Genomic DNA, 72,089 nt, shown 5'->3' with positions numbered 1-72,089 from the left:
AGTTCATTTCCGTGAATAAGTTCAAACTGTTTGTTCCAATGATTCGATTCAAAACTCTGATTCAACATTTGTGTCATCACTCAAAAATGTTCAGAAGTATCTGTGTATATAATAGGCCTAAATCTTTGAGTTCAAATATATATGTAGGTAAATGTTGTTTACTGCTAAAGATTGTAATATTGGTGTATATACAGTAAATAAAAAATGATAGGGTTAAGTTCAATCAGCAGCATTTGTGGCATAATGTTGATCACCACAAAAATTAATTTTGACTCGTTCCTCCTTTTCTTTAAAAAAGCACATATCTGTGTTCCAGTGAGACACTTACAATGGAAGTCAATGGGGTCAATCTGTAAACATTAAAATACTCATTGTTTCAAAAGTGTAGACACAAGACATAAACAATATGTATATTAACATGATTTTACTGTGATAAAATCACTTACTAACCACATCTGTGTAAAGTTATAGACAATTTTATAACCTCATTGCCATGATGATGTAACGCCATAAACCCTAAAACAAATGTTACAGCTCAAATAATACACAAGTTTTAACAGAATAATTAATGTAAGTGATTTTATAAAATTATAAGCTTCACATTTCTGCCTTAAAACCCTCCAAAGAATGTAAAGAAAAGGAGGGACGAGTCAAAATTATTTTTTGTGGTAATCATCATTATGCCACAAATGCTGTCGATTGAGTTTAACTGGTATTGAATCCAGAATATTCCTTTAAACCATGTCAGAGCAAATTTCTAATTACAAAGATATACGTATAGACTATTGAATCGTCAAAAGCCTAAAAACATTGAGCTAAATTTTTCTTAGCAGTTCTATATTCCAGCCTTACTAAGAAGAGACAGCTTATTTATTCCATGAAATCAGTATAAAACATGAAATAATCCCTCTGTACCACAGTTAAGTCACTGTTTGTGCAATCTTAATTGTCTGTTTGTGGCTGGTGTTCAGTGCTTCTTAATGGAAGATTTCAGTATGAGAACGCTGCACTGAAGTAGGTAGAAGCCTCAGGACTTCTGTATGTCTTGCATGCTGAGTTCATCTGATTCAAACATAATCTCAGGTCTCCTCAGTGCACACGGCAGTATTCTTCACACAAACATGAATGCACTGGTGTGAGACGAATGATCCCAGGAGCCAAATGGACTCTAGACCACATCTCAAATCTTCTGTCCGAATAGCAGAGAACATTATTGCTTTCTCTCCACTTTTCCCTCATCAAATTGGGTCTTAAAACAGCAGGATAACTCCTGTGGGTTTACATGTTGGCTCACCATCACACAAAATGTTACACCAACACAATGACACAACCAAAGGCTTCAGAAACATCCCTGTGGGCAGAAAAACACTGTCATAATTCAATGTTCTTGAATATAATTCACACAGCACTGACAGAAAAACAAAAGTGAGCTTGATGGTCCACATTAAAGGAATAATTCACCCAAAAATATGAAAATTCTCCACAGTGAGGTGTCTTATCTTGCAGTACATGCGGATATAAAGTGATCTGCACTAATTAACCCAGTTCAACAGGCTTATCAGCACCTGCTCAAATCCTTCTTGAAGATCACAACAGGCCATTCCACTTCCTATTCACAACTACTCTGAGCAGAAGTTTCTCATAGTGTCAGACGTCCTGGTTACTTGCATAACCTCCGTTCCCTGATGGAGGGAACGAGACGTTGTGTCGATGTAGTGACATTAGTGGTCACTCTTGGGAGCCCGAAACACCTCTGGTCTTTGAAAAAAGGCCAATGAAAATTGGCGAGTGCTATTGGCATACCACTCCCCCGAACATATGGATATAAAAGGAGCTGGTATGCAACCACTCATTCAGGTTTTGTGCTGAGGAGCCGAGACAAGGTCCCGGCCATTTCAGCGGGTAGTCCAGCGTTGTGGCAGGAGGGACACAATGTCTCGTTCCCTCCATCAGGGAACAGAGGTTACGCAAGTAACCAGGACGTTCCCTATCTGTCACTCACTCGACGTTGTGTCGATGTAGTGACACTAGGGGTCCCTATAAGAAACGCCACAACTGGCTGAACTTTGTTACGTGAACTGGCAGTGTTTGATGGGCAAACCAATGTGTGCCTTGTAGCCAGCGTACCAGGCCGACACGTAACCTCCCCCAACGCTGTTATGAGTGTCGAACGGCCCTTTAGGGACAAGTCAACTGCCCAAAAGATAGAGACAGGCTAGCCCAGTCATGGGGGGGTGTCACTCCCAAGGGAAAGACACAGCGGAGACCACACCCCGCCCGGGGTATTTTGAGTGGAAATACATCACATGGTCTTGCCGAGCTTTGTCGGAAGTATGTCATGTGGAGAAGTCCCATGGTAGGTCCTATCCTACAGTTTACCAACAGGGATACGAATTAGCAGAAGATATACGTCGCATGGTGTTACCTATGGGGAACCAACACATGCGGAGCACCTACCCCAGTACAGGGCTTAGTTAGCACATGTACTGAGCCTGCAGCGAGTTTCTCCACAAACACGTCTGCCACAGGGCTCGGAGGAAGTCATCCAGGGAACACAGTTTGTGAACACTACTGGGAGTCAACAGCGCATGTCTTCAGCTCAGGAGAGGTGAAAGGCGCTATACGCAAATGATACACCCAGCCGGTTACCTGCTTGTGCCTGCCACTACACAGGACAAAACCGGTTCCACCCAGAGACTGTAGAACCTCGCAAAGGTGTTGGGTGTTGCCCAGCCCGCTGCTCTGCAAATGTCTGTTAGAGAGGAGTCACTGTTCAAGGCCCAGGAGGCCGCCACACTCCTGGTAGAATGGGCTCATAGCCCTGCCGGGGGCGGCACGTCCTGAGTGTGATATGCCATTGCTATGGTGTCAATGAGCCAGTGGGTGAACCTCTGCTTGGAGACAGCGATTCCTTTCCACTGTCCACCAAAGCAGACAAAGAGCTGCTCAGAGACTCTAAAGCTCTGCGTGCGATCCAAATAGATGCGTAAAGCACACACCGGACACAGCAATGTCAGGGCTGGGTCTGCCTCCTCCTGGGGCAGTGCTTGCAGGTTCACCACCTGATCCCTAAAAGGGGTCGTGGGAACCTTGGGCACATAGCCCGGTCGGGGTCTCAGGATCACGTGAGAGTAGCCCGGACCGAACTCCAGGCACGTTTTGCTGACAGAGAAAGCTTGCAGGTCTCCTACCCTCTTGATGGAAGTGAGCGCAGTCAGGAGGGCAGTCTTCAAAGAGAGTGCCTTAAGCTCAGCTGACTGCAGGGGCTCAAAGGGGGCTCCCTGTTGACCCTGAAGAACCACAGAGAGGTCCCATGAGGGAATGAGGCACAGTCTGAAGGGATTCAACCTCCTGGCGCCTCTCAGGAACCTGATGATCAGGTTGTGCTTCCCGATCAAGTTTCTTCCTCAGGGGAATTCGCCGGGGGGGGGGGGGCTGTCACGAGGAGCATGAGGTCCGAGAACCATGTCTGGGTGGGTCAGTAGGGTGCTACCAGGATGACCTGCTCCTCATCCTCCCTGACCTTGCACAGGGTCTGTGCAAGTAGGCTCACTGGGGGAAACGCATATTTGCATAGTCCAGGGGGCCAGCTGTGTGCCAGCATGTCTATACCGAGAGGTGCCTCGGTCAGGGCGTACCAGAGCGGGCAGTGGGAGGATTCTTGGGAAGCGAACAGGTCTACCTGTGCCTGCCCGAATCGACTCCAAATCAGCTGGACCACCTGTGGGTGGAGTCTCCACTCTCCCCTGAGGGTAACCTGTCGTGACAGCATGTCTGCTGCAGTGTTGAGGTCACCCGGGATGTGAGTGGCTCGCAGCGACTTGAGGTGCTGCTGACTCCAGAGGAGGAGATGGCGGGCGAGTTGTGACATACACGGGAGCGTAAACCGCCTTGATGTTTGATGTATGCCACCATTGCTGTATTGTCTGTCCGAACTATCACATGCTTGCCCAGGATCAATGGCCAAAACCTCTGCAGGGTGAGCAGAATTGCCAACAACTCGAGGCAGTTGATGTGCCAATGCAGCCGCGGGCCCATCCAGGAGCCGGCGGCTGCATGCCTGTTGCCTCCAGCCTGTTTTGGAGGCGTCTGTCGTAACCTCGACATGCTTGGAGACCAGCTCTAGGGGAACGTCTGCCCGTAGAAATGTGAGGTCAGTCCACAGGCTGAAGAGGCGTAGACAGACCGGCGTGATGGCCACGCAATGTGTCCCACGGCGCCGTGCCCATCTTGGAACTCGAGTCTGGAGCCAGTGCTGAAGTGGTCTCATATACATCAACCCGAGCGGAGTGGCCACCACTGAGGATGCCATATGCCCCAGGAGCCTCTGAAACAGTTTCAGTGGAACCTGTCTTCTGTCTGAACACCTTCAAACAGGTCAGCACAGACTGTGTGTGCTTGTTCATGAGGCGTGCCATCATCGAGACCAGCTGTCACTCACTCTACGTTGTGTCGATGTAGTGACACTAGGGGTCCCTATACGAAACGCCACAACTGGCTGAACTTTGTTACGTGAACTGGCAGTGTTTGACGGGCAGTGTTTGACCAACCGAGAAAAGAGATGCTCTGAACCGAGAGGAGCTTGCTCTTTCCCCAGTAGACCCAAAACCTTAGTCGGCTGAGGTGCGAGAGCACCAGGTCCCTGTGTGCACACAACACATCCTGAGAGTGAGCTAGGATTAGCCAATCATCGAGATTTGATTGCCAAGAAGGATTTGACCCACTTCCCTTAACGGGGCAAGGGCTGCCTCTGCGACAGGCCAAAAGGGAGGACCTTGTACTTATACGCACGATCCTCGAATGCAAACTGCAGGAAGGGTCTGTGTAAAGGTAGAATCGAGACGTGGAAGTACGCGTCCTTCCGGTCTACCGCTGCGAACCAATCTTGATGCCGGACGCTCGTTAGAATGCGTTTTTGCATCAGCATGGGAAGTCTGTGTAAAGCCCGGTTCAAGATTGGCTGCAATCCACCGCCTTTCTTCGGTACAATGAAGTAGGGGCTGTAAAACCCCTTCTTCATCTCGGCCGGAGGGACAGGCTCTATCGCACCCTTCAGTAGGAGGGTAGCGATTTCCACGCACAAGGTAGCGGTGTTCTTGCCCTTCACTGAGATGAAGTGGACGCCGCTGAACCTGGGCGGACACATGGCGAACTGAATCGCGTAGCCGAGTCGGACGGTCCGGACCAGCCATCGCGACGGCTTGGAAAGCGCAAGCCACGTGTCCAAGCTCCAGGCGAGGGGGAACAAGGGGACAATCTCATCAGATGTACCTGCGGGTGGGTCCTCGCGGCGGGGCGGAGCCTGAGATGCCACGCCGTGTCGTGGCCGTGCTGAGTTCAGTGACGTCGAAGCACTTACCTGGCTCCTTGTGACCACCCCGGAACAGCCTGGGACAGGGGAGGAAGATGCCTGTCCTCGTGACCCATGGAAACCGTCACATCGGGGGCAGATTTGTGCTACAGCTGGGCATGCAGGGGCAGGGAGACCACCGCTGGAGCGCCAAACCTGCCAAAATGGAATGGCGCTTTGAAGCCTTTCACGGGTTCTTGGCGGCCAGCCATGAGACGGGTGGCGTCTGCTTCCTGCGGTGGGCTCCACGCCAGGGCCAGGCCGTAGGGGCGGGCTGCGGCGGAGCCGGTGCAGTCACCACAGGGGGACGCCCTTGGCGACGAGCAGGCAGGGTGTGGGATCTTGAGCCGTGCTGGGGCAGGATGTACCAGATAGCCTCCGTCTGCTTCACCGCCGAGAACTGCTGGGCAAAGTCCTCGACGGTGTCACCGAACAGGCCAACCTGGGAAATAGGAGCACCAAGGAACCGTGCCTTGTCGGCCTCTCCCATCTCAACCAGGTTGAGCCAAAGGTAGTGCTCCCGTACGAGCCCAGCTGAGGCTTCCGTGTCCGACTGGACGAGCCCGCTCTCCGATGCTGCACTCGAGAGCTCATCACCTTCGCGGGCTCCGAACAAGAGGTCGAACTGGCAGTGAGACGAGCCAGCGGTCTCATCCGGAAGCCCGATCGGGGCAGACGAGCATGCTGGGGAATGGGAGGTCCATGGGGGGATACCCGGCGGAGGTGGTCCCACTGGGGTCCCCAAATCGCCCCCAGTGCTAGCCGTGCTGGCCTCATACCCATAGGTAGAAGGACCGGGGCGGGGAACCGCTGGGGTGGCTTGCTTTGTATGAAGGCACGCCGCGACCGCATTGTTGCCATGGACATGTTCTCACAATGAGTACATGACCCATCCACGAACGCTGTCTCTGTGTGGGCAGTGCCCAGACACGAAAGACAGCAATCATGACCGTCAGAAGGCCAGAGATAATGACCGCAACCAGGAATAACACACAAACGGAAAGGCATCTTTAAAAAGACACGTCTTTAAAAAGACGTTCCGTGTGTGCCGCTCTTTTAGAAATATACTCTTTTTTTTTATATATTCTTTTATTTCTGTCGAAGTGCACAGGGGCGTTCTCTGCAGTGCACCAGTGCAGAGGGGGGAGAAGCAGCTGAAATGCACCATCAGATCCAGCAGAGATCCAGTGAATGAACAGCCATGGGAATTCAGCTCAGTGAGCATCGACCGTTTGGCACCGAAGAGAAAATCTGAATGAGTGGTTGCATACCAGCTCCTTTTATACCTGTATGTTCGGGGGAGTGGTATGCCAATTTTCACTGGCCTTTTTTCAAAGACCAGAGGTGTTTTGGGCTCCCAAGAGTGACCCCTAGTGTCACTACATCGACACAATGTTGAGTGAGTGACAGATAGGGAACTCAAGATATCCACACCATACTGACACATTTTACAGAGAGACAGGCAGAAGTTTGCTGAGCTGCCAACATAGACAACACAATTGGGTATCACAGGCAAAATGATAATTTTGGGCAACTCTATAACCTATAAATGCACTCCACTAGCTAATTACACTTTGACATCAACACCAGAGATATTGGGGGTCACATGACGCCATGCAAGGAGCAGACGTGTGAGCGACGAGCTCTGCGCACTTTGCTGAATTTTCGATTATTTTCATGTTATGATCTGGTGAATTTTGATACACCCCAGTTACACATTTGCCCTTTGTTGCAAAACATGGCAAAGAAGTCAAAATCCTCAGGCTCTGGAGACATTAAAAGACACTTATGTGTTCAGGATGAAAGCCCCAACAGGCCTACAGACCGGGGACTCGATGTGGATGGCGCGGTGGTAGAGGTTTGATGCCAGTTTTGTTTCCTTTTGTGTTGGCTCCGCCTAGCGGCTGGAGCTTGTTCTATTGAATAACACTCCTTTGGAACAGCTGTGGATTAATCTGTTCGTTCTTCGTGCTTATTCCTCCTGCTGGCTGTATTTTGTTTTGTTAAGTTTTTTTTTTTTTTTTTACGAGACATTGGAATGATTACGTCATCCGCTGAACTCATAACAGCTGGCTCACGGAACATTCGTTTGTCTGTCTGAGGAATCTGAACGGTTTTATATCAGCTGGAATTTGTTTTATGAAAGATCACACCTTTGAGACAGTTCTGTGAATGAATCTACACATTCTTTGTGTTCATTCTTCCTATTGACTGGGTTTATTTTACAATGTATTTTCTGTTATGTAATTTTGCCTCACAATTTGTGAGGCAAAATTGAGCAATCCGATGGCAAAGTTGTCATGGGGGCTCGTGTGCGTACATGGACCTTTTGAGTTTAATGGGATTGTCACCAGTTGCCGCTTTCGTGTGCGGGGTTAATGCGCACGTTTTTCTTTTTTCTGTTTGTTTTGTTCGGGGGGATGTTCGGGGGTTGATTGTTTCACTAATGGGGAATGTGGTCTGTATAATTTGGTTTTTGACACACAGTTTATTTTTTTTATTATATCAATAAGTCAGTTGTTAATATGAGCGGATTGTCTCTCTCCACATGGAATGTGAATGGGTTGGGGCACCCCATAAAAAGAAGGAAGGTTATTTCTTTTCTTAAACGTAAGAAATATGATATAATGTTTCTTCAAGAAACACATCTCTCCCTGCAGGAAGCTGAAAAATTTGTGAAGATATGGGGTGGACATGTTTTTTTTAGTGCTGGCTCAAGTAAGAGCAAGGGAGTCATTATACTGGTAAATAAACATCTACAATTCAAATGTCTCAAACAGACTAAAGATAAATTAGGAAGAATAATTATTGTTTTAGCTGAAATTCAAGGGCAAAGGTTGATTTTGGCTAATCTTTACGCACCTAACGCTGATGACCAGGGCTTTTTTATAGATCTTGAAGGGATGTTGCAAGCCGCTGGCACCCCTCATGATATAATATTGGGAGGAGACTTTAATCTTTTAATGGATTCAGTCCTTGATCATAGTGAAGCAAAAGTCTGTAAACCCCCTAGAGCAACATTGACGCTTCACAGGATGTGTAAAAATCTTGGTCTTACAGATATTTGGAGACTTTTGAACCCATCTGGTAGGGACTATAAATTTTTTTCATCAGTCCATAAAATTTATTCTAGAAAAGATTTTTTTTTTAATATCCAAATCCCTCATTTCATCTGTTGTTGATTGCTCGATTGGAAATATCTTAGTCTCAGATCACGCCCTGGTGAGTTTAAAGGTGTTGCCATATACAGAGAAAAAGAAATCATATAGTTGGCACCTTAATGTGTCCCTTTTGCAAAATCCTGATTTCCAACAAATCAGTATTTATATGGAGACCAACTGGTCCTCAGTATCCTCTGTGGGCGTGGCTTGGGAGGCACTTAAGGTGGTTCTTAGGGGTCAGATCATACAGTATGCCTCATTCACCAAAAAATCCAAAGCACAAGAACTTGTGGAGTTGGAAGGGAATATTAAAAGTGCCGAGGCAGAGCTGAAGTGCCGAATGTCGTCTGATGGCCTCAGAGAATTGACCCGATTGAAATACAGATATAATACTATTTTGTCACGGAAAGTGGAGTTTTGGTTATTCAGGGCAAGACAGTCATACTTTGAGTCGGGTGACAAAGCAGGAAAACTTTTGGTTAGATATATAAAGCAGAGAGAGTCTTTTTCTATCATTTCCTCAGTGAAATCTGCTTGTGGTGAAATATTTACCTCGGCTATTGATATTAATAATGCCTTTAAAGAGATCTCTATGGTTCCATGTCTTCATCCACTGATGAAGATATTAGGAACTTTGTGGAACCATTAGATCTCCCTAAACTGACAACTGAGCAAAATAATTATCTTGATTCTGAGATAACCTTGGAGGAGCTTGATGAGGTAATTAAAGCCTTGCCTACTGGCAAGGCTCCGGGGCCTGATGGCTTTTCCTCTGAGTTTTTCAAATCTTTTGCTACAGAACTGGCTCCACTTTTGTTAGAAGTATATATGGAATCATTAAAGAACGGAAAGCTTCCGCCAACCATGACACAAGCCCGGATCAGTCTGATTTGAAAAAAGGACAAAGATCCAAGCGAGTGTAAAAGTTACCGCCCAATTTCCCTGATCCAGTTAGATGTAAAAATTTTGTCAAAAATTCTGGCTAATCGATTAAGTAAAGTTATGACATCTCTTATACATATAGATCAGGTGGGGTTTATTTGAGGCCTAGCTCTTCTGATAACATCAGGCAGCTCATCAATATTATGTGGTCAGTAGCTAATGATCAATCTCCGGTTGCTGCCATCTCTCTTGACACCGAAAAGGCATTTGATATGGTAGAATGGGATTATCTTTTTAAGATTTTGGAAAGGTATGGGTTCGGCATTACATTTATTGGTTGGATTAAGTTACTTTATAGACACCCTGTAGCAGTGACACAAACTAATTTGTTAATTTCAGATTATTTTACTCTGGATAGGGGCACCCGGCAGGGTTGCCCTCTTTCCCCATTATTGTTCTGTCTTGCGCTGGAACCATTAGCAGCCGCGATAAGAAAGGAGGAGGATTTTCCAGGGGTGATGGCGTGAGGTGTGGCGCGGTTCGCCTCATGCAATTTAAGATTTTACATAGATTTTATTGGACCCCCTCTAGATTGTACAGGATTGGACGTAAAGACTCATCTGCTGGCGATGCCAGTCAGAAGACGGGGACATAACCCATGTTTTTTGGGGTTGTATTAAGATTCAGGAATTTTGGTTGAGGATCCAGTGTTTTGTGTGTGATGTACTGGACACTCAGTTTTCATTTTGCCCCAGACTTTGTATTTTGGGTGATGGAGGGGTCCTGAATATAGGAGATAAATATATGAAAAGCTGGGTACTAACCAGCGTGATGATTGGCAGACAGCTAATCCTTAGGGGTTGGAAGTCAACTGATGCACCCTTATTTCGTGAGTGGTGCACCGATTTGGGTAAAGTGGCAGCTTTCGAGGAGATGACTTCCAGACGGCAGGGGAACCTGTCGAGTTATGGCAGAAAATGGGGCAGTTATTTGTCTCATTTGGAGAGGTCCTAGTGTGGGGCAGTGGAGGGAGACAAATTAATATTATTATTATTTTTCTTCTTCTTCTTTCACTATATGTTGAACTTTGTCTTTTTTATGTACTATTTGTGTGTCTGTTTATATGTGGGTATTTACTTATTTTAGATTTGTGTTGGCGGAGGGTGGGTGGGTGGGAGTTATAAAGGGTTTTAAGTTGATTCCTAATGTATAATTTTGTGGTTAAATTTATTCTTGTCTGTCTTGGAATCAATAAAAAATGTTAATAACAAAAAAACACCAGAGATATTTATATAGAAAATGCTAGATCGGAAGTTCTAAGACACAATTTTCAAGATGGCTCAGCACTAGTTTCTCTGGCATATAAAATGAATAGGATACAACGGGGCTAAAGACCCCCGGGTTAAAAGGACACTTTTGATTAGATTTTCTCTCAAAACACTAAATAGCAACAAAAATGTTCAATACTTTTCTAAACACCTGTTTGTCACTATACACTGCAAAATATTCCTGATCCATGAGATCATTGTGTGCAATATCTAAAGTTTGATTTTGAGGTAATTCGATTTAATATTTAAAAAAATGTTCCCCATTTACTTCCATTGTAAATGCCTTTCAGTGAATGGGAAAAGGGTTTAAGTCCCTAATATCATCTGTAGTGTTTCACAGAAGAAAAAAAGTCATTTAGGTTTCAAACAACATTAAGGTGAGTAAATGATGACAGAAGTGTTGTTTTGAGGTGAAGTATCAAGTCAAGTCATTTTTATTTGTATAGCGCTTTTCACAACACACATCATTTCAAAATGGCTTTACAGAAAATGATGCTTTAACAAATAATGAAACTGTAATATCTATAAAGTCATCATTGTGTAGTCTGATTAAATATGACTGTAAACTGTGTATTAAAATTAAATAATTAAAACAATTGTATTTAGAACCCCAGTGAGCAAGCCGAAGGTGACTGTGGCAAGGAACACAAAACTCCATAAGATGTTGGTTAATGGAGAAAAATAACCTTGGGAGAAACCAGACTCACAGTGGGAGCCAGTTCCCCTCTGGCTAAACAACATATAATGCCAATATTAGTTATTTATGTGCAGTGAAAGTCATGGTTTAATATTAGTAAACTAAGTGTTAAGTGTCAGTGTTTAAACAAAGATTTTGTATGAACTTTAAGATTAATGACTAATGTCTTTGAAGTCCATCCTGGAGAGAGGCTCATGTTTATAACAACAACCTGGGGGAGTAGATTCATTTAAACTAATATATTCACTGGGTTTAAGTCAGGTTTCAGTCAAATGGAGCACATCCAAACTATGATCTGTAATCATTTCATTTACAATTAGTGCTTTGCTTGAAAGAGATCTAATGTTTAGTAGCCCTACCTTTATATGATGTTTATCTTCTTTTTTTTTTTTTTAAGTTTTACCTGTTTTACAAGTTTTCAAATTTTGTGTTTGGTAGTTCGGGGAACAGACACAGTCTCTATATGATATCTTGGTGATACAGTCTCTATGTGTTGTAGTTTATGTGACCTGTGTGACGTCTCAAGGCAGCTAGCAGACGTTCGGATTAGCCAGTTTTCTGCTTCCTGACCTGGGACCCAGTTAGTCAGATTCTATCATTATTAAGACTATTAGCCAAATTACTAGAGAGGAGAGCGGCACCTTCCCTGGAGGGATGGAGTCCGTCTCCCTTTAGCAGGTCAGGCCTACCCTCAAAAACTTTTTGCCAGTTCACACACCTCTTTAACATTATCTTTAGTGATGTCCGAATGGCGAAGCCAGACATAGTTAGTGCCAACATGAATAACAATTTTAGAAAATCTACATTTAGCATTAGCCAGCACTTGTAAATTTGATCTGATGTCAGACACTCTGTCACCCGAAATGCATTTAACAATAGTGGCTGGAGTCTCTATTTGCATGTTCCTTAAAATAGAACCACCTATGACCAAGGCTCTTTCAACATGATTCTCAGTGGGTGCATCACTGAGTGGGGAGAATCGATTGGAAACCCTAACAGGAATGGGAGAGTGGTGTCACTTTGCTGAGTAAGTATGCCACCAAGACATTCGAAACAGTATCTACCGGCTTCTCTTTCTCACTGACCTCCACTAGCGTTCAGATGCGTGTCTCTAACTCATTAAACTTCTCCTTTAGCCTGACTAATTCCTTACATTTATCACATGTAAATCCTTCACTGCTTGCAGAAGAAGCTATAGTAAACATGTGGCATGTAATGCAGGAAGCAATAACATGAGCAGATGCCATGACTTTCCGCAATTGTTTGTTGTTGTTATTATGGTTGTTCCTGAGCAGTGAGGGTTTGAGATCGATGTGAATCCCTCACGCAATTGTTTGTTGTTATGGTTGTTCTTAATAACTGGTGCTTTGAGATCAATGCAATAATCTGTGTAACACAGAGGAGAAAACGGTTGTGCACGGTGAAATGCACGCAGATTAATTGCGTTAAGAGAATAATGTGGGGGGAAAAAACGATGTGTGTTGAAAAATGGCAGAGATTAAAAATTAAAAGCTGAAAACAGATAGATAAGCGATGCTAAAAAAGCTAGCAGGTTACAAACACAGACTCGAGCTAGGCACCAGCAGCAACAGGAACAAGACTTTAATATTTAAAGGGAAGAAACCCTTTAATATGCAGAGACAACTATATGTAAGCAATTCAGAGGTTTATTTTCCTGAAGTGTAAACACTGTGGCACTATCAAATCATTGCTCTGTGTGTCTGACCAGCAGAAGTTTGACAATTATTTTTGAAATTCTGTTTGATGCTCCTGTTGGTCCAGAAATTACTATTCACCTTTAAGTAACAATGGTAAAATGATTGTTAGCTAACACTATAAATGTGTATCTACTCAGCTCTATTGTTGGAATTCAGCTCAGTTCCAGGAACACAACTGCCAGTGCTGATTCTTGTGGAATAATTGGAACAGACTGAAGGCTGCTCTATTTTTAAGTTCATTAAATATTAACTTTGTTCTGCTGATGCTCTTTGAAGTTGTGCTCTGCAGTCCACAAATAGCCCGGTCTTGATTGGAAAAGCTGAACAAAGTCGACTTTTGGTCACAAGAGGTGAATGCAGAGGTGGACTCCAACGCTAAACCTGTAATTGTAGCAGCACTAAAATAGCAGGAATCACTTCAGGCATCAGCACACATCAAACTACTATTTTAGGGTTGTCTTGCATTCTACTCTTGTCCACAGTGTTGGGTTAGTTACTCAAAATAAGTAATTCACTACAAATTACTTCTCTTAAATTGTAATTACATTTATTTAAAAAGTAATCACATTCCTAATTACTTTATTTTTAAGTTTTTGTTTTTCCACTCAACAAATTCTAAATAATGTCTATATTTCCTGCTTGTTCCTACAGTTGTATGGAAGGCCAAAGGAGAAGTTTAGCAAAATGTCCAAGCTGCTCTTTTCCATACTGTGACAGCAGATGAGGACCAGGCACAGCTGTGGTATGGAAAAAAGATGATGAACATTGTCATCATTTACTCACCCTTATGCTTGTTAAAATCTGTATGACATTCTTAACAGAACACAAAAGAAGATGTTAGGCTCATTTATCGTTCACTTTCACTGCATGTTTGTTTCATACAATAAAAGTGAATGGTGACTGAGACTGTCATTCTGCCTAACATCACCTTTTGTGTTTCATGTGGGTTTGGAACAGACTGAACTCTCCTTTTAAAAGTTCTTGATGAATCTATTGAAAGTTCTTTTGAAGCATCATGTTAATGCATTATAGTGCATTCACAGCATAAATCATTAATTTATTTTGTTAAAGGTGTTAAATTCTTTGCAACAGCATTTAAGAAGCCATACAACATGAGGCGTAATGCACTAAAAATGCCAGCCATTTTTCATGAGTGTAGACAGTCATTTGTATTGTCCTGTTTCTCCCTTAAGCCTTGACTTTTTTGTGGACTGCAGATTAAATTTGGGAAAGCTAGCCTTAATTTTGCAACCAATAAATCATCTAAATATTTCATTGCTTGTGGTTACAGGCAGGGGCCGCTGAGCTGCTGTCTGCACAAGGGCGTCCTGACAAATATCCCCATCCAGTCGCATGACTAATAGATCCTGATCAGACTAACTGATCTACCGTCTGCAGCATTTCCTCTATAGCCCAACTTTTCAGACGTCTTGGTTCCTGAAGTATTTGTCCCATTCATTTTCTTCATAGGGATTTAATAAAATCCTTTAAATAATTTTAAGCCATTAACCAAACCAACCAGCTCCGAGGTGAATCACAACTAGGGCTGTAGATTTAACATGCTAATTTAATGTGATTAATTATATAAAAAATAATGCATTCAAAAATGTACGCAGTTAATCATGCCTCCTGACCATGCTTTATCAGATTAGATTAGATTACCTAAAACAGTAATCTAAGAGATTACATAATTGATTAAATTTTCTTTCATGTAATTTGTAATCAGTACCGATTACAATTCTGAAGTAATCTACCTGCACTGATTATACAATATATTTGAAGTTCATTGAAAAATATTCAGATAGAAGAGAGCTGGGATCTTTCTCACACTATATACTCCAGTGAATATTTCTAGTAGGTTTATTTTTGAAAGTCAGTTTCTCTATAGACACATTTCCCCTTTTATTGTCCATTAGCACCCACCAAGTGCCAAATGTGAGTAAAAATGTACTTTGCTGAGAAAAAGAAACAAAGTTACTTGTCTGATTACTTCATTAGGAACAATAACACAATACATGGTCTAAATCAAATTGTAAGAATGACTTCTAATCAGACCCTTGCTGATGTAAGTGACATGAGATATTCATATCAAAGACATACAAGAGAAAACATCTGTGGCATTAAAAGTTTGTCACAGATGTAAAAGTGACTTAAAAGAGCACACATTCTCTCTCTCTCTTTTTTCTCTTTCTATTTACACACAGCACAGACAGAGGGGGAGATAAACCACACAAAGATGGATCAAATTGAAATGAAACACTAGGTTTAAATGGTTTTTAAATGACAAACATACACACACAGAATGTATGACATGTATCTATGACTACAGAGAGCATGTCAATATAAAAACAGGCATTTAAGGCGATTTAGAATTCCTGGTCGGACTCGGTCGAAAAAGGTCAGAAAAAGAGGCTGCCTGTGGAAAAGGACGTGTTGTCGTCCTATAACAAGCAAATATTACAGCTTTTCCTACTTACATTACAACTTGTTGACAGTTTTACCACATCTCTTGGTGAATGTTGTGCTGTACTGATAAACTGGACACTGAGTCAGGTGGATTCTCTGACATCACGATCCACATCTTCATCCTTGCAGCGAATATTTACTGAGCCCCTAAAGCATCAAGGTGGTTGGGAAAAAACTTCTTTGGGTGGGGGAAAAAACAAGTAAATTATTTTGCATTCTCTCACAAAATTTGCATCATAATGACAGTCTTATGCTAGCTCTCCTATGTGTATTCCAGCATTATTCCAGGTTTTGAGTAAAACAAGAAAGAAAGCCAGTGCAATGAAAGAGTGAAGCCCAAAAGACAATACTTAGGCAATGCACAAATCATAATCTTCAATTTATGAATGTATGAAAACAAGTCCAAAGTTATTATTATTATTCTGCTGTAAAACTGATTGTGCAGACCAAACCGTGAGGCCTAGGGACATGAAACTTTGGGGAATGGTAGTACTCCAGCTGACTAAACATGTGCATGGTTTCGCCCCGATCAGCCAACTATAGTTAACAAAACAAAATGTTACATATTTTGGGTCATAACTCCTGAACCGTGCATCATACACTCAAGTGCCTTATATCATTGGAATCGTTGGCTCAAGCAAACTGATATCTCAGATTCGTCATGAAATTGTTTTCGTAATTTGTGATTTTTCACAAAACCTACCTTTGCGAACTAGTCCTAGGCCATTTGACAATCGGAAGCAAATTTGTGCAGAAAGATTCTCTGGAGTCTCGATATCAATAATTATCAAAAAAAAGTTAGAACTTTCAAAATGTACGAAGTGTGAGTGGTCACTTTTATGCAAAAAACTCTTGAACAGTATGAGATATTCTCACAAAACTCTGGAAACGTATGTATGGGGTCATTCTGAGGACACACAGAAAAAAATGCGCACCTTTTGGTGGCGCTATAAAAATTAAAAACCTAAAAAAGACTCTAACTAAGGAGCCATTGGTCCGATTGACCTGTCATTTTGCATGCAGTGTCTTTGTCCAAGGTGCCATCAAGTTCTATCAGGACATCTCGAAAAACATGGCCACCATCAACCAATCATTTTTGAGCAGATTTTAGACAATGTTAACAAAGGCTGATCGGAGATCACGTGACGGCATGCGAGAAGCAGTCCTGTGAATCACGAGCTCTGCGCACTTTGCTGTTTTTTTTTATTATTTTCATGTTATAATCCGGTGAGATTCGATATACCCAGTACATATTTGTTCTTTGAGGTAAACATGGCAAAGAAGTCAAAATCCTCGGGATCTGGAGACATTAAAAGACATTTAAGTGCTCAAGATGAAACTTCTGGGTCTGCAGACCGGGGACTTGATTTGGACGGCACGTCGGGAGATGAAATTCAGCATCAACTTCTCAATGATATTCAGCATCAACATCTCGGTGATGCTGACGAAGGTTGTTGCTGACTTGGAGGATCTCGCTGTAATACGTCAATCGATTACGGCGATGGAAACAAAATTCTCTGAGTTGGTCACGAGAGTGACAGAAGTTGAGAAACGAATCGATTATCTGGAGTCTTCGGAAAGGGATTTCTCCGCTAATTCACCCACGTCCAAAATAGTTGCAGAAATTTTTTGGGAAAAACTTGAAGAATTGGAAAATAGGAGCCGAAGGAATAACAAATGAATTGTTGGAATTCTTGAGCATGAAGAGGGCAGAGATATGGTGAAATTCCTGGATGAGCTCTTCCCGAGTCTGCTCGAAATAACAGGCCATAAACTGGAAATCGAGCGAGCTCACAGAGTCCCGGTTCGCAGATCTGCTGTGGGAGACAGGCCCCGATCAATTCTGGCCAAATTTCTGAGATCATCTAATAAAGATCTCATGTTGCGCCGGGCGAGGAGCAAAGGAAAGCTTTCTTGAAAGAATCACAATATTTTCTTGTTCCCGGATTTGCGAATGCAACAAGAGTGAAACGCCATCAATTCAAGGAATGTAAGAAACTCTTACATCAACGGAAGACTGCTTTTGCACTGATGTTTCCGGCCAAACTGAGAATAGAAACGAAGGATGGTCGCAGGGTATTTACATGTCCAAAGCAAGCACTGTCTTTTATTAAAACAATGGGTGAGTAAGCCAATTGGGATTTTTCATGTAGCTCCAGAGTGGATTAACTCGCTGTACTTACTCTGACTGTCTGAGGAAGCTGGGCGCCATTTTGTTTCTTTTTGCGCTGGCTCCGTCTAGCGGCTGGAGTTTGTTTTGTGGAATAACACTCCTTCAAGAAACTTTTGCATGGACGGATGATCGCTTTTACACTGAAGTTCCTGGCCGGATTGAGAATGGACACTAAGAATGACTGCAAAATATCTTCATGCCTACACAAAGGATGTTTTATATAAAGTTAACGGACTGAGTAAGTCATGGTGTATTTTTTTTATTTTTTTTATACAGCCTCCGAGTGAATTTGACACGCTCAATACACACTTGACCATTCGAGAAACCGTGGCATCCGTTTTGTTTTTTGTTTTTGTGTTGGTTCCGCCTGCCGGCTGGAGCTTGTTTTGTGGAATAACACTCTTTCGGGAAGTTGTGGATGAATCTGTTCATTCTTTGTGCTTATGCCTCCTGTTGGCTGGAGTTTATTTTTGTGGAGTATTTTTAAGGGACATTAGATTGATTACATCATCTGCTGCACTCATAACAGCTGGCTCACTGAACAACTTTTTATCTGTCCGAGGAAACTGAACGGCTTTATATCAGCTGGAATTTGTTTTTTGGAGGAACACACCTTTGAGAATCTACATGTTCTTTGTGTTTATTCTGCCTATTGCATGGGGTCTGTTTTACAAAGTATTTTCTGTTATGTGGTGTTGCCTTGCAAAATTTGTGCAGAAGCACCGGTCTTGAGCAATCCGATGGCAAAGTTGTCGCGGGGGTTCTCGTATGCATACATGGACTCTTTGAGTTTAGAGGGATTGACACCGGTTGGCGCTGTCGTGCGTGGGGTTAATGTGCACGTTTTTCTTTTTTCTGTTTGTTTTGTTTGGGGGGAAGTTCGGGGTTTAATTGTTGTAATGTTGGAATGTGGTCTGAATAATCTTGTTTTTGACACACAATTTATATTTTCTATTATATCAATATGTCAAATGTTATTATGAGTAGATTATCTCTCTCCACATGGAATGTGAATTGGTTGGGGCACCCCATAAAAAGAAGGAAGGTTATTTCTTTTCTTAAATGTAAGAAATATGATATAGTGTTTCTTTAAGAAACGTATCTTTCCCTGCAGGAAGCTGAAAAATTTGGGAAGATATGGGGCGGACATGTTTTCTTTAGTGCTGGCTCAAGTAAGAGCAGGGGGGTCAGTATATTGATAAATAAACATCTACAATTCAAATGTCTCAAACAGATAAAAAATAAATTAGGAAGAGTCATTATTGTTTTAGCAGAAATTCAGGGACAAAGGTTGATTTTGGCTAATATTTACGCACCTAACGCTGATGATCAGGGCTTTTTTATAGATCTTGAAGAGATGTTGCAAGCCGCTGGCACCCCTCATGATATAATATTAGGAGCAGATTTGAATCTATTGATGGACTCAATCCTTGATCATAGTGAAGCAAAAGTGTGCAAGCCCCCAAGAGCAACATTGACGCTTCACAGAATGTGTAAAAATCTTGGTCTTTCAGATATTTGGAGACTTTTGAACCCATCTGGTAGGGACTATAACATTTTTTCATCAGTCCATAAGATTTAATCTAGAATAGATTTTGTTATATATCTAAATCCCTCATTTCATCTGTTGTGGATTGCTCAATTGGAAATATCTTAGTCTCAGATCACGCCCTGGTGAGTTTAGAGGTGTTGCCACATACGGAGAAAAATATATCATATAGTTGGCACTTTAATATATCCCTTTTGCAAAATCCTGATTTTCAACAAATGTTAAAGACTGAAATCAATGTTTATATGGAGACCAACTGGTCCTCAGTATCCTCTGTAGGCGTGGCTTGGGAGGCACTTAAGGCGGTTCCTAGGGGTCGGATCATACAGTATGCCTCATTCATCAAAAAATCCAAAGCACGAGAACTCGTGGAATTGGAAGAGAATATTAAAAGGGTTGAGGCAGAGCTGAAGCGCTGAATGTTGTCTAATGGCCTCAGAGAACTGACCCGCTTGAAATACAGATATAATACTATTTTGTCGCAGAAAGTGTATTTTTGGTTATTCAGGGCAAGACAGTCATATTTTGAGTCGGGGGACAATGTAGGAAAACTTTTGGCTAGATGTATAAAGCAGAGAGAGTCTTTTTTCTACCATTCCCTCAGTGAAATCTGCTGGTGGTGAAATATTTACCTCAGCCACTGATATTAATAATGCTTTTATGTTCAAACTTTTTATTAAAACAAACGTTATTACAACAATAGATTATTACATCTTGTTAACAATGTTTTACATTTTTAGACCAAAAAAAAAAAAAAAAAAAACACATATCCCCTAATATAAAAAATAAATAATAAAAACATAATAATAAATAAATAAATGAATAAATAAATAAATATAGAAAATAATATTAATAATAATACCAATAGACAATATAAAATGTATACAAACATAAAATAAAAAGTATATATATACTTATGAATTAAACTGTAGGCAGGACACTAAGAGACTTGAAGTAAGCAATAAAGAGATGCCATTTTATTAAAGAAATTACTTTTCCCGGAACATCTTACTTTTTCCAGTTTCAGAAAAAACATGGTATCCACTAGCCATTGGGAGGTTGTTGGAGGTTTATTAGATTCCCAGTGGAGTAGAATACGGCACCTAGCTAACAAAGAGGTAAAAGATAAAATATCCAGTTGTTTGGAATTAAACTGAGACCTTTGGTACCCCAAAAATTGCTATAGTGGGACAAACATCAATTATAACTTTTAACACTTCAGACATAATTGTAAAATAATTGACCCAAAAGTTTTGCAACATAGGGCAAGTAAAAAACATTTGACTCAAATTGCACCGAGCAGCATGACATCTGTCACATCTATCTTCAATATTAGGAAATATTTCAGATAACCGGGCCTTGGAATAATTAATTCTGTATAGTATTTTAAATTGTATGAGGCCAAAACGTGCACAAATAGTACTTGACTGTATTCTGTCCATGCACCCGCCCACCAGTCCTCTTCAAAACTTTCTCCCAACTCCCCCTCCCACGCTCTTTTAATTTTGTCAATAGTGCAGTCATCTAAACCTAAAAGACAACCATATATTCTTGAAACTTGTGACTTGTGATGTGGATTGAATTGCAGAAATTCTTCCCATACTAGCATCAGGAGCAGAGATGGGTAATTAGAAATTAGGGTAGCAGAGCAGTGTCTTACTGCAAAAACCGATACAAGTGTGACCCTGATAACCCCAAATCAGAAGATAGCTGTGCGTAGCTACAAAATGTGCCATCTCTATACAAGTCTTGAAAACATCTCAAGCCCTTTGCATGCCACTGCTTAAGTACAGGATCAATAAGAGATGGGGGAAGCATATGATTCTCCAATAGCAGCATCAATGTTGAAGCAGAAGTACATTTTAAATGTCGCCTAAACTGGCACCAAATACGAAGGGTAGATACAACTACTGGATTATGTATCAAGGATGCTGAAGAGACATTACAAGATGGGGTGAAGTAAGCAAGGCCAGCAGAGAGGTACATATAAATTTTTTTCATATATACCTCATATATACGTGGCCTCATATATACATATACATGAGTTTGCTTCCAATCTGCACCATGGTGCAGTGGATGAACTGAGCCAAAATGTTATCTAGTGAATACTAACTGACCAATAGTAAAACATGAAATTGGGTAAAGAGAGCCCACCATTCAGTTGGCATCTTTGAAGCAATGATTTATGAATTCTGGGCACTTTACCACCCCACAGAAAGTCAATGACAATCCGGTCGATAGATTAAAAAAAAAAATGCTTAGGGAGAAACAGAGGAATGCACTGAAAGGCAAAAAGAAACTTGGGCAAAACGTTCATTTTCACCACATTGATCCGACCTATCACCGATAGAGGCAGATTGCTCCATCGCTGAAAATCAGACTTAGTCTGTTCCAACAAAGGAAAGAGATTGGCAGATACAAGAGAGTATCTGTTTTGCTTAGTTTAAATGGAACATCTGACTGCAAAAGACCCATAGCCAACGCGTTAATCGGAAAACACTCACTTTTGTGGAGATTTATTTTGTATCCAGAGAAAGCCACATTTTTGCAACGTGGATAAAATAACTGGAAAACTAAAAATCGGGTTAGATACATATAATAAAAGATCATCAGCATAAAGTGACATCCTAATTTCAATGCCTGACCTCACCACTCCCTGCAGCAACGGGGAGGACCTCAAAGCAACCAACAATGGTTCAATGGCCAGGGTAAACAGCAAAGGGGAAAGTGGGCACCCTTGTCGCGTTCCCCGTCCCAGCCTAAAATAGCTGGATCTATTGTTTTTGGTGTGCACACTCGCCTGAGGAGAAGCATATAAAAGATGTATCCACTTAATAAATTTTTCCCCAAATCCAAATTTCTGAAGCACAGTGAAAAGATAATCCCACTCCACATGGTCAAACGCTTCAGCGTCTAGTGAAATAACAACTTCAGGTGTCTTGGAAAAATGTTTAAGATGAATTATATTTAAAAGAGTACACACATTGAAGAATAACTGTCTCAGATATAATCTTTGGTACTATGTTTTTAATGTGAGAAGCCAACACTTTAGCCAAAATCTTGGCATCCACATTCTGCAAGGAAAGGGGTCTATAAGAGCCACATAGCCAATGATCCTTGTCTCTTTTTAGTAGCAGCATTATGGATGCTTGTGTAAGCATCTCTGGTAGAAAGCCACGCTCTAAAGATTCTGAATACACTGACAAAAGTAATGGGGACAATTTGTTCTGAAATTTTTCAACAGGAAAGCCGTCGGGCCAGGGAGTTTTATTGCCATGCATCCTTTTAATTGCCTGATTAATTTAATTTATATGTATAGGGGCTTCGAGATTCCCGTAAAATCTAAATTCTGTAAAAAGGAAGTCATATCGTGGGCATCAGATGGAGATTCAGATGTATATAGGGACGAATAAAAAGATTTAAAGATGGCATTAATACCTTCAGGATCAGATATCAGATTACCAGATAGGTCCTGAATCTGTGGAATCAGATGGCTAGCTGCTTGACATCTTAACTGATGAGCTAAGAGGTGACTAGCTTTAACACCATGTTCATAGTAAGTACTATGAGAATGCAATAGAAGCCGCTCAGCATCATCAGTCAGAATGAGATCAAGTTCAGCTTGTAAATCTAGATGTTGTTTAAATTGATCTTGTGAAGGGGAATTGGCAAGCTGCTGATCAATCTGAAAAATATTGGAAGTGAGTTCACGTATCCTTGTGACGTGAACTCTATTTGAATGTGTGGTGTAAGAAATAATCTGTCCCCGAAGGTAAGCTTTAAGTGTTTCCCACAGCAATGAATAAGAAACCACCCCATCTTGATTTGTAGCCAAAAAATTGTCAATGGAGTTTGAGATAAAATCAATGAACTTATCATCAGACAAAAGAAGAGTATTTAATCTCCATGATGATGAATATCTAGGCTGTGCAGACAACTGCATATCAACACTAAGAGAGGCATGGTCAGAGATAACAATAGCATGGTAAGAAACAGATGTTACTTTAGGTATTATCTATGAAAAAATAATCAATACGGGAGTACGACTGATGGACTTGCGAGAAAAAAGAAAATGCCTTATCTTGAGGGTTATAAAATCTCCATGGATCAACGCAACCATTTTTGGACACGAATTCAACTATTGATCTAGATATAGATGATGGAGTCAATGTCCTGGAACTAGAGCGGTCCATAGCAGGATCAATTACACAGTTAAGATCTCCGGCAAAAATAAGTAAATGACTATTTAATGAGGGGAGGATCTCAAATAACTTATTTATAAAACCTGGATCATCAAAATTTGGCACATATACATTGAAAAGAATCACAGGATTCTGTAATATGGTGCCAACAACAATCAAATACCTTAGTAGAAGAAAACTGAACCCTTTTGTTAATCATTATGGAAACCCCTCTGGCTTTTGAGTTGAAATTAGAGTGAAAAAATTCTCCTACCCAAGAGCACTTATGCTTCAGATGATCTTGGTTTCTCAAGTGTGTCTCCTGTAAGAAAGCAATGTCAGTAATTAACCTTTTCAAATGTGCAAATATATTTGACTTTTTGATGGGGTTTCCCATGCCTTTTATGTTACAAGTTAGAAACCTAATTGTGGAACCGACTGGGTTTGATAGATTAACATGAGAACTAGCCATTTACTTCAGCAAACTAAACCGCTCCCTTTGGGAAAAACAATCCTCCAGTAAAAAAAAAAACAACAAAAATAACAGAAAAGCACTAGAACAGATACCGCTTCAGTAACCAATAGCATTGCATTTATACAGTAATTAGGAAAACAATAACCCGGTATGACTTGTAATAAGACAATAAACATACATAAAAAAAAATAAAAAAAAAAATAATTTGTCTGCATTCAAGACACTATAGGAAGGTCAAAAAGGAGAGTGAAGAAAGGAAAGAAACAAAAACAAAAAGCAAACACCAAATCACATTCGCAGTAGCCCATAGTCCAGTGTCTCATGCATAATACCAAGGGTTAACTTACCCTACTCACATATCTACACATAAACACTTACGAGTCACTAGATACACTCTGGTGAGACTATAAAGATTTAGCATAGGCTTTAGCCAGATCCGGTGAGTTGAACTGCCTTTCGACCCCATTGAAAGTAACACGCAGTCTAGCCGGATGAAGAAAACCAAACTTCACCCCAGGAATTGAGCGCAATTGCTGGCAAACCTCATTCAAGGCAGACCGGGCACGAGCAGTTTTTGCTGTAAAATCCGGGAAGATGAATATACTCATATCACCAACTTTGAGCTGTCTCTTCTTGCGCCCGCTTTAAGACATCAACACAGTCAGAGTGATAATGCAATCTTGCCACAGTAACTCGCGGACGCTCCCCCAGTCCTGGCCTCAGTTGTAATGTGCGATGTGACCTGTCAATGATGATATCCTTGTCGATGCTAAGTGCCTCTTTAAGCAGCTTGGAAATCACCACAGTAGTAGATGGTTTTTCCTCTGGATCTCCAATTATCCTTATGTTGATACGACAAGATCTGGCTTCCAGATCTTCGCACTTATCCTCCAGTTTTATCACAGCGGCCAAAAGAAACTCTACCTTCTCCTGAAGCACGGTGATGTCATCCGAACAGATGGAAAGGGAGTGTTCCATGTCCTTTACCATGCTTTTCAGAGATGACATATCTGCCTGCATCGAAACCATGCTATTAGAAAATTCCGCTTTAACGGCCTGAAGCTCGCTCTTGATGGTCGTCGCCCAACATGGACCGCAACTCAAAGCAAAATATTTCTGCCAGATCATTGCACAACGATGTTAGAATCTCAGTTTTAAGAGTCTGTGTATCATCTGGAGTCATCCCGAGCTCAGTGCACTCCTCCGGGCTGGCTAAATCACGCTCTGCCGAGGATGCGCTTGCAGTAGCAGGCACTGTTCCGATGTTTGCGCATTACCAGCTTTACTGCTTTTAGTTTTCATTTTTGTTGCACGAGATGAAAAAAAAAAATAAGACACCACTAACCAAAACTACGCATAGACACTTAATATATGAAAAAGTGCATAATTATCGAAATATGATGAAATTCTGCAGGACCTCCCGCGAATATGTCCTACTCCATAACTCGCCTAACCGGAAGTCATTAATAATGCTTTTAAAAAATTCTATCTTGATCTCTGTAGTTCCACGTCTTCATCCTCTGATGAAGATATTAGGAACTTTGTGGAACCATTAGAACTCCCTAAACTGACAACTGAGCAAAAAAATTCTCTTGATTCTGAAATAACCTTGGAGGAGATTGATGAGGTAATTAAGACCTTACCTACAGGCAAGGCTCCGGGGCCAGATGGCTTTGCCGCTGAATCTTATGTTACAGAATTGGCTCTACTTATGCTAGAAGTTTATACGGAATCATTAAAGAATGGAAAGCTTCCCCCAACCATGACACAAGCCTGGATCAGCCTGATTCTTAAAAAGGACAAAGATCCAAGCGAATGTAAGAGTTACCGTCCAATTTCCCTGATCCAGCTAGATGTAAAAATTTGGCTAACCGATTAAGTAAAGTTATGACATCTCTTATACATATAGATCAGGTGGGGTTTATTCGGGACCGCAGCTCTTCTGATAACATTAGGCATCTAATCAATATCATGTGGTCAGTAGCGAATGATCAGACTCCGGTCGATGCCATCTCACTTGATGCCGAAAAGGCGTTTGATATGGTAGAATGGGATTATCTTTTTAAGATTTTGGAAATATATTAAGTTACTTTATAGACACCCTGTAGCAGCAGTACAAACAAATGGATTAATTTCAGATTATTTTACTCTGAATAGGGGCACCCGGCAGGGTTGCCCTCTTTCCCCATTATTGTTCTGTCTTGCCCTGGAACCATTAGCAGCCATGATAAGAAAGGATGGTGATTTTCCAGGGGTGGTGGCAGGAGGTGTGGCACATAAGCTTCTGCTTATAGATATTTTATTATTCGTCTCCAACCCTACTAGATCTATGCCTTGCCTCCACAGAATTATTAATTCCTTTTCAAAATTTCCAGGATATAGAGTTAATTGGTCTAAATCTGAAGATTTGGCGCTGACAGCGTACTGCCCAGTAACGGCTTTTCAACCGGGCACCTTTCACTGGCCCAAACAGGGCATTAAGTATTTGGCCATTTTATTCCCAGCAAATTTATGTGATTTAGTTAAGAGTTAATTTTGACCTCTTAATAAAAAGATTTTTGAGCGATGTGGGCAGGTGGGCTTCATTCCATTTATCTATGATTGGGAAGGTTAATGTTGTTAAAATTAATAGTATTCCAAAATTCAACTACCTGCTACAGTCTCTCCCTGTAGATGTCCTCCTCTCTTATTTCAAACAATTTGATAGCATAGCGAAGTCCTTTATTTGGAATGGAAAACGTCCCAGGTTACATTTCAATAAGTTACATAGGCCCATTAACAAGAGTGGGCTAGGCCTTCCCAAGATTTTGTTTTGTTATTATGCGTTCGGTCTTAGACATCTGGCTCATTGGTCGCTTCCACCTGAGAGAGCCCCTCCCTGGTTTCTTATTGAACAGGAAGTCCTTGCCCCTATTTCACCATTGCAAAGCCTTTCGATCAAACTAACCGGAGAAGTTAAGTCACACCCCGTTATTTCACATTTGCATGTGATTTGGACAAGAGTGGCCACAGTATTTAATTCAGACATTTATTTACGTAAATGTTGCCACAAGCATATGGCTGAACCCCAAATTATGTATCAATAAGTCCCCTTTCTGTTCGTCAGAGTGGATTGTGAGGGGGATTACTACACTCGGCGACCTGTATGAAAGTGGAGTGTTGAGATCTTTTGAGAATTTGGGTCATCATTTTGGGATTCCCAGATCTCAGTTTTATAGGTATTTACAGCTACGCCACATGCTCTGGATGGTTTTTGGGAATAGCACACACTTACTGCTTTTGGAAAAGGCCATAAGGCATCAGTGTATTACTCCCTGCTAATTCAGAGTCTGGGGGATGTAGCTTTAACTTCTATCAAGAGATTATGGGAGAAAGATTTGAATTTGGTATTGGAGGAAGGAGTATGGACTAGGATTCTAAAAAACGTCAAGTCTACATCTAGAGATGCAAGGGTTCACCTTATGCAATTTAAGATTTTACATAGATTTTACTGGACCCCCTCTAGAAATATATATATATATATAACCTAACCCTAACCCATCAGACGTATGCAGAGCTGCAGGTTGGGCTACACCCAATACCTTTGCAAAGTTTTATAACCTACGTATAGACCCAGTTTCGACCCGAGTGTCAGCAGGTAGACCGGGCGGCCGGTTGGGTGTATCGCTTGCATTGCGCCTTTCCCCTTTTTCAAAGGTGATAATGTGCACCTTTTTGTACACAACAGTTCCCCGTATCCGGTGAACCCCGGACCCCTCTTTAATTCTTAAACATTGTTCGGTGACGAACTCAGTGGAGGAGTTACGGCACTAGGCCCAGTACTCGTGGTATGCCCCTTTTCAGGTGAGCCCATGTGCTCGGGCTCAGTGCTCCATGCGTGGTGATTCCCCCTTGGTAATCTCGTATGATGAGTTTCCACTGTTCGGTTTCCCCTTAGGTGAACCATGTGTTTCCCCTCACTAGAGCTTTTCTTCTGGTAATTATTGATTGGGATTGGAGTAGCACAATAAACTGCTTCTGGCATTTCATTCAATTTGCACTCTTGCAGTCTCTGTGTCTGGGGCCATCCGGTAACAGTAAAGAAAGACTAAGGCAATATTTTAAAACAATTTAAATTATATATATACACTGGCAGCCAAAAGTTTTGAATAATGTACAGATTTTGCTCTTATGGAAAGAAATTCATACTTTTATTCACTAAAGTGGCATTCAGCTGATCACAATGTATAGTCAGGACATTAATAAACTGAAAAATTACTATTACAATTTGAAAAAGAATTTCAGATCTTCTTAAACTACTTCAAAGAGTTCTCATCAAAAAAATCCTCCATATGCAGCATTGACAGCTTTGCAGATCCTTGACATTCTAGCTGTCAGTTTATCCAGATACTCAGGTGACATTTCACCCCACCCCACACTTCCTGTAGCACTTGCCATAGATGTGACTGTCTTGTCGGGCACTTCTCATGCACCTTAAAGTCTAGCTGATCCCAGAAATGCTCAATGGGGTTAAGATCCATAACACTCTTTTCCAATTATCTGTTGTCCAATGTCTGTGTTTCTTTGCCCACTCTAACCCTTTCATTTTGTTTTTCTGTCTCAAAAGTGGCTTTTTCTTTGCAATTCTTCCCATAAGGCCTGCACCCCTGAGTCTTCTCTTTACTGTTGTACATGAAACTGGTGTTGATCGGGTAGAATTCAATGAAGCTGTCAGCTGAGGACATGTGAGGTGTCTATTTCTCAAACTAGAGACTCTGATGTACTTATCCTCTTGTTTAGTTGTACATCTGGCCTTCCATATCTCTTTCTGTCCTTGTTAGAGCCAGTTGTTCTTTGTCTTTGAAGACTGTAGTGTACGCCTTTGTATGAAATCTTCAGGTTTTTTGGCAATTTCAAGCATTGTATAGCCTTCATTCCTCAAAACAATGATTGACTGATGAGTTTCTAGAGAAAGCTGTTTTTTTTTTTTTTTTTTGCCATTTTTAACCTAATATTGACCTTAAGACATGCCAGTCTATTGCATACTGTGGCAACTCAAAAACAAATACAAAGACAATGTTAAGCTTAATTTAACAAACCAAATAGCTTTCAACTGTGTTTGACATAATGGCAAGGGATTTTCTAGTACCAAATTAGCAATTTAGCATGATTACTCAAGGATAAGGTGTTGGAGTGATGGCTACTGTCTAGATTTGGTCAAAAATGACTTTTTTCAAATAGTGATGGTGCTGTTTTTTACATCAGTAATGCCCTGACTATACTTTGAGATCAGCTGAATGCCACTTTGGTGAATTAAAGTACCAATTTCCTTCTGAAACAGCAAACTCTGTATATATATATATATATATATATATATATATATATATATATATATATATATATATATATAAAATCAAGCTTTTGACACTTAGGACAATATAAGGACCTGTATACAACTATTACACAAGGTGCAAACATTAATTGATGCTCAAGAAGACAACACACTACTATATGCATGCTATACTTTATGTAAATATCTGTAATGCAGATTCTGCAGAGCAGTACTAAATAAATAATAAAAACTTTTATCTATTACATTTGTATACATTATGAAAGGGGTGTGAACATTTATGAGACAAAAGGGAATGCAAACTTATCTTCTCAACTATATATACTGTTTATTAAACTTTCTGTCTTGTTTCTGAACAGCAATCTATATTGAGAAAATCTGTGATTTGGCTACAGTTTAGGCCTAAGTAATTTTTTTTTTTAGTCTGGAGCCCTGAATGGTTGTAGAGGTTCTGGAGGGGTGGCCTGCACTCTTTTTCGAAGAATGTGTAATTAAAAAAAATAAATAAATAAAAAAATCTTTCTTCAAATGGGTTTAGATCACAGTAAATAATGTCTCCTCAGTAGTGTTTATAAGAAGTGTTATTAATGTAAAGACAATGATATTGTTTGTGATGAACAGATCTGTAAGGAGTTTTTCCGCATCACCAACAAAGACGTCTTGGGAATCTTCTGAGCAGCCATGGACCAGTACACACCAAAACTTCTGAAGTTGTACCGTGAAAGAAAAGAAAAACTTTTGGGCAGAACATGGAAGAGCTCCTGGGAAGATTTGATGAAAAGGCAAGTTAAGTTACAGTGTTCAAATTATTTAATGGATTGATCTACATTAGTTGAGCTGATGAATAGGACAGTTTTTGTACTTTGCCCATTTAATTGTATGTCTCTTTTGTACATATTTTTATTGTTATTTCAAGATGATGGAGATTATTCATCACAGTAGGACTGCTGCTTTGGAAGGCCTGCATTTGTTTTTTTGAGAGGAAAAGTTATTTAAGAAATGTAAAAGTAGGTAGGTACCAAAGACTTCAAAAGGCTTAAAGTGTTGCCTGTTTTGGTATTTTTCTGGGGGGAGGTATTTACTGTTGCTTAATGATTTTACATCATAAACTGTATATTTAAAAAGTTAAAAACTAGGATGATACATGGCCTGCCCATAGTCTTAAACATTAAAACCCCACTTGCTTTTTTGTATTTTATTGTGGTTAAAATGCTATCTTAACTTTTAGATTTTTAAGCCCAAATTTATTTTTGTGCTGGTCACAGGAAACTGGAGATGGGACAAATGGGGTGTCTATTGGCATTCTGTTTGTTTTGGAGGTTATCACCAATGGTGCAGAATATTGCTTTTGTGTTGGAGGAGGCTATTGTTCTGTAGTATCTCCAGACCTCTGCTTTGGCATTTCTTTTTGGCCTTCTCTATGCCCTGAACCTTTCCTATCATAAAGATCTTAAGAACACTTTTGATGCCATTCAGAATGTCTTCATGGAGCTGGGGTCTAGATGCACTCAGCATGTGCTGTCTCTTAAAAACAAAAAAACTGAATTTTTTGTTCTCTGCAGTTAGTTGATTCTGAATATCAGTTACAGTGTCAACTCAAACTTGAATTAGAATGACAGACGTCTGTGTCTTGCAATCTTGTATATTATTTAAAATGGTTTTTGCTGTTCTTTCTAATTGAAATAAATGTATAACAAGGCCATGTTTGTCGTTTGTCCTTTTTATTTGACGTCATACTTTCCTCAACAGTATGGTTTAAGTATAACAGTTTAATTATTCTCATGATGCATTTATTTTCCATCTCGTCTTTGTTATCAGAAAGAAAAAACACCTCGTACATTTTGTCAGCTGGAAAACATCATATCCCCAGTGAGGTCCTCTCTAAAACCAGACAATGTTGTTGTTGTTTTTTTGTTTGTTTTTTTTTATTTATTTTTTTTAATTCAAAACATCTGAAAATTGAAAAGCTTTCAGCCAAGGAAAGACTGAACCATTTATTTATTGTTCAGGTGTTAACTGATATTAGTCATGTTGAATATTTGAGTTTAACTATATTTTGACATTCTGGAATATTTTTAACCTTTAACATTTACATGTTACCATCATATAATATAGGTTATTGGTGCAACAACAAACAGACATTTAACCAATGCAAACTGTTTTTTAGCTTTATATTATGGTATTTTGCATATTTTGTGATATTTTACTAAATGTTTAATTACTATTCCGTGTTCAGTGATGCTCTTTTTGATCCACATTAAACATGTAATTTGCACGCACCCCCTCCTCACCCTCCAACCACCGTACAACTCCGTCCACTGGTGGTGCTTGGCCCTTAACCACCACAGTGGGGAAAAATTGCCACCCGCAACAGCCCTGACAGCAACACAAACTCCCACAACACTTTCCTTAACACCTGTTTGTTGTCAATATGCTTTGCACAAATGTTCCTAATCCATAGGTCTTTGTGTGCTTATTACTTTTAAATTGTTGCAAATTTATGTAGCTAATGAGAATCCTTGAAATGTTCACATTTATTGTAAAAAACAAATTTAAAAAAATAAATTTAAGGTGTTTCAAATTGTAACGTTTTTCAATAACAGTCCAATAAGTGAAAGGATAGTATTTGGGGTATTAAAAAGCCCCCCTGTTGCAGGATCTATAGGCCCACATAAAACAGAATAGATTTGTTCTAAAGAATGTTCAAAGTGGGCTCACATTGACTGATCCAATCACAATGGAGATTCATTTGTTATAATACTTGAAATGTTATAAATTGGTGCTATTTTAGTGTATTTCTATATTTATACTGTGGAAGGCTTTGTTTGGAAAATGTTAAAAGGCATTATATTGTAACATATTCTTTTCTTTTCTTTCCTAAGATGGAAATAAATGCATTTTGACAAGAAAAGAAGTATATATAGTGTCAGTTTTCAGCATTTTCAAAATTTGCGATTAATTACAAAAATAAAACCATGTGATTAATCACGATTAAAAAATGTAATCGACTGACAGCACTAAAACTAACAAAACATTAGAAAATCCTAAATTAAAATACATTTTCATGATTCAAAAACTACTTAAATAAAGTTTAAATGACCACAAATTAGTTTTTGATACACAGTATAATATACATAAAATTGGACACCTTTAAAACCGCCTTTATAACAACTAAAACTAACAGTCGAGTGAAAACTAACAACAATCTGACTAAACTGAAAGGATAAATAAAACAGATATACCATAAAAATTATATTAAAAAGAAGTTTAGTAACCCTGCTGTAAATTGCTGAGTATTACTATAGATAATAATTTCAACTCGTCCGTCAGTTTGAAAAAAAAAGAGAGAACTGAAACAGATTAACTGTAATGCAACAACCAGTGTTTAAAAGCAGATATGTGAAGCTCATATTTGTGTTTTAGCACTTGTGTGAATTATTCAGTATAAAATGTGTGTTATTTGAGCTGTTAAAGTATCAATGGTATATTAGAGGTTGAACTACTGCTCTATGTAGATGGATGTACTTCTGGTTATTCCATACTTAATTCCTGTTGTTGGAGTTTCTGCCTTCACAGTTATGACACATGCTTCCATGTCCTTTTTTGATATACTTGCAATTAGACTGGCAGGATGATACAGCATTTATACAGCATATTTTTATACATGTCTTGAATTTCACGCCTTTTTTCTATTGAAATCCTCCTTTTCCAAAACAGTGTGGTGAGCTGACACTCATAAACGCACACAGTGCTGGAGATGAAGGCAGAAGTGATGGTGTTACAGCGGCACAGACATTAAAATCTGCACGTCTTCAATTATACAGTCACTCATTCTCACTGAGTGATCCATCTGCAACTTCTTGATTCTCACTATCATTCTGATGATGATCCTGACTATATTTGTTCATGAAGCCTAACTGTGTATCTTATCTGTTTGTTTCTGTAGCTCAACTACTAGAGATCAATGGGTTTGATTCCCAAGGAGCACATGAACTGGAAAAATGTATACCTTGAATGCACTTTAAATCCCCTTGGATAAAAAAAAAAGTCTACTAAATGCATAAATGTAAATCAACATGGGACTCCCACTCACTTTCAACTACTGTAGATTTTTGAGACTACAACAATAGACCTCTATCACAGTCCGGTTGCAGTTTTTATAAATAAATTAAACAAACTTACAATAGATGTACTTGACAATAAACATCAAGATTTGAAACTGTTTCTTTGGCTTGACAGAGCACTTCACCATACATGTCATCTTCCATTTTAATGAGCTACAACAGTATGTGAGTGAGGCGATTATCAGGGCAAAGTGTTCCCGGTTCATGAGGAGCTGCGTGCTGTTCAGGTTTCTCCCAGAGGATTAATGTGCTCAACTCAAGTTCAGAGACCACGTTTAAATCCAATCTTGCTTTTAATGTTATTGTTTTCACTATTGCTGCATGTTAATCTCAGTTTATATTTTTAATATAATGCAGTTTTAGACACTGACATTTTCATCTATTATTTCTTTCACATTGCATTTGCTTGCCAGTGAACGCTTCCCCAATCATCGCACTCAAACCGCAAGGTAGAACTCGATGTTCACAACGATTAAACAAGTTATTTTCTCTAATCGGACTCTGGGATGCAAATGTTTCTTTGTTTGAACATTTGTTAAATGGATCTTATAACATAGAGATTGATTATTGGAGATTATATTGTAAAGTACATGAAAGCAATGTGACCATTATCATTGCGCTTACTCAATAGTATTTACTTGCAATCTAAGTTTTTTGTGACAGCTGTTTATTGTCTTATTTTAATTCTCTTTTATATACACTGCCTGGCCAAATAAAAAAATAAAAAAATTAAAAAAAAGTTGCTGTTAAATAAGCAGATAGTTAAGAGCCTATGATTGGATCATTATTGCAGTGATTAATATGTTTCAGCTGGCAACAATTCTTTTTAACCCTAACTGATGCAGTGTGTAGCTTCTCATTTCTTAAACAATCATGTCGGAAGACGTATCCCGTGGTCGTAGAAAAGATGTTACTGTGTTTCAGAAGGGGCAAATTATTGGCCTGCATCAAGCAAAGAAAACAACTAAGTAGATTGCTGAAATCACTGGAATTGGGTTAAGAACTGTCCAATGCATTATTAAAACCTGGAAGGATAGTGGTGAACTGTCAGCTTCACTGAAGAAATGTGGTCGGAAAAAAATCTTGAATGATCGTGATCAGAGATCACTAAAAACACTTGAAGTCACATCGTAATAAATGGACAGTAGAACTCACGGCTATGTTTAATAGTGAAAGAAAGAGCATTTCCACATGAACAATGGGATGAGAACTTAAAGGATTGGGACTAAACAGCTGTGTGGCCACAAGAAGGCCACTTGTTAGTGAGGCTAATCAGAAAAAAAAAAGACTTCAGTTTGCTAGAGAGCATAAAGATTGGACTGTGGAGCAATGGAAAAAGGTCATGTGGTCTGATGAGTCCAGATCTACCCTATTCCAAAGCGATGGGCACGTCAGGGTAAGAAGTGAAGCACATGAAGTGATGCACCTGTCATGCATAGTGTCCACTATACAAGTCTCTGGAGTCAGTGTTATGATCTGGGGTTGCTTCATTTGGTCAGGTCTAGGCTCAGTAACGTTTTGCAGCAATAAAATGAAGTCAGCTGACTACCTGAATGTACTGAATGACCAGGCTATCCCATCAATGGATTTTTTCTTTCCTGACAGCACGGATATATTCCAGGATGACAATGTCAAGATTCATCGGGCTCAAATGTGAAAAAGTGGTTCAGGGAGCATGAGGAATCATTTCAACACATGAATTGGCCACCACAGAGTCCTGATCTTAACCCCATTGAAAGTCTTTGAGATGTGCTGTAGAAGACTTTACGAAGTGGTTCAACTCTCCCGTCATCAATACAAGATCTCGACCATAAATTTCTGGAAAAACTCTGGATGGAAATAAATGTTATGATGTTGCATAAGGTTGTCGAAACAATGCCATGACGAATGCAAGCCATAATCAAAGCTAAAGGCAGTCCAAAGAAATAATAGAGAATGAAACTTTTTTTTTTTTGGCCAGGCAGTGAATATGTACTCTGGTTTTGTACTATATTCTTGGATTTCTCTAATAAAAAAATGTAATTATAATCTGCGAAGTGCTGACTACTCACATACTGTACATACTCTCCTTTAAAATGATAAAATGCATCAAATAACATGACACCATAATTTTTTCTTCTTGTTTGTTTCACTATCCTTGAGTAATGATTGGAAGGTGAGGTAGGTCTGTATAGATGAAGTATTTGAGATGAATTGTACATAAAATAGACCATAATAAATCCGCACTATGGGCCCTGCCATTGAAATAGGCAGCGGAATCAGAAATTGCTCCTAAATTACAAGTGCTGCTGCTGAAAATTGAAATGGTTCATTAATAATCTTTAGTAGTGAGGTCAGGTGACGCCATGCAAGAAGCAGACATGTGGGCAACGAGCTCTGCGCACTTTGCTAAATGTTTTATTATTTTCATGTTATAATCTGGTGAAATTTGATACACCCAGTTACACATTTGCTCTTTGAGGCAAAACATGGCAAAGAAGTCAAAATCCTCAGGCTCTGGAGACATTAAAAGACACTTACGTGTTCAGGATGAAAGCCCCGACAGGCCTACAGACCGGGGACTCGATTTGGATGGCGCAGCGGGAAAGAAGATCCAGTGTCAATTGTCCAACATGTCGGTGATGCTGACGAAGGTTCTTGTTGACTTGGAGGATCTCGCTGTAATACGTCGATTGATTACGGCACTGGAAATAAAATTCTCTGAGTTAGTTACAAGAGTGACTGATGTTGAGAGATGAATTGATTGTCTGGAGTCTTCGGAGAGGGAATTAACCGCTAATCCGCCCACGACCAAAGTTGATTTGGAACATCTCCTTGAAAAGCTTGAAGATCTTGAGAATAGAAGCCGCAGGAATAACGTTAGAATTGTTGGAATTCCTGAGCATGAGGAGGGCAGAGATCTGGTGAAATTCCTAGACGAGCTTTTCCCGAGTCTGCTCGACATAACAGGCCATAAACTGGAAATCGAGCGAGTTCACAGAGTCCCAGCTCACAGATTTGCTGAGGGAGAAAGGCCCAGATCAATCCTGGCCAAATTTCTGAGATCATCCGATAAAGATATTGTGTTGCACCAGGCGAGAAGCAAAGGGAAGCTTTCTTGGAAGAATCATAATATTTTCTTGTTCCAGGACTTTGCGAGTTCGACAAGAGAGAAATGCGATCGGTTCAAGGAATATAAGAAACTCCTTCATCAGTGAAAGATCACTTTTGCTCCAATGTTTCAGGCCAAACTGACATTACAAACGAAGGACGGTCGCAAAGTATTTACATGTCCCAATCAGGCAGTGTCTTTTATAGAATCAAAGAGTGAGTAAACCATTGGGTGTTTCTCATGTGAGTGGGTCGACCCGCTGTACTTACTCTGGCTTTTGAGGAAGCTGGGCATCATTTTGGTTTCTTTTTGCTTTTTGCGTTGGCTCCGCCGAGCGCCTGGAGTTTGTTTTGTGAATAACACTTTTCCTTAAAGAAACGTTTGTATTGATGGAAGATTACTTTTGCATTGAAGTTCCCGGCCAGTATGAGAGTGGACACTACGGATGTCCGCAAAAGGATGTCTTTTAAAAAGTTGACGGATTGGGTAAGTCATGGTATATACTTTTATGCAGCCTCCGAGGGAATTGACTCGACCATCCGTGGAACCAGTATGCCGGTTTTGTTTCTTTTTGTATTGGTTCTGCCTAGTGGCTGGAGCTTGTTCTATTGAATAACACTCCTTTGGAACAACTGTGGATTAATCTGTTCATTCTTTGTGCTTATTCCTCCTGCTGGCTGGAGTTTGTTTTGTTGAATATTTTTATGGGACATTGGAATGATTACGTCATCCGCTGAACTCATAACAGCTGGCTCACTGAACATCCTGGTTACTTGCGTAACCTCCATTCCCTGATGGAGGGAACGAGACGTTGTGTTGATATAGTGACACTAGGGGTCACACTTGGGAGCCCGAGACACCTCTGGTCTTTGATAAAATGCCAATGAAAATTGGCGAGTGGTATTTGCATACCACTCCCCCGGACATACGGGTATAAAAGGAGCTGGTATGCAACCACTCATTCAGGCTTTGTGCTGAGGAGCCGAGACAAGGTCCCGGCCATTTCAGCTGGTAGTTCAGCATTGTGGCAGGAGGGACACAACGTCTTGTTCCCTCCATCAGGGAACGGAGGATATGCAAGTAACCAGGACATTCCCTATCTGTCACTCACTCGACGTTGTGTTGATGTAGTGACACTAGGTGTCCCTATACGAAACGCTGCAACTGGCTGAACTGTGTTACGTGAACTGGCAGCATGTGACAGGCAGACCACTGTGTGCCTCATAGCCAGCACACCAGGCCAACACGTAACCTCCCCCAACGCTGTTATGAGTGTCGAACGGCCCTTTGGGGACAAGTCGACTGCCCAAAAGATAGAGACAGGCTAGCCCAGTTGTGGCCTCTTATCCTCTTTTTTCCTCTCCCCCCTAACCCAAAAAAAAGGAATTAACTGGCTGGGGCCACCAGGTGTAGTCGGGGGGGTGTCACTCCCAAGGGGAAAACACCGTGGAGACCACACCCCGCCCAGAGAGAGGGGGGGGGGGGGTATTTTGAGTGGAAATACATCACATGGTCCTGCCGAGCTTTGTCTGAAGTATGTCATGTGGAGAAGTCCCATGGTAGGTCCTACCCTATGGGGGAGGAGTTTCCACAAGCATGGTGATTGGGGCAGAGGGGCCTCTGCCCAAGGAAGACACAGTTTACCAACAGGAAAACGAATTAGCGGAAGATATACGTCACATGGGGTTACCTACAGGGAACCACCACATGCAGAGCCACCTATCCCAGTACAGGGCTTAGTTAGCATGTGTACTGAGCCAGCAGCGAGTTTCTCCGCAAACTCGTCTGCCACAGGGCTCGGAGGAAATCATCCAGGGAACACAGTTTGTGAACACAACTGGGAGTTAACAGTGCACATCTTCAGCTCAGGGGAGGTGAAAGGCGCTATGCACAAGCGATACACCCGGCCAGATGTCCCGAACTTACCTGCTTGTGCATGCCACTACATGGGACAAAACTGGTTCCACCCAGAGATTGTAGAACCTCGCAAAGGTGTTGGGTGTTGCCCAGCCCGCTTCTCCGTAAATGTCTGTTAGAGAGGCGCCACTGATCAAGGCACAGGAGGCCACTACACCCCTGGTAGAATGGGCTCGTAGCCCTACCAGGGGCGGCACGTCCTGCGCGTGATATGCCATTGTTATGGTGTCAATGAGCCAGTGGACGATCCTCTGCTTGGAGACAGTGCTTCCTTTCCGCTGTCCACCAAAGCAGACAAAGAGCTACTCAGAGACTCTAAAGCTCTGCATGCGATCCAAATAGATGCGTAAAGCACGCACCGGACACAGCAACGTCAGGGCTGAGTCTGCCTCCTCCTGGGCTACATACACCTTCAAGGTGGAGGGGAACAGCTGCCCTTCCAACCTCTCCTGCAGGAAGGAAAGCACCGATCCGACTGCGCATCTCTGGGAGTCTTCGCGTCGGGAAGAACACCACTTAGTGAACAGACGCCACTTAAAGGCATACAGGTGCCCTAGCCTGAGTGATCATGTCTACCGCTGCGGGTGTTAGGCCGCTTAAGTCTTCCGCATCCCATCCAGGGGCCAGACATGGAGATTCCAGAGGTCTGGTTGCGGGTGCCAGATGGTGCCCTGTCCCTGAGAAAGAAGGTCCTTCCTCAGGGGAATTCACCAGGTTGGGGCTGTCGTGAGGTCCGAGAACCACATCTGGGTGGGCCAGTAGGGTGCTACCAGGACGACCTGCTCCTCGTCCTCCCTGACCTTGCACAGGGTCTGTGCAAGTAGGCTTACTGGGGGAAATGCATGTTTGTGAAGTCCAGGGGGCCAGCTGTGTGCCAGCGCGTCTATACCGAGAGGTGCCTCGGTCAGGGTGTACCAGAGCGGGCAGTGGGAGGATTCTTGGGAGGCGAACAGGTCTACCTGTGCTTGCCCGAATCGACTCCAAATCAGCTGGACCACCTGAGGGTGGAGTCTCCACTCTCCCCTGAGGGTAACCTGCCGAGACAGCGCATCCACTGCAGTGTTGAGGTTGCCCGGGATGTGAGTGGCTCGCAGCGACTTGAGGTGCTGCTGACTCCAGAGGAGGAGACGGCGGGCGAGTTGTGACATACAACGGGAGCGCAGACCACCTTGACGGTTGAAATATGCTACCGTTGCTGTGTTGTCTGTCCGAACTAACACATGCTTGCCTGGATCAACGGCCAAAACCTCCTCAGGGCGAGCAGAATTGCCAGCAACTCGAGGCAGTTGACGTGCCAACGCAGCCGCGGGCCCGTCCATAAGCCGGCAGCTGCATGCCCGTTGCATACAGTGCCCCAGCCCGTTTTGGAGGCGTCTGTCGTAACCACGACGTGCCTGGAGACCGGCTGAAGAGGCGGCGACAGATCGGTGTGATGGCCACGCGATGTGTCCCGCGGCGCCATGCCCATCTCGGGACTCGAGTCTGAAGCCAGTGCTGAAGCGGTCTCATATGCATCAACCCGAGCGGAGTGGCCACCGCTGAGGATGCCATATGCTCCAAGAGCCTCTGAAACAGTTTCAGTGGAAACACTGTCTTCTGTCTGAATGCCTTCAAACAGGTCAGCACCGACTGTGCGCGCTCGTTCATGAGGCATGCTGTCAGCGAGACTGAGTCCAACTCCAAGCCGAGAAAAAAGATGCTCTGAACCGGGAGGAGCTTGCTCTTTTCCCAGTTGACCTGAAGCCCTAGTCGGCTGAGGTGCGAGAGCACCAGGTTCCTGTGTGCACACAACACATCCTGAGAGTGAGCTAGGATTAGCCAACCGTCGAGATAGTTGAGGATGCGAATGCCCACTTCCCTTAGCGGGGCAAGGGCTGCCTCTGTGACCTTCATGAAGACGCAAGAGGACAAGGACAGGCCAAAAGGGAAGACCTTGTATTGATACGCCCGACCCTCGAATGCAAACCGCCGGAAGGGTCTGTGTCGAGGTAGAATAAAGATGTGGAAGTACGCATCCTTCAGGTCTACGGCCGCGAACCAATCTTGCTGCCGGACGCTCGCTAGAATGCGTTTTTGTGTCAGCATCTTGAACGGGAGTCTGTGTAAAGCCCAGTTCAGTACTCGCAGGTCCAAGATTGGCCGCAACCCACCGACTTTTTTCGGTACAATGAAGTAGGGGCTGTAAAACCCCTTCTTCATCTCAGCCAGAGGGACAGGCTCTATCGCATCCTTCCGAACAAGAGGTCGAACTCGCCGTGAGATGAGCCAGCGGACTCATCCTGAAGCCCGATCGGGGCAGACGAGTGTGCTGGGGAATGGGAGGTCCGTGGGGGAATACCCGGCGGAGGTGGTCCCATTGGGGTCCCCAAATCGCCCCCAGTGCTAGCCACGCTGGCTTCATACCCGTAGGTAGAGGGTGCAGAGGGGGAGAAGCCGCTGAAATGCGCCGTAAATTCCAGCAGATGAGGTGAATGAACTCAGCGGGTGAATTCTGCTCAATGAATAGAACCGCTCGGCTCCGAAGAGAAAATCTGAATGAGTGGTTGCATACCAGCTCCTTTTATACCCGTATGTCCGTGGGAGTGGCATGCAAATTCCCATTGGCCTTTTTTCAAAAAGTAGAGGTGTTTGGGGCTCCCAAGAATGACCCCTAGTGTCACTACATCGACACAACGTCGAGTGAGTGACAGATAGGGAAGTTGTGATTTCATGTGGTTTGATTCTGCATTTTCTGTGTATTTGATTTGCTGCATGGAATCAATAAAAATTGTTAATAACAAAAAAAAAAAAAAAAAAAAAAACTTTAGTAGTGATGTTTCATTCATGAACAAATCTGTCTTTCTGAAAGAATCTTTTAAGTGAACAAATCATCTCATTCACCTCCATAGACTGACTCATATTTCTTGTTCACTGATGTCTCTCCCTTTCAAAGCCAATGAGCTCTGGTTTAAAGCATGAGACTACTCTGGTAGCTTTTCATGCTTGTAAAGACTGACTATAGCACGAGATAATAATATTTCAGTGCTATAAGATGTTATAAGATCCATTTACCAAATGTTCAAACAAAGAAACATTTGCATCCCAGAGTCCGATTAGAGAAAATAACTAGTTTAATCATTGTAAACATCGAGTTATACCTTGCAGTTTGAGTGCGATGATTGGGGAAGCGTTCACTGGCAAATGAATGCAATGTAAATGAAATAATAGATGAAAATGTCAGTGTCTACAACTGCATTATATTAAAAATATAAACGGAAGGACCATATCATTGGTTTGACCCACTGATAGAATACACCCCTTCACTGAATGAGTGAGGATCAGGATCTGTTGACCGACTGAAGGAGAGGAGGAACTATGTCATTTGTTTACTTCAGTAATCTCGTTCAACAAGTACAGAAAGTGACTGTATGAATTATGAGTTAAAGTGACTGATGACATTTCAATGACATCAGGATGTAAATGAATCACATAATTATTTTAGGCTAATATTGTTGTTTTTTAATGTATAGTCATGCACAGCTGTTAAACTCTGCTGAATTCTCTAAGTAGATTTGCAAATATGCAGATTTTAATAAAGTATAATTAGATTTGTTTCGGTTGTGAACGACTCCTTGCTTTATCAGTGCTTTATTGACTCACTCAGAACACATACAAGATGTTAATTTGTTGACAGACAAATGAATATTAGCTGGCTAGCTTAAATGATGTAAAAACACATTTAAAAAAATAAAACACTATATCTCTGCAACAGAACGGAATACATTAAATGTGCACATCTTATAGTGTCATTGTGGGCTTAGAACCCCCAAGACTGAATCGCTCCTCAATCTCACAGTGAAATCGGAAACAGTAAGTTGTCTTTTCTTTGGCTAAAATCGGTCTGTGCTTACAGGATTGCAAAACAATGACCAAAGTTTTTGGGCATATGCTACATGTGAGCTCCATATTCTGGGTGTAATGTCCACGGTGGGGCATCAAAAGTGAGTTGTGAAGCAAGTTGTTTTCCACTGCACACGCTGTAATACAGTGAAGAGGAATGTATATTTTATAAACTGTTCCTCCCAACCCAAACCCCAAATCTTAACCTAACCATCAGTGGAGTAAAAATATAATGTTAGAGGGAAAAATGCAATCTCCAAATCACGCTAGTCACTGATAATGCAAATGCTTCCTGGTTTTAACACAGGATCCAAACCTGGGTCTCCCATACTGTTGATGCAACATGCTTTCAGCCGCACCACATGGGAAGGTAAACATGCTTGAGCTGATACAAAAATGCCTTATAGGAGATGGTGCTTGTCAGTGAGTCGGTGTAATGTGGCCAATCCTAGGATACTGGAACTCTCAGAAACAACATGCAGACTTCCCATGTGATCATGTTGGCTACTGCCAGTAGAAACACTTTTCAAGAAAGGGTGTTCACACTTGAGTCCTCTTTAAAAAAAAATCAGACTTAATAAATAAAAAATGCAGTGAAACATAGAGAGGGAAAAAACTGATTCACATCATCTTCACATTGTATCTGTTCACTTTGTACCTGTTTTTGTCGTCTTTGTAATAGGGTCTCAGGCCACTTTTCATCATAATTTTTTTGGAACCCAATAATAAGTTATTATTAAGTTAAGAAATTATTATGCAAATATAAATTTTGTATAATAATAACAACATTAATAATATATAATTTTATAAATTTAATATATAATTATTACTATAAAACAGTACCATATTTATGTAATATTTTCTTAACCGGCATGTGGCATATCTGTGCAGGCTTTTATTTTGGTAGACATTTCTTTTTGTGGTAGAGTTGACAATGGCCATTTAATGCAAAGAAATAAAAAAATAAAAAAATACAAAATACAAATATACAAAAAACTGGTGTTATGAGGTCACTTTAGATTTGGATACTTTTAGTGGTCAAGCATGTTTGGAATTACACAAATGTGCAATAAGTGAATATAGAGTGCTGTAAATATACTGTAACGCTTTAAAGGGATAGTTCACCCAAAAATGAAAATTCTCTCATCATTTACTCATCCTCATGCCATCCCAGATGTGTATGACTTTCTTTCTTCTGCAGAACACAAATGAAGATTTTTAGAAGAATTGTTCAGCTCTTTTGATCCATACAATGCAAGTGAAAGGGTACCAACATTTTGAAGCTCCAAAAAGCACATAAAGTCAGCGTAACAGTAATCCATAAGACTCCAGTGGTTTAATCCATGTTTTCAGAAGTGATATGATAACTGTGGATGAGAAACAGATCCATATTTAAGTCAATTTTTGCTAACAATTATTCTCCTGCCCAGTATTAATGCATCATATCTAACAATAATTCAGTGGAGATTGGAAAAACTGAGAAATGTACTTTTTACCTCTAATAATGTTTTCCTTGTATCTGGATTAATCATGCATGTATATGTAGTATTTATACATAGTTCTACAATGCGACATCCACAACGGGCAATTAGGCAAAGAAATGTGATGCAGAAGTTTCCTTCATAGGATCAAAGCACATGTTTCATTTTTTCGGGCATCATGAAGTGGTGTAGTTCCAAATATGTACTGTGATAAACCCTTTGGCCTTTAGTTTCATGAAAAAATTATTGGAACAAAATTAACCAGTTATAACCGGTTTCCAGCATTTAAAAATAATGTTTTCGCTCTGGAACCAAGGTTATAATAGTTTACAATTTAATTTAGTTTTTATTTCCATTTCGTTTTAAATTTTAGTTCTTTGTTAGTTTTAGTTTAGTTTTAGTTTTTCCATTACATTTAGTTTTTATTTTAGCTTTTATATCAAGTGACATAGAATGGGGAAACAGGCATTTGTGCAACGTGGGTCGTATAGCTGGACACCCAAATGTACAGTTTGTAAATAATACTTTTAATATTAAAAATCTTAATTTTAAAGAATTTCATTACTGATAATACAGTAGAGAAAACACATAATTCAGATTTAAGAATGTTTCTTTTTTACTGAACTTTAAAGGTGCTATATGTAATATTTTTACTGTACTAAATCATAAAATGACCATAATGTGTCATTAGAGAATTAGGAAACATGCTAAGTTGAAATACTGGCTTCTCCAAAATCAATGCTACAGCCAGTATATTCTACTTTGAAGTTTCCATTCCAGGCTGAAATTTCTGTTTATGTTTTGGCCTGTGTGATCCCGCCCACTTTCCACTCACCAATAGAATTATCACACCGCCGGGTTGCCAGATTTGAACAAGTTTGCAGGCAAACAACACTGCGTGCTGCAGCCATGGAAGCCAGCAAACAAACTGGATCAGAGATAACAGATTCTACCCAACCTAAAAAGCCTCGCCATCCATCTAAAAACCACCATGACCAGAGGCGTAGTAAAACAAGGATAAATATTGGAAGATGGAGACAGCTTAATGCCCAGAAATCCTTTAAAACGGAAGCTGAGTTGGCTTTTTTAGTACATTTGACATGAGAAAGTAAGTCTTGTCGCAACTCAGTTTTCAGAACATCAAACAAAACTCTAAACCAATTCCAAATGAAATGTAAAACAAATCACTGATTGTCGGTGTAAGACAGAATGATTGAAAAGACTGTGTGTGTATGGGGGGGGGGGGGGGGGAGTGAGAGAGAGAGGTCAGTATAAATTATATTATTTCTGTTCTCTTTGTTTTAACATCATGCATTGGCAACACAATGATATATATACGGTATATACAGTATATATAAATACATACATTTTAATAAAATATGTAGCTAAATTCAATATAACATCTTTTAGTATGTGAAATGTTATTTTATTTTATTAAATATTGTTTTATACGATTTTAACCACATTTTAGATATTTGTCAAATGTACAAATTCCATATAGCCTATTCTATCCATATGATGTCATATTGCATGTGTAATAATTATATGACTTGTCGGTGCTTGAAATTTCTTGTCAACACTGGAACTTAAAAGTTAAAATACAATTCTACATTTAAGCTGTCTGAATATGACCTGCAATCTCTTATTTAACACTGTGGCCATGGGAAAGTGAACATTTACAGTTACAGCAAAACATTTCAATTCCATTTTCACGTGTTGTGCAAAGAAATAGATCTGCTTCTTTCAGCTTGTTGAACATGCATTTTCATTTGGGCATTTCTAATTTCATTGGATGATGACAGAGAGCACCAAGCGCTGAGTCGTTGTCATGGTAACTAGATACATTTTGTGCAGATTGCTACAAAACTAGAATGAAAGCATCATCACATAATCGTGCAATGCAATAAAACACCTTACCTTCCCTGCAATCGATTCCAGACATGATACCAAGAAGGACGTTGATGATTTTTAATTTCAAAGAAAAAAATCTGTGAGCCTATCAGCTGCAACTGGGACATTATAAAAAAATTTTGAGAAAAGACGGGACACACCTCGTAAAACCGGGGCCGTCTACTGGTCACCAGGTTTTTTACCTGCTTTGCTTCTCTCCATGATGTACTGCAGTGATTCCCTCCCGCTCTGTCTTTGCTAATGTAATGAGGGCAATAGACATCTGCTAGTGCTATCACCCCTTAGTTGCATCTACATGTTAAGGTGATAGCAGGTTTAAAGGTTTAAAAAACTATCGTTTTAAGATTATTTTGATTTAATTTGAGTTTTTTTAGAGCCATGAACATGTATTTTAGTTTAGTTTCAGTTTTTCTAATTATGTTGATTTTTCTTTTTATTTCAGTTTACGAAAATGTTTTTTTTTGTTTTTTTTACATTTAGTTTTTGTTTTAGTTTATGATAATTACCTTGAAACTGAAAATCACTTTGTTCCAGTTTTTGGTTACGTTCTGCTAAAAATTTCATTTGTATTCGGTTTCGTTCCTTGAACCATTTTTAGTCCTTGCACCAAAAACACAAGAAGAAGAATGTGAAAGTGAATGTTAAGGTGGAGAGTAACTGAGCAGGGAGGAGAATTTATAGTAAAAATATTGATAATACTTAAATTTGTATCTGTTTCTCACCCACACCTATCATATCACTTCTGAAGACATGGATTAAACCACTGGAGTCTTTTGGATTACTTTTAAGCTAACCTTTGTGATTTTTATTTTTATTTTGCTGCCAATTTGGTGCATTGTATGGAGCAAAAGAGCTGAGAAATTCTTCTAAAAATCTTCATTTGTGTTCTGCTAAATAAAGAAAGTCTTACACATGCAGGACGATATAAGGGTGAGTAAATGATGAGAGAATTTTCATTTTTGAGTGAACTATCCCTTTAAGTACAGAGAACAAAGCTGCACACATACAGTAAGCACAGTGAGTAGCGCCAAAGTCTTTCTAGCAAGTCAGTCCACTGTCTGTCATATTTGGAGCGCTCCCGGGAGACTATTTCCAGTCATGCCAGTGCAGCTCCTGTCTACTTGAATGGGGGAACACTGAAATCTCAAAAACTGCAAGCCAATAATAAGATCAAAGTACATATTTCAAATCAGTAGTAAAATCTGACAACAGTGGTACCATAAACTTTGCTTCTTAACCTCATGTTATGCTAAAAAACCTAAACTTTCCTGGCTTGTATAGCTAATGCACATGCTTGTTCTCAAGTTGATTGATGGGCGATGTCTGTATCTAAAAGGTGATTGGCTCTTTTACCTGTAAGGGAGGACTTCCTTTATACATCCATTGACTATTGGGCGCTAGAGCTTCTTGGTTGGGCGTTCCAGTTTCTCCCATTCATTTAAATAGAAGTGGCCCATCTCTCCAAATAAATACTCTCTGGCAGCGCATGCAGACTATTTATTTATGTATTTATTTAAATCACAGCCTTTCGGTTTGATCGCACTAAGTCATATCGCGATTTTGATTTTATTCTTATTAATTGTTCAGCCCTAAAAACTAGTGCAAGTAATTTTCTGCATTGAGGCATTGCATTATTTGATTGCATTTGACAGTTTTCTACAGCTATCTGGACTTCCAGAGTGTCAAAATCTTCCAGTAAATAAACCCACACATAATTTAATCAATAATAATTGTATTTAGAAACCCAGTGAGCAAGACGAAGGCGACTGTGGCAAGGAACACAAAACTCCATAGGATGTTGGTTAATGGAGAAAAACAACCTTGGGAGAAACCAGGCCCAGTGTGGGTGCCAGTTCCCCTCTGGCTAACATCATGAATATAATGCCAATATTACTTAATTATGTGCAGTGAAAGTCATGGTTTAAAATGAGTAAACTAAGTAAGTGTTAAGGGTCAGTGTTTAAAACAAAGATTTTGTATGAACTTTAAGATGAATGACTAATGTCTTTGAAGTCCATCCTGGATTAACTGCAGAAGTTAACATAGATGCAATTGTCCTTTGTTAGCTGGCTGATGAAGTGTTTTGTTGGCAATTAATTGGTAGTCTGTATATTCCATTTCAGGAGTGTAGTCCATCATTAGACCAAGGTGATGCAGGCAGAGATCAGTGAGGTGGATCGCAGTTCAATCAGCCGGTAATTTCGGTGAGGTCTATCCTAAATCCAAGGATCAGGCAGTAGCATATGAAGTATCCCATGTCTTATTGTTATAGTTGGCATCAGTTCATCCTCTGAAGTCCATCGTAATAGACTGAAGTGATGTTTGGCTGGCACCGGCTGCACTAAGTCGTCATCACTCAGAGAAACGTAGCAGTGGAGTCCAACACAAAGCTGGTTCCAGCTGGTTCTGGTGACCTTAGGATAAGAGTCCCGAGGTTGAGACAGGGATTCAAGTAGAATAATATTAGCATAGATGCCATTCAATTTATTGCAGAGTTATAGATCATCATCAATGTTTCTGGTTTCTGGTTCCGGCAGACCTAACTAAAGCAGCCTAATTGTGAGTTGAAGGATAAATTAGGTGTATGCCTGGCTAAACAGATGAGTCTTAGTCTAGACTTAAACTGATTGAGTGTGTCTGCATCTCAAACAGTGTTAGGGAGTCTGTTCCATAGTTTAGGAGCCAAATATGAAAAGGATCTACCACCTTTTGTGGATTTTGATATTCAAGGAACTATTAACAGTCCAGAATTTTGCGAGCATAATGAACGTGATGGAATATAGTGTGGTAGAAGGTCACTTAAGTACTGCAGAGCTACACCATTCAAAGCTTTGTATGTAGTTAACAGAATTTTAAAATTAATACGAAATTTAACAGGTAGCCAATGTAACGATGATAAAATGGGGCTAATATGATCATATTTCTTGGTTCTAGTCAGTAATCTGGCTGCTACATTTTGAACCAACTGAAGTTTATTTATTGATCTTGCTGGACATTCTCCCAGTAATGAATTACAACAATCTAGTCTTGAGGTCATGAACGCATGAATTTGTTTTTCAGCATCAGCAACAGAGAGCATGTGTCGTGATTTAGCAATATTTCTGAGGTGGAAGAATGTTGTTCTACAAACATTGGTAATTTGATTTTCAAAGGACAGATCGGTATCAAATAGAACACCTAAGTTCTTCGCTGTTGAAGACGATGTAACAGTACATCCATCCTGAGTCAAATTATATTTTAGCAGCTTGTTTTTAGAGGTTTTTGGTCCAATAATTAGTACCTCTGTTTTGTTCGAATTGAGTAGAAGGAAATTTCTGGCCATCCAATCTTTGATTTCATTGATGCACTCTGCTAATTTGGAGAATTGTGAAATTTCGTCAGGTTTTGAAGAAATATAAAGTTGGGTATCTTCAGCAAAACACTGAAAATGTATTCCACAATTCCTGATAATATCTCCCAGGAGAAGCATATATAAGGAGAAAAGCAGAAGCCCTAAAACTGATCCCTGTGGCACTCCATACTTAACTTCTGTTTGGTTTGACAATTCCTCATTTACATAGACAAAGTGGTTGTGGTCTGCTAAATAGGATCTAAACCATGCTAATGCAAGTCCACAAATGCAACATAATTCTCTAGCCAATTCAAGAGAATGTTGTGATCTATCATGTCGAAGGTAGCACTAATATCTAAAAGCACTAGAAGAAAAATGCAGCCGCAATCAGATGATAAGAGCAAGTCATTAGTAACTCCGATAAGTGCAGTCTCTGTACTGTGATGGGGCCTAAATCCTGACTGAAATTGTTCATATATACTATTTCTCTGTAGAAATGAATATATTTGGGAGGATACTACCTTTTCTAGTATTTTCGACATAAACGGGAGATTTGAAATCGGTCAATAATTAGCCAGTTCTCCAGGATCAAGTTGTGGCTTCTTAATAAGCAGTTTGATAACTGCCATTTTAATGTTTCTTGGGACATGTCCTAAGGATAGCGAGGAGTTAATAATATTAAGAAGAGTTTCTGAGATTACAGGGAATACCTCTTTTAAGAGCTTAGTTGGTATTGAACCTAACATTCATGTTGTGGCTTTTGACGTTTCGATAAGTTTTGTTAGCGCTTCATGACCTATGACAGCGAAGGATTGAAGTTTCATGTGAGGAAATTATGAGACACTGTTTTTTGAGGTACTGTGACAGATGATTGCATAATTCCAATTTTATTTCGGATTATTTCAATTTTATCAGTAATGGAATCCATGAAGTCATTACTATTGTGCTTGCAACAGAATATCTGGTTCAGTTGAGGCTTTATTCCTATCCAATTTAGCCACAGTACTGAATGAACACGTAGGATTGTTGTGGTTATTTTCTATGAGTTTGCTAAAATATGCTGCTTTTAGTGCCTGCCTGTAGCTACATACACTACCCTTCCACGCACCGCAAAATACCTCTAATTTTGTATTCTTCCACCTGTGCTCCATTTTCCATGCTGCTCTCTTGAGAGCATGAGTGTGATCATTGTACCATGGTGCGGGGCTTTTTTCTTTAACTTTCTTTAATCGAAGGGGGGGTGACACAATCAAGAGTGCTAGAGAAGACTGTATTTATATTTTCTGTTATTTCATCTAAAGTTCCTCTAGAGTTTGGGGCTTAATGAGATAGATCTGGAAGATTATTAGTGAAGCTATCTTTTGTGGTCGAAAGAATAGTTCTACCTGAATGATAGTGTGGTGTAGATTGAGTAGCATTAGCTGATCACAGCATACAAGAGGCAAGGTAATGATCTGAGATGTCATTGCTCTACGGTAGAATTTCTATAGTATCAACATCAACTCCATATGACAGAATTAAATCAAGTGCATGATTATGGCGATAAGTTGGTCCTGTCACATTTTGTCTGACTCCAAGAGAGTTGAGAATATTGATAAATGCTAATCCCAATGTGTCGTTTTCATCATCTGTGTGAATGTTGAAGTTCCCAACAATTAAAGCTCTATCTACAGTAACTACAAGATCTGATAAAAAATTAGCAAATTCACCAAGGAAATCAGAATAAGGCCCAGGTAATCTATATACTGTAGCAAGGGTAAAAGACGACAGAGTTTATTTATTTATATCTGAAGGTGTCACATTAAGCATTATTAGTTCAAAATACTTAAACTTATATCCTGTCCACTGAGTAACACCTAAAACTTCACTTAAATTGTAGCAACACCTCCTCTTCAACCCTTCAGACGAGGCTCATGTTTATAACAATAACTTGGGGGAGTAGATTAATTTAAACTAATCTATTCATCCGGTTTAAGCCAGGTTTCAGTCAAACAGAGCACATCCAAACTATGATCTGTAATAATTTCATTTTTAATTAGTGCTTTGGTAGAAAGAGATCTAATGTTTAGTAGCCCTACCTTCATGTGATGTTTATCTTTCTTTTATTCTTTGTTTTTTTTTTCAAGTTTGACCGTAATCAAATTTTTTCTAAATGATTTAGTGAGAGTTTTGTGTTTGGTAGTTCAGGGAACAGACACAGCCTCTATATGATATCTTGGTGATACAGTCTCTATGTGTTGTAGTTTATGTGACCTGTGTGACGTCTCAAGGCAGCTAGCAGACGTTTGGATTAACCAGTTTATCTGACCTGGGCCCCAGTTAGTCAGATTCTATCATTATTAAGATTATGAGCCAAATTACTAGAGAGGAGAGCGGTACCTTCCCTGAAGGGATGGAGTCCGTCTCTCTTTAGCAGGTCAGGTCTACCCCAAAAACTCTTCCAATTGTCTATAAATCCTATACTATTCTACAGACACTACTCAGACATCCAGCCATTCAGTGACACTAATCTACTATAAACTCAACACCACAATGAGCAGGGAGGAGGCCAGAGCATATTACAGTGTCTGACATCGTTTTTGCAAGTTCACACATGTCTTTAACATTATCTCTAGTGATCTCTGACTGACGAAGCTGGACATCATTAGTGCCGACATGAATGACAATTTTAGAAAATCTACGTTTAGCATTAGACAGCACTTGTAAATTTGATCTGATGTCAGACGCTCGAGCCCCGAAAATGCATTTAACAATAGTTGCTGGAGTCTCTATTTCCACTTTCCTTACAATAGAATCACTAAGTGGGGAGAATCAATTGGAAACCCTAACAGGAACTGGAGAGTGGTGTCGCTTTGCTGAGTGAATATGCCGCCGAGACATCACTCAAACGCCCTGCTGCAGGGGCTCTAGAGCTGTAACCAAAGTATGTGTGTTGCTCGCTGTTCTACCCCCATCCAAAACAGTATCTACCGGCTTCTCTTTCTCACTGACCTCCACTATGTGTGTCTCTAACTTGTAGGGCCTTGGCCCACTTAAAATGGCAGCAGAGACAGCATGGCCCTTTGTTCTATGATCAAAAGGAGAGACATTGAACTCAGTTTCCCAGGATCCTTCACAAATTCACAACTGGATGCGAAGTCCCGCCCATGGACCCAGTCTCAAACGCCATTGGTCGAGCGGCCTATGACCAATGACGTCATCTCGTCAACAAAACCCGCAGACAGATGAATTTCGGCTCTCTGTGCTAAGCTCTGCCTGGCTGTTAAGGGACATCTGTACTGTGCACGTACTGAAGGAGTTTTCCCTCTGTTTGGACTGAGAACAAAGAGACCATGTTTTTCTAACCTCACCATTTGGCCACGGTAGAGTAAGATTAACTTAGCTTTGTTCAAGTCTTATAGTATTCTTATATCAACCGGTTTAGTTTCACTGTAAAGCAACAGTGAATTTATTTTGAAAAACGGAAAGGCGACCAGTTTCCCTTCTCCCTCTTTTTCATTCAACGTTGACTAATTTCTGCATTCTTCTCCATCGCTGGATCCGAAGAATAAAGCAGAGACGTGTCTTTTCGCTGACAAGCATAAGACAAGGGACCATCCAGACCGTTTCTCCTGACCGCTTAATGCAGCAGGAATTCCAACGGACAAACCTACTGAAATCACACAGGATTTTCCAAGTAAGGCTTGATATCTGGGCAGATTTGGTTTAGAAACTGTGATTTTTCTTGTGAATCTAAATCGTATTTTTGATTCTAAATGCTGATGTTTTGAGTATATTTGTATGTTAAACTCTGCTCGCTGCTTCGAGTTGGGAGATTTGTTTTAGTTTCTTTTGGGGTTACGTTTGTTTTGTTGAGTGATTTGAACTAGTAATTCAGTCCTGCTGTTACGAGTGATTACCCTTAACTAAACTGCATGCATTTTTCCTCTCTCTCTCTCACTCTCATTCTCTCTCTCTCACTGCTATTCATTGAGTGAGCGGCGCCTCGGTTTGTGTTCGACTCAGGCTGGTGAACCAAATTCTCCCGTCTGTTTCGTCAGTTCCTTTGTGTGTTTGCTCATTTCCATCCGCACGTGGTATCAGCTCCATTTTGGACTTAACCCTCCATTTTGAACCTGATCCTCCATTTTGATTCCTTTGTTACCACACCTGGACACACACACACACACACACACACACACACACACACTAGCATATAGCTCCACTTTTTGTTTAGGATTTCCTTGATTTTATTTTTGGATTATATTCGGATAGTATTGGCTGTGTTCACTGGCTGGCGAACCAAATTCTCCCGCCTGTTTCGTCAGTTCCTTTGTGTGTCCACTCATTTCCATCCGCACGTGGTATCAGCTCCATTTTGGATTTAACCCTCCATTTTGAACCTGATCCTCCATTTTGATTCCTTTGTTACCACACCTGGACACACACACACACACACTAGCATATAGCTCCACTGTTAGCTTAGGATATCCTTGATTTTATTTTTGGATTATATTCGGATAGTATTGGCTGTGTTCACTACTGCTTGATTATAATAAATCTTGTTATATATTATAATAAGCACTCCTGTTTGTTTTTGTTTGAGTATTGTGTCGAAGCCAACCTCTGCCACGTGAAGAACTCCCAAGTTACCTCAGAGTACTATTATGTTATTGGTGTTAGAAACTAACTGTAACTAGATTACTATTAGATTTGTATACCAAGATCCCCTTTTTGATTAACAATTAAGATACTCAACCTACAGGGTAGATTTTGTTTTATGAGACTCAATCAGTAACTTGCTATCATTTTTCTCTTTTCAAAGAGTGGTGCCCCGAGAATAGAGTTGAATGAATTAAATTCTATTTAATTACTATTTAGTTATTTAATTGTTATTTGATTATTCCATAATTAATAACAATTAATTATTGATTATTTCTGGAGAATAGTTTAATGAGTTAAATTCTATTTAATTACTATTTAGTTATTTAATTGTTATTTGATTATTCCATAATTAATAACAATTAATTATTGATTATTTCTGGAGAATAGTTTAATGAGTTAAATTCTATTTAATTACTATTTAGTTATTTAATTGTTATTTGATTATTCCATAATTAATAACAATTAATTATTGATTATTTCTGATAGTAAAACTGATTTAAACAACCAGTAGCACCTACATAATAATTGGTGCCCCGTGTGAGAACCGTGATAATTGTTGGCTTCCTCCAATATTCTTGCAAATAACTAAATATTTTAGAGTAGCCAAAGGTTTCCCCTCTTGGCTTCCTTTTCTACAGGAAGTTCAAACTGCTAAGACACAAGGCCAGTTGTGGTTGTGAATCATTGCAAGTGTTGTGTTAGTGGTTGCTAGTTTGGTACTAATTCATTACTCCTTCTGTTTGTGTTTGAGAGATTCAGTCACTAGATACTAACAAAGTAGCCTGTCGTGCTGATAGTCATACTGTGATTATTTCACCTAAATTAGCAGCTAAAGGAACAGTTAATAATACAAAGCAGTTGCTCATGAGTGACAGGTAAGTGGTTCCCCCTGTGCATTCTTTCCTCAGGATAACGACTGGTGTGTCAGTGTTTTCCACAGAGCAACAGGTGTCGTAAGTCGCCACCCTCAAAACTCAGCTAAGTTTCAGAATCGTGAACTCATGAAGAGTTCCTATAGGGGTTCACTGGAGATCACCCTCTCACCTGTCAAACCAGGGAGATATGAGTGGCCAGTCCCCATCAGCATCCGGAGCTGAAGCTCCCAGGTCAGGTGAGGAAACCTCACTGTTCAACTGGGTCGCTGACCTCCTCCTTGTCTCTAGAGAAGAAAGGGAGGAGCTTAACAGCTACATACCATCTCAGTGTGATGCTGAAATGGCCGCCGTGGTAGATAATGCACATGATCCTCAAGGTAAGGTAACCACTATCCAGGAGGTAGTTGGTAGGCTGTTTCTACTTTACCACCACAAGGCCCAGTTGCAAATAGCAACACTCAAGGGCGAGCTAAAGACACTTACAGCCCATTTTAGTTGGCTTGATGCAAGCAATCGCGCTTTACATCGAGACCTCCAGACTACAAATACTATGCTGGAGGAGTGTGTAGAAAGACTCCAGTCAGCTGAAAAGGAAAGCCGAGAGGTCGCTGACGACCGAGTCCGGCAAGAAAGTCAAGACATATGGGCTAAAGCTCAAGAAGCGCTCCGCTACCCCATCTTTGACCAGAGTGGGGCAGAAGAATCAGAGGATGGCGCTACAGTGAAATACCCTACCCCTGGTTCAGGTTGTATTTCAAAACCGTTGATCCAACTCCCGGAGTTAGAGCGCATTACTGTTCGGGACGTGAGTCCACCACATTTCAGGGGCAAGGCCACATTCTGGCAATCTTCCCCTCAGGCGTCTTTTAGGCCCCGCCCCAGCAGGACGCCTTCCTCCCCACAAGGAGGAAGTGGTCTCACCCAACGCCATGGCAATGGGGGCAGGCACTGGTACTCATCCTCTGACGAGTCAGATGGATACAAGCAGAACCAAGACACAGGTCTACGCATGCGCCAGCTTGACTCCTTTGTGAAGGACATAGAACGTTTCGACCCAGCAAGCCGAGATTCAAATGTCAATGATTACCTTAGGGAAATCGAACATTTTCTTGCCGACTTGCCTCATGCCTCGGCGCGTGAGAAGTTGAAACTCATCTGGAAAACAATTTCCAGAAGCGTCCACGCTTTCGTCGAGACTCAACCGCCGCACATTCGTGACAGCTATCCAAGGCTTTGCAGGGTTCTGAGCGAGGAGTACTCGCCATATACTGATGAAACATCAGCCACCCTCAGTGCCATCCGCATCCAACAGAAGCGGTTGGAGCCTCCTAGGGAGTACTATAGGCATTTAAGAAATGCATACTTCCAAGGAAGTAATGAGCCAGGTTTGGAAGAAGAGCGAGGATTCAGGTCTCTCTTCCTCCATAACCTCCACCCCTGCGTGCAAACCCACGTTACACTGATGTGTAAATAGGGTAGACCGACCATGCAGGGAATTAGGAAGATGGCCCAAATGACTTGGGAAACAGTTGTGCGTCCGACTGATAAACCAGAAGACGATGTCAGAGTCCTAGACATCCAGTCTTCAGAGAGGACAGACTTAGGGCTTGAGGGCTATGAAATACCTCAGCCTAGAGTAAGCTGCGAAGCGGCAGCCCCAAAACGTTTGCCCAACTACCCACAGGGGGGTTGGAGAAACCAAGGGAATGACCACAAGGGTCCCTCCCAGGGTCAGAAAAAACAGAAAAAACAGAATCCCTCTCCAAAGAAAAAGAATGTTGGGTTTGTAAAAAGCCCCAGACGGTGGAATGGAAACAAAGGGAATCATTCGGAGCCTCCTGGAAAGAGTGATCTGAAGCATCAGCTCAGCCTCATCCAGAAAAGCCTAGCGGATGTGACAAAGCACATCGAAGGGTCAGACGATGGCCACAAAAAACCCGATGGTGACAGTCCAACAGCGTGACTAGCCCATACACTTCCCTGTTCTTTCCCCAAAGTCTACTTTGTAGGCTGGGAGAAGAACACAGGGAAGACCCAGACGCACCCAGTGGTAGTCATGCCCAATACCCATGCTGGACACTGGGTTTGAAATCAGCCTAATGTGCGAGGAGACTTTCGCAGAAGTCGCCAGGGCAATGCTCTCTCATGGTAAACCACTGCAGACAGAGTCCTGTGATGTGAGCCTTGTCAGCTACACACAAAACAGAACCCCCATCACAAAACACGCTTGGCTTGATATCACCTTCCAGGAGACTACCATAAATCATCCCATTTACATCTGTGCTTTCAACACAGAACAACTTCTTATCGGCCATGACCTGCTGGACCGACTGGCCCCGCTGATCGACTGCCTTCACGGGCATATGTGGGCCCAGGTCGCAACCCCGAATCCGGTCTGTCTAGCCCACAGCCGTCACGCTTCAGACAACCGGGTCATTTGTATCCAAGAGTCGGGAAAGACCACTTGTGACACTGTTCTTGAGTCAGCACTTTATCATTACCCAAACATCCAGACTCATCTTGGCTCTGAGCCTCTTGAGTTATCTGTGACTCCTCCGACACCGCAGCTTGGCGGACCCTTGAGCACCCACGAATCATTCCTTTGCTCACTAGAAAACTCAAACCCAGCTTTGTACAGCCCCTGCATAGCTGGAGGCATGCATGCTAACGATATCTTGGTACCTGATGTGTTTGTCACACTCTGGTCTGAGAAGTCTGCTGTTAGTCAAGCTTTGTACACAAGTTGTGTCAGAACAGCTCCTCTCTGTCTTTTGTGTGCAAAAGTCACCGCCTTCTTTCTGCAGTGTCACTGCAGAGGCCCATCAAGGCTATTGGGATATGTGCTCTTTCCATTCAAATTGGAAAGAAGAGGTTTACACACTTCATGAGTGTGATTCCCCAACTTGATCCCTCACTCCTCGTGGGGGCCGATATCCTTGTTAGGTTAGGTGCTCTACTGGACACTGTCAACCAGGTCCTATGGTCTCAGGCAAGCATTGAAAACCATCCGGCAGTGGTTGATCCAGAACACGTTGTCTGATCAGACTGAGTGGTTCACAGGCATTCTTCCAACCCTTGCCATACTTCTGGGAGCTCAGCCTGACTGTCTGTGGTACACCTCTGCTTGAGCTCAACAACCACTCCGCTTGCTTGTCCAGAACCTAATGAACATACCAATTGTTGTGACGGCACGTAGACCATTAGGGTTGCTGATCGACAGCTCGATTCATGACTTCGAGCTGACAGTGCCCATGATTGGAGAGCTGCCTCCATCCTTGACGAGGGGGGAAAACCTCGAACCCCTCCTTCTCACCTTCCTGAACAAAATGATTACAGTTGCTTGTCATGAGGGGCTACACAATATAGAAGTCTGCAGTACTGCCTTGGGCCCGGAAACGGACATGATTGTGTATGCCCTCACTGCTCAATCGGGTGACATGATTTCAACTGGTGACAAAGCCGGTTCCCCACCAGAGGAACCTTATCTGGGATTCGAGGATGAAATAGCACAACAACTCACTAAGGCAGACGCCTTAACGACAGAGGGACAAAGACAAGAACTGCGAAAGTTGTTTTACGACTTCCAACAGATCTTTTCAAGGGATTCCAACGACTGTGGAATCACCGAACTCCATACAGTTCGTATCCCAACTGACCCAAATGCACCACCCACATTCGTACGCCAGTACAGAATTCCTTTAGCTGCCTACGAGTCAATCCAAGAGATACTTGACACGTTGCTAAGGAAACGCATTATTCGGGAGTGTAACTCCACATACAACTCACCATTGTGGCCAGTGTTGAAGCCAAATGTAAAGTGGCGTTTGACAATTGACTATCGACAACTGAACAAACAGGTCCCTCTTTCACGATGGCCCATGATCCACCTGGATCAGGAGCTTGCGAAAGTGAAAAGAGCCTGTTTCTTTTCGACCGTCGATGTGTCCAATGGGTTTTGGACAATGACAGTCGACCCAGTAGATCAGTACAAGCTGGCTTTCTCTTTTGGCAATCGACAGTTCACTTGGAACCGATGCCCATTCGGATATTCAAACTCTCCAGCTGAGTTTAATATCTTCTTGCACAAAGCCATGAGTGATGCTGCTGCCCGTGGCAACCTGATCTATGTGGATGACATCCTCATGCAAAGTCAGACATTTGAAGAACATCTGACTGAAATACGATACGTGCTCAGCCAGCTTTCCAGCGCAGGAGCCAAGCTGGCCCTCTCCAAGGGTCAGTGTTGCTGCACCAAGGTTGAGTACGTGGGCTTATTGGTGGGTGCCAATGGCATTGAACCCCAAGCAGGGAGAGTTCAAGCCATCCAAAACATCAAAGCCCCAACTGACGTGTCGGGACTCAGGAGCTTCTTGGGCATCTGCAACTACTCCAGACAGTTCATCGAGGACTATGCGGAGATAGCCAGGCCCCTTACTGAGCTCCTCCGGGAAGACAAGGTCTTTGAATGGGGAGACCCTCAAGAGCAGGCTTTCAGAGAACTGAAAGCAAAGCTCTGTTCAGCTCCATGTCTTGCCTACCCAGACAAGGATAAGGAGTTTCATTTAGAGGCGAACTTCTCCTCCCACTGCCTCAGCGCCGCCCTGGCACAGAGGTATGACAAAGAGAACAGAGTCATTGCCTATGCAAGCCGACCTCTGAGCAGTGTAGAGCTGAAGTTCTCTGACTGTGAGAGAGCCCTCCTAGCCACAGTCTGGGCTGTGGAACACTTTCGCAGCTACATCGGGGGTCAGAAGGTAATCATCGAAACTTGCCACCAGCCTGTCTCCTTCCTCAATAGCCAGCGGCTAAGAGAAGGACGAGTGTCCAACAGTCGCATTGCATCATGGATGATGGCACTACAAGGCAACGACATCGAAGTCAGGTACGCTCAGAACCACAAGATGGCTTTGGGTCAGGGCCTGGCCGAGTGCCATCATTGTGACTGCGAAGGACAGACGGGTTCCCCGCCCTTCCTCGTTACCACTCCTTCTCTTCCCTCAAATCATCATTACTATGATGAAACCGTCTGTCAAGACCTCCCGAAGGTTTACGTGGATGGCTGCTCTTTTCACCATGAGAGCCAGACCCGAGCTGGAGTGGGCATAGTCTGGGTCAATTATGTCGTTCATGCGCCAGACAGTTACCAACTTGGTGCAAAGACTAGCCAGTATGCGGAAATTGCTGCAGCACTCCTTGTTGCAACAAGCCGCTAGGTCGGCTATTGTGCAGTTGGTAGTCTGCTCCAACTCTAACTACACCCGTCACAGTTTCGTCTCACATTTCCCCACATGGAAAGAAAATGGAATGAAGAATGCCAGAGGTAAAGAGATCAAACACTCTGAACTCTTATTGGCGTGTGACCAACTCGTGACTGACCGAGGGATGACTGTGTATTGGAAGAAGGTCAAAGGTCATTCACAAACTCTTGGCCCTGACAAAGAGAGCAACGACGAAGCTGATCGTTTAGCTAAGCAAGGTGCAGTAGAGGGCCCACTATGGGAATTCAAGGAGGAGTTGCTCCCTAAACCACTGTCTTGCTCGGTGAATGCTCTCACCCGTAGACAGGCAAGAGAGAACCGGGAAAATCCCCAAAACTGCTGTGAACCTGGGTCGACAACCAGGTGACACAGATTTGAGTGCCATGCAGGAATGGGACCTGGTGATCCAGGCAATCTGGCAGTGGTTCAGGGAACCTCAAACACAACAGGTCCTACCATCCTCTTTAATTAATTGTATTTATTTATCACATGTTATACATTTGCACATACACAGTGAAATTCTTTTTTTTCACATATCCCAGCTAAGCTGGGGTCAGAGTGCAGGGTCAGCCATGTTACAGCACCCCTGGAGCAGATAGGGTCAAGGGCCTTGCTCACTGGCATCTTGGCAGTGCTGGGGCTTGAACCCCCAACCTTCTGATCAGTAACCCAGAGCCTTAACCACTGAGCCACCACTCACTGCCCTTTTACAGGACTCAAAAGAACTAAAAGCTCTTTGTCAGGTACAACAACACCTGAAACTTGAGAAAGGTCTGTTGGTCTATGTTCCCGATGGTTCAGGTCCACCCTGAATGCTAATACATGCCCACGACGCTCCCATTGGAGGTCACAGGAGCTACAAAGCTACCTACTACACCCTCCAACAGGTTGCGTACTGGCCATTTATGCTCAAAGACACTAATGCCTACGTAAAGGGATGTTTGATCTGTTGTCAGTTCCGTCCTTCCCGGCCACTGAATCGAGCTCCACTGCAGGTCAAGGGAATCACATTTCCTTGGTCCAATCTGCAGATGGATTGGATCGGACCAGTACCCAAGTCGGCACGAGGAAACAAATACCTCCTCACTGTCACCTGTGCAGTTACAAAATGGGTGGAGTGTTTGTCAGCACCCAATGACACGGCTGAAACCACAGCACTCATGCTGATGAACCATGTGTTCAGCCGTTGGGGGCTGCCTCTCTCAATCGACTCGGACAGAGGCACTCATTTCACGGCGGCTGTGATGAAAACAATGTGGGAAATGTTGGGTGTGGAAGCCAAATTCCACATTGCATACCACCCCCAGTCATCAGGTCAGGTTGAGCGAACCAACCGTACCATTGTCAGCATGCTCAAGAAGTATGTCAACAGCAATGGCAAAGATTGGGACATGAAACTCCCTTTGGTACTGATGGCCATCAGGTCTACTCGACACCGCACCACGGGGGTCACACCCTTTGAAATGATGACTGGGAGGGAAATGACTCTCTCACTGCATCTGCTGTACCGTCCAGAAGACGTCAGTGTTGCAACCGCATATACTGCACATCAGTACATGACCGAGTTACGCAAACACCTCCAAACTATGTTTGCTTGGGCCCAAACAAAACTGGAAACCAGTGACAAAGGACAAAAGGCCTATTACGATAGGAAAACGTCTGACCACGAATATAAAGTAGGTGATAAAGTCTTCTATTTCAAGTTCGCTAAACCGGTGGGAATCGCCAAAAAGTTCCTACCAAGCTGGTCAGGCCCCTTTGAGATTATAGGGAAGCTCTCTCCGGTAGCTTACCGAATCCATATCTCGAAGCCAAACCAAACACCAACGTACAAATGGGTCCATTCAAATCAGATCAAACCCTTTGAACAGTCTCGGTACACTCCAAAGACAAATGGGTGAACTTAACGATGAAATGCCAGAAATCCAAGAGAAACTCCTGTTACAACAAGAACAGTTAAAAGATCTGGGTAAAAACCCTACAGGGTACCATACTCACTGTAAACATGCACTCAGCAATTCTAAATAACACTTTGCATGCTCTGGATGCCTTGTCAGAAGTTGTGAGATCAGACATAACATATGTGCGAATGGTTAGAGATCTAATGCATGACAGTGTAAGGGAAATTAGCATGTCAGTTAACAGCCTGAGTGGGGGAAAGATCCCATCCTACCTAGTTCCCCTAAACATGGTTGAACAAATCCTTAGATCGGCCACTACCACCATTGTGCAAACTTCTCAGATACATCTGGCATACAGCCTTGGCAGTGCAATACCCATCCATGTAAATCCTCAGAACCTAGAGATAGGATTTATCCTTAACTTACCCATTATATAGAAACAGAACATTTACCGACTGAAATCCACATTGAACGTTGGGTTTTGTAAGAATAATGTACATGTACATATCAAAACACCACCGGTGCTTGCCTGCCATGATGATGACCCCTCTTTCTACCTTATTCCCAATCTGAGCATGTGTACGAACACCAAGGACATACATTGGGTTTGCCCCAGCAACTCCTTTATCAGAGATATAACCAACCACCTGTGCGGTCTGAGGGCTGACACCCCAGAGCAAAAATGCCAGGCTAGTATGTCTGTTAAAGACGAAGGGACAGAATCTAGGGTAGAAAGAGCTGGTAGTTGATGGCTTGTCAGTACCCCTGCCACCGAGATCCTAATGTCATACGACCATCATGACACAAACACTAAATTAACAATCCCAAACAAAACGGTGTTCTTGAAGGTCCCACAAGGGGCCATGGTACATATAGCCGACATTGTCCTCCACCATCTCAGTCCAGAGAGACATGATTCAGAGATTGAGATGATGGACGCATTCAGAGGCCACACCCTCACTATTGACGACACCCTTCAACAACAGCTTCTAGCTGAAGGGACCAAATTAGTAAAGTTCAATCTCAAATCGACTGGGCTCACGACTACATTTTTCAATCGTATAGGAAAATTATCGGCTTATCAAGAACACCCAATCAGTTTGACTGCCCTTGGGCTCCTCCTTAGTGGTTGGATCATCACGGCAGGTATCACATACGCTATGCACAGACACATCCGAACACTACACACTAGACTGGATGCAATGACACTCATTCCACAGCGTTTCAAGCTCCTGTCTACCCCTCTACCACTAACTGCTCCTAACTCTGCCCAGGAACAGTTATACTAACTGTAACAATCTTTCCCATTTTCCTTTTCATAATCATTGAAAACTCAGGGATAACAAAGGGCTGTTGCAATGTTTGTGTTTTAACAATGTGAAGTGCTGTTTTGATAGAAATTATGTTAGCTAGCCTAGTTAGAATTCATCTGCCCAGATGTTACCTACTATGACTGCCCAGGTATCAAAAGCCTTTATGAACTGCTAATGTTTCCAGGAACTAAGCTCATGCAAACCCAGGACACATGGACTGGACAACTTTCGGGTTGCTCTCAAGGACTGAACTGTTCAACTTTTGGGTTGCTCTCAAGGACTGTGGCAGGAACCCCAACCTTAAGACCAAAGGGGGGAGGTGTAGGGCCTTGGCCCACTTAAAATGGCAGCAGAGACCGCATGGCCCTTTGTTCTATGATCAAAAGGAGAGACATTGAACTCAGTTTCCCAGGATCCTTCACAAATTCACAACTGGATGCGAAGTCCCGCCCATGGACCCAGTCTCAAATGCCATTGATCGAGCGGCCTACAACCGATGACGTCATCTTGTCAACAAAACCCGCAGACAGATGAATTTCGGCCTCTCTGTGCTAAGCTCTGCCTGGCTGTTAAGGGACATCTGTACTGTGCACGTACTGAAGGAGTTTTCCCTCTGTTTGGACTGAGAACAAAGAGACCACATTTTTCTAACCTCACCATTTGGCCACGGTAGAGTAAGATTAACTTAGCTTTGTTCAAGTCTTATAGTATACTTATATCAACCGGTTTAGTTTCACTGTAAAGCAACAGTGAATTTATTTTGAAAAACAGAAAGGCGACCAGTTTCCCTTCTCCCTCTTTTTCATTCAACGTTGACTAATTTCTGCATTCTTCTCCATCGCTGGATCCGAAGAATAAAGCAGAGACATGTCTTTTCGCTGACGAGCATAAGACAAGGGACCATCCAGACCATTTCTCCTGACCGCTCAATGCAACAGGAATTCCAACGGACAAACCTACTGAAATCACACGGATTTCCCAAGTAAGGCTTGATATCTGGGCAGATTTAGTTTAGAAACTGTGATTTTTCTTGTGAATCTAAATCGTATTTTTGATTCTAAATGCTGATGTTTTGAGTATATTTGTATGTTAAACTCTGCTCGCTGCTTCGAGTTGGGAGATTTGTTTTAGTTTCTTTTGGGGTTACGTTTGTTTTGTTGAGTGATTTGAACTAGTAATTCAGTCCCGCTGTTACGAGCGGTTACCCTTAACTAAACTGCATGCATTTTTCCTCTCTCTTTCTCGCTCTCATTCTCTCTCTCACTGATATTCATTGAGTGAGCAGCGCCTCGGTTTGTGTTCAACTCAGGCTGGTGAACCAAATTCTCCCGCTTGTTTCGTCAGTTCCTTTGTGTGTTCGCTCATTTCCATCCGCACGTGGTATCAGCTCCATTTTGGACTTAACCCTCCATTTTGAACCTGATCCTCCATTTTTATTCCTTTGTTACCACACCTGGACACACACACACACACACACACACACACACACACACACACACTAGCATGTAGCTCCACTGTTAGCTTAGGATATCCTTGATTTTATTTTTGGATTATATTCGGATAGTATTGGCTGTGTTCACTACTGCTTGATTATAATAAATCTTGTTATATATTATAATAAGCACTCCTGTTTGTTTTTGTTTGAGTATTGTGTCGAAGCCAACCTCTGCCACGTGAAGAACTCCCAAGTTACCTCAGAGTACTATTATGTTATTGGTGTTAGAAACTAACTGTAACTAGATTACTATTAGATTTGTATACCAAGATCCCCTTTTTGATTAACAATTAAGATACTCAACCTACAGGGTAGATTTTGTTTTATGAGACTCAATCAGTAACTTGCTATCATTTTTCTCTTTTCAATGAGTGGTGCCCCGAGAATAGAGTTGAATGAATTAAATTCTATTTAATTACTATTTAGTTATTTAATTGTTATTTGATTATTCCATAATTAATAACAATTAATTATTGATTATTTCTGGAGAATAGTTTAATGAGTTAAATTCTATTTAATTACTATTTAGTTATTTAATTGTTATTTGATTATTCCATAATTAATAACAATTAATTATTGATTATTTCTGATAGTAAAACTGATTTAAACAACCAGTAGCACCTACAAACTCATTAACCTTCTCCGTCACCCTGACTAATTCCTTACATTCATCACATGTGAATTCCTCACTGCTGACGGAAGAAGCTATCATAAACATGTGACATGCAATGCAAGAAGAAATAACAGAGTGTATGTCATGACTTACCGCAATTGTTTGTTGTCATTGTTGTTGGTTGTTCCTGAGTGGTGAGGGTTTGAGATCGATGTGAATCCCTCACGCAATTGTTTGTTGTTATGGTTGTTCTTGATAAGCGGTGCTTTGAGATTGATGCAATAATCCGTGGAACACAGAGGAGAAAAACGGTTGCATGCTGTAAAATGCACACAGTTTAGTCGCGATAAAAATAGAAAGTTGAATCGCGATAAGAGAATAATGCAGGGGGGAACCCGATGCGCACTGATAAATGACAGCTGTTAAGGATTAAAAGCTGAAAACAGATAGATAAGCGATGCTAAAAAAGCTAGCAGGCTACAAACACAGACTCGAGCTAGGCACCAGCAGCAACAGGTAAAATTCACACAGATGAAACAGTAGAAAAGCGGAAAAACGCGAAACACGCTGTAAAATTACAAAGGATAAAACGATGAATGTATGAGAATAAGAATAAGCAATGCTAAGCAGGCTAGCAGGCTACAAACACTCAGGCAGCTTGGCATCAGCAACAGGAAGTCAAACATGAATAACTCATCTATAATGATTCTAAGGTCTTTTTAAGCTATTCCTCCATGACACGTGTAAATACAGTTCCGCTGCTGCAAGCTCACCTGCACAACAGCACTGCTGCTGAAAAAAATCCTTGGGGAAACACTGATTACATTCTTTTATTTATGTATAAGAAGCACAATATATATATATATATATATATATATATATATATATATATATATATATATATATATATATATATTTGTCTTACTATTCTAACTGCAAGTCTTGGTTATTAATAAATTCTTACAATAAATCCCATATTTCATAAACTATATAAAGTTTTGGTTTTGTTTTGTTTTTCAACCGATTAGCAGGTTGACAATTCTCTTGACTAAATGACTAAATACAGGAGATATTTTTACAATACATGGAAATAATCATTTAGCATGTATCAGGCATAGATCCACCAGCTTCATGTTTCTCCATATTTGGGAAGTATATCAAAGATACAAAGCTTGGGGCACATAGGCACATCAATTACTACTTTCCAAAATTATTGTATTACTTTGCATTGTCAAACAGTGAATTAAGTTACCTTTATATGAAATACATTTAATACAGACATCAGATTTAACTACGTCATTTTGTGGTGCTTCTATGACACTTTGGGTTCACATGTGGACTGGCATGCTCTTCAGGACTCGTACCCTGCTCCTTTACATCACAATTGCAATGCTCCATCAGTTGAGCTACCGCACAATTTGATCACACTTGAAAAAGCATGTAAATGTGATTGGTTATGTAACGCAAACATTATAATAAGTTATATGTGATACAGTAAAAGTGTTTAGATGACAAAAGATAGCATTGTGTGAGGAACAGGGCAAAAGTAATTGTTTATGGATTGATAATTTGCAGTTTTACTCATGATTTGTGTGAAAGTGAATAAAAGTCATTGTTGTAGCGCCTCTAGTGTTCATTTCACCAGGAAACTGCCGCAAAACATATAATGAGACACAAAAATAATTCTGCAAAAATGTTAGTAACGTGATTCTATGAGACCAGGTTAAATTATCCCTTTATGCGTGAGAGGAGAAATGCTGGCTTACTCCACATCCGGGACTGAGAGTTGCTTTAATGGAGGTCATCTGTGTGCATGTTTAATGCATCAAGCTACATTAAGTGTTTGGGGTGTTGTCATCATCAGCCAGCCTGAAAGCTTCCAGCACAGTGCAAAGACATCACTACAGATATTTCAAGCAGAGAGACATTAATACTGCAGAATGACTGTGGAATTGCACTCCATTATCTTTAACTGCATCAGTGGTGCATTAGTGGATGCTTGCAATAGCTGCATAGAGTTAAACCAGTTGATTTGATATAAATGGATAAACTTGGATGAACTGTGTTAAGGAATTGCTCCTTCAGAACATGGCCAATCTACAAATAGTGTGGTCCATATAACTACTTTCAAATGACTGGAAAACCTGAAAGGGTCTTGGCTTGTTAGTAAGGAGGTGATGAGATTGTAACGGGTTCGGGAAAGGAGGAGGTGGGAACCGGATCAACACTTAACAAGATTTTAATTATAACAGATGTCGACCACGAATGCACACACAGATCCGTGTGTGCATCCCCAGCTGCTCCTCTTAGCGACCGGTAGCGGCTTCTCCACTTCCTGGTGGACAGCAGTGGCTCCTTTGTCTCCTGGCGGATGGCAGCGGGCTCCTCCGACTTTGGGCGAACAGCTCCAGTACCACCGTATCATATCTCTGACGACGCGTCTTCCATTCCCGGGTTTCGGCACCAGTGTAACGGGTTTGAGAAAGGGAACCGAATCAACACTCTACAAGACTTTAATTATAACATAACATCAAACTGGAACATAATAACAGACGTCGACCACATACACACACACACAGATCTGTGTATGTCTCTCTCTCTCTCTCTGGCATCCCCGGCTCCTCCTCTTATCTCTCACCCGCTGATTGGTCTACTCAGCGCCAGGCATGCTCCCTCACGGCCCGGCCACGCCCTCCTCCTCGTCACTGAGATCTATTGTGTACTGTATATCAGGAGTCGATAACCTATGGCACGTGTGCCAGCATTGGCACATGGAGGGGTAATCACTGGCACGCCAGCAACGTCGAGAGAGGACTATTTAATTTATATGAAATTCTGCACCTGCATTCCAATCTACATCTTGATGTAATCCTTCCTCATGATCACGCAGCATGTTTTCATGAGCTGAATGGGAGGCTAAACAAAAAGTTAAAATGTGACGAGACTAGTATAATCAACAGACTCGTGCAGTGCGTACAAGCCATTCGTGCATCACGAGCCGGCAGCACTTCACGTTCGGTTAATCAAGCGAGTAAATGTGCCCGCTTTGCTTCGCTGAGACTGCACGGATGACAGCCTACATTCCGTGTTTCATTTGATTCTTTTAGCTTTCAGAACAAACAAGGAAACAAGGAAAACACCACAATTAATCCTTGAGATTTCCAACCCAGCAGGTAACCATGGTCACACTCAAAATTACATTAAACAAATAAAAGAGAAAACATAAACCCACTAGCGATGTCCAGTTCGTGAAAAAATCGTTCTTTTGAACCGGTTCTTTTTAGTGAACGAGTTGAACCAGTGGTAGCAAAACGAGAAAAGATGGAAAGTCACTGCATTTGTGAATAGCAGATGTGGTACAATTACCAGTAAAGGAGGGCAGTGGTGGCTCAGCAGTTAAAGGCTCTGGGTTACTGACCAGAAGGTCGGGGGCTCAAGCCTCAAGATGCCACTGTTGGGCCCTTGAGCAAGGCCCTTGACCCTATCTGCTCCAGGGGCACCGTATCATGGCTGACCCTGCACTCTGACCCCAGCTTAACAAAGAAATTTTACTGTATATATGAAAAATGTATAATGTGTGACAATAATAAAGGCTTTCTAAAGGCAATCCAACAATTTTACTGCAATTTAACTGGTTTCATGTGTGAAAGTGGCTATTGTTTCAACTGTGGGAAGATGTCAGTAATATGACAGTGGGCTGCATTTACTTCAGGAAAGTTCTCCATTGTTAGTTAACTCTAGAGACGAGAATATTGATAAAATGTTAAATACCATCACTGTCAGATATGTGATAACAGAGGCAGAGTGCATACAACTCCTTTCAGAGGATTATAGTGTTTGATGGATGTGCGATCTCCCTGTAGATGCGTGGGAGATTAATTAATATGCACATGTGTACACTGAACATGCAATAGCAGTGTCCCTGCATTATATTTGTTTTCTTCAACTGTTATTTATGTCTTAATAATTTAATGTATGCTTGAAACGATAGCATAATGTTGATTACCACAAAAATAATTGCGACTCAACCCTCCTTTAAAAAAAAAAAAAAAGCAGAAATCTGTGTTCCAGTGAGACACTTACAATGTAAGTCAATGGGGCCAATATTTGGAAGGTTTAAAGGCAGTTTTAAAGGTTTACGGTGTTACGTCATCATGACAACAAAAATGTAAAATTGTCTATAACTTTACACAGATGCGGTTAGTAAGTGATTTAATTACAGTAAAATCATGTTAACACACATACTGTTTATGTCTTGTGTCTATACTTTTGAAACATTGGGTATTTTAACATTTACAGATTGACCCCATTGACTTCCATTGTAAGTGTCTCAATGGAACACACATTTGTGCTTTTTTTTTTTTAAAGAAAAGGAGGGACAAGTCAAAATTAATTTTTGTGGTAAACAACATTATATCACAAATGCTGTCAACTGAGCTCATATTGAACCCGGAATATTCATTTAAAGGAATAATTCACCCATTCACTCAATTCATTGTAAATTCCTGAGGCTGTGAGTCCGTAAAACATCTGCTTGTTGTATGCCACGGATGATAGAAAGTCATGTTTTGAACAAACTGATGTTGAGTAAATGTTTGGGTGAATTATCCCTTTGATGATGTTACAGCTGGTTTCTCATGATAGAAAAGGCATGAATCACAGTGTTGTCGTCAGTTTCATTTCAACTCGAACTAGGACAATTGGATCATAAAATCTGGGTTTTTCCTATTTGATTGGGATGTCTGGTCACCCTATCCATATCTAAATCTTATATCCATATCATACTTCAATAACTGCTCCATTATCATTTGAGGCAGGATGTATGCTGGCTCTTCCTTCATCATTTGCTTGACTTTTTGAGAAAGAGGATCAATTACAGTGTGAGGCTGGAGGCTGCTGGATCTCGGAAACCATTCTCTGGAAAACAAGATGCACATTTCCCTATAGCTTTAGCTCACACTTACAGCTTCAAACTGTGACGGTCTTTATAGCATTGTTAGAAGCTATCTAGCATTGTTGTATAAAAGCAATATCACCGTTCTAGTGAAAATCAGCCCAGCTGTGTTTACCCAAGGCCTTGTACCTACAGCCGATATACAGCTGTTTTGAAATTCAGCATAACAGCACTATTACTACTGTCATATTGCTTAATGTGAGTCCATGGTGATTGTTGGAGTAATTTATCAGAAAGAGGATATGTAATTAAGCAAAATTTTAATTATACATTGTTATATGAACTGGTCAAAAATGTCAAGAGTCTCAAGAGCCTTACAACAGAACACAGTAACAGCTAATACAGCTTTTAGTTCATTATGTAATAACTTGTGGTTCAGCAAGAACTTTTGACTGTTACTGATTCATAAAAAGGAACAGATTCATAAGAGTAATTCAATCAGGAATTAAACAACACCACTCACATTGTATGTTTTCGATTCACTAAAAATAACCGTCATTTGTCAAGGTTTGGTTTGGTTTGTGTCCAAAATAAAGAGAAATAATCAAATAAGATGAAGAACCTTTCAGTTGTGAACTATTTAATTCACTGGATTATCAATAATAGGCACTACCATGATATTTACTTTACATTAAACATTTTCTGTTCAATTTCCAACAAAAATGACTTTATTGTGATGTATAACTTTGCTGTGAAATAAAATGACTCATACCCTGCTATAATATTTTGCTCACCCCTATTAAGAATTGAACTGGTTGTGTGGCACCATGTGGGGTCGGACGTGTGAACAGAGAGCTCAGTGCACTTTGCTAGTTTTTAATTCTTTTGGTGTCTTAAACTGGTGTAGGGCTTTACTGGTTGTTTAGATCAGTGTTACTATCAGAAATAATTAATAATTATTTCTTTAGTTATTAATTAATATTTAAATTAATTAATTGAATCTAACTCATTAAAATCTCATATGGGGCTCCAGTAAATGTAGTGTGCTACGTTTAGGAGCAAGTTTGGTTATTAGCAATAATTAATAATTATCAAAGATAAGTATTAATTATTCAAATCAACAGAACATTGATGAGAATCAATGTTAGCTTTTTTTTATCCTTTAAATCAACAATTATCAAAGATAATCGTCAACTGTTAACATCGATGAAACATTAATTCAAATTAACACTAGCTTATTGATCATTCAAGTTCAACAATCATCAAAGATAATTATCAATTATCAAAAATCAATAGAATATTAATAAGGATTAACATTGACGGGGCACCACCCTGGAATCAGGGACTAATAACCAGATAGTAAAACAGTCTCAATATTAGATTGTTTTCTCAGGAAAATCCGAAGAATATCGATTTTCGGGAAAAAAAAAACAATGAATGAAGGTTTGAATCCAAGCACTGACATCCCGTCAGCATGACACAGGCGTATGCAAAACAAACCAAAACACTTCTCTTTGTAATATAAACAGTTTATTCATGCAGTAATATCAATTAATAATTAATACAATGCAGTCAATAAACTTCCGACTTACAACTACAAACTAAACAGTGATATGATTAGATATGGAAACTAAAATAATCCTATAACACATAAGGTGTGTGTGTGACAGTGTGTGTGTGTGTGTGTGTGTGTGTGTAAGGAGGGACACGCACAAAATGGCGGACCTGACTCTCGTGGAGAGTATGTCACGTGAGACTTCCGGCTAGGGAATATGACCGTGAATGGGGGCGGAGAGAAACCAGTCAATGGCGTCTACCATTTACCATGTGTATCCGCTTGTACGATAGCTTAGGGACAAAGCTGGGTTTTAGCATTAAGCTATCTACGAGCCAAAAATGTGTGCCAGAATGTTTGTGAGGGGTCGTGTGTGTGTGTGTGTGTGTGTGTGTGGTTAGTACAAGAGAGAGAGAGAGAATAAAGTGACGGCCCTAAAGCTGATCGTGATTGCGATCGTGGGAGAGAAAGCAGGTGTTAGTTTATTGCTCAGAGACA

This window comes from Myxocyprinus asiaticus, chromosome 19, assembly GCF_019703515.2.
Source record: "Myxocyprinus asiaticus isolate MX2 ecotype Aquarium Trade chromosome 19, UBuf_Myxa_2, whole genome shotgun sequence".
Lineage (NCBI taxonomy): Eukaryota > Metazoa > Chordata > Actinopteri > Cypriniformes > Catostomidae > Myxocyprinus > Myxocyprinus asiaticus.
The sequence above is the reverse complement of the archived record's forward strand: the minus strand, read 5'-3'. Positions refer to the sequence as shown.